General features: G+C 41.4%; 4 protein-coding genes, 1 long non-coding RNA gene and 1 other non-coding gene across 8 annotated transcripts; 3 read left to right on the forward strand and 3 right to left on the reverse strand.

Moving 5' to 3' along the window:
* The first annotated feature begins 3500 nt into the window (after positions 1-3500).
* LOC148919899 (uncharacterized) lies at positions 3501-16703 on the forward strand. The gene is made up of 5 exons (XM_089045958.1): positions 3501-4154; positions 12565-12738; positions 12989-13342; positions 13483-13720; positions 13874-16703. Exons 1-5 carry the CDS (start codon positions 3651-3653, stop codon positions 16336-16338), a joined length of 3735 nt encoding a protein of 1244 aa, XP_088902084.1. The 5' UTR covers positions 3501-3650; the 3' UTR covers positions 16339-16703.
* On the reverse strand, positions 6310-9392 carry LOC148919900 (uncharacterized). Its single transcript, XR_016124135.1, has 3 exons — positions 9125-9392; positions 8909-9040; positions 6310-6562 (listed from the first exon to the last, which is right to left on the reverse strand). It is a non-coding gene; the product is annotated as an uncharacterized LOC148919900 (long non-coding RNA).
* Positions 6358-6464, reverse strand: LOC148919901 (small nucleolar RNA R71). Its single transcript, XR_016124818.1, has one exon. It is a non-coding gene; the product is annotated as a small nucleolar RNA R71 (small nucleolar RNA).
* LOC148919902 (uncharacterized) lies at positions 6814-8192 on the forward strand. Its single transcript, XM_089046150.1, has 2 exons — positions 6814-7171; positions 7285-8192. The coding sequence occupies exons 1-2, from the start codon at positions 6814-6816 to the stop codon at positions 8190-8192; spliced, it is 1266 nt and encodes a 421-aa protein (XP_088902276.1).
* Positions 16704-23762: 7059 nt separating the features above from the next.
* LOC103322140 (protein MEI2-like 4) lies at positions 23763-31220 on the forward strand. Of its 3 annotated transcripts, none has more exons than XM_008224019.3 (15): positions 23763-24394; positions 24896-24986; positions 25202-25247; positions 26278-26592; positions 26916-27328; positions 27426-27584; positions 27768-27884; positions 27969-28120; positions 28383-28480; positions 28561-28983; positions 29111-29780; positions 29882-29966; positions 30085-30153; positions 30236-30415; positions 30567-31220. In XM_008224019.3, the coding sequence occupies exons 1-15, from the start codon at positions 24129-24131 to the stop codon at positions 30723-30725; spliced, it is 3243 nt and encodes a 1080-aa protein (XP_008222241.1). In that variant the 5' UTR covers positions 23763-24128; the 3' UTR covers positions 30726-31220. The 3 variants fall into 3 exon arrangements, with proteins under 3 accessions (XP_008222241.1, XP_008222242.1, XP_016647566.1); XM_008224020.3 differs by having other exon boundaries at positions 23764-24394; positions 28573-28983; XM_016792080.2 differs by having other exon boundaries at positions 24254-24394; positions 24837-24986.
* A 1548-nt stretch (positions 31221-32768) lies between these two features.
* LOC103322141 (ubiquitin thioesterase otubain-like protein) lies at positions 32769-36573 on the reverse strand. The gene is given in 11 exon segments (XM_008224023.2): positions 32769-33155; positions 33452-33732; positions 34134-34234; positions 34310-34359; positions 34478-34530; positions 35341-35424; positions 35426-35464; positions 35604-35687; positions 35775-35840; positions 35929-36099; positions 36430-36573. Coding segments are annotated over 9 exon segments (909 nt in total). The 5' UTR covers positions 36097-36099; positions 36430-36573; the 3' UTR covers positions 32769-33155; positions 33452-33468.
* Between the last annotated feature and the right edge of the window lie 25858 nt (positions 36574-62431).

A 62431-nucleotide genomic window follows, 5' to 3' on the forward strand; every position in this document is an offset into this window, starting at 1 on the left:
CATCAAAGTTATAACTAAACTACAAAAATGCGTTAAGCATTAAAATTACATTAAGGTAGGAGATCAGGATGAAGGGCCCTCGGCACCCGCCTTCGGCACTGAAGCTTCACGAGCGTCTTCCCCCTCATACTCTTCGATCATATCTTCGGTGACACCTTCGGGAAGAGGAGGAGGATCGGCAATGAAGTTCAGGTTGAGCTTCGTCCCAGGATTGTACCGCTTGAATGGGTAGATGAGATCCACCATCTCCGCGCCCACCTCCTTGTCAAGAAGAACGGAGAAGTCGGCAGAGTGGCGATACCTGGATGGCCTCCTGGACGGCGCCTCGATCTCCGATGCCTTGGCCCGCTCCGACTCCTCCAGAGCCACCGAACGGCATCCTTCGCCTCCATGGCCTCTTTTGCCGATAGATGCGCCGACTCGTGGCGGCAGTGTCTGCAAATTTGGACTCAGTATACCTTGACTGCCGTTCGCACCGCAAATCCTTCACCGTGTTCGCATGGTCTCGGATGGTCTTGCCGGCCCGCAACCCGGCCTGCCGTCTTCGTAGGCCTTCTTCGCCTTCTCCGCGGCATTAATGGTCCGCTTCATGCAAAGCCACATGTCCATCGAAGCTCGCAGAATAACGAGCGTGTCGAAAAGACACCAAGAATGATCGGCGGCATGGCCTCGAAAATGTTATGGACTTACCGAGGCTCGAAGGCGGAAGGCCCGACCGCCTCTTCCCAAAGGAGCTTCTTGGCAGGCTCCTCGATCTCGCTCCATTTGCGAACCAATGATCATATGGTTCGCGAATCGGACCGCCGCGAGCGAGCCAGGTGAGCGGATCGGCGTGCTCTCGCCGTTGTCGGGCGAAGATGGCCCGAGTGGGCTCGGCTGCCGTCCGCGCTCGAGGCCGGTTCGGCATCCGTGTCAACGGTGAGGGCCGTTTGCCGCAACTCGGAGGAAGTCCCTCGGTAGTGGCGCCTCGGCGGAGAGAGGGACCGGATGCTGCCACTCCGGCCAGCCGATCGGGTATTGAGTTCACGGAGACGCTGCTAACGCCCGTCCTCGGGTCTACCGATGCCGAGCCCTGCGGCCGGGTCTTCTTTTCTTCCCCGAAGCCCATCATAAGACGGCGCTTGGAGGTCTCGCTCATCCTCTTAGCCTCGGCAGCTCTCCCGCTTCCGTCACTGCGAGAAAATGGTTGGTAAGTCCCGCAACAAAAGAAAAGAAACAATTGTGTTACGGCGTACTTACTCTCGGCAGGTTGACAAGTCGGGCCTTGATGAGGTTGGCGGTAAAGAGAAACTCGGTATACCTCTCAACGGCAGAACCCTCACCCTAACCCTTTCAATCTGCGGATCTCACGTGTAGCGCCAACTTGCTCGCAAAAAAAAAAAAAAAAAAACCAAACGGGATCAAGATTAAACAAAGGAAAGCAAGACTCGAAAAACCTACCGAGCGGTAGAATAGCCTACCGCCATTTGGGCGTGGTCGATATGGAAACGGACGGTGTCCCGAGGCGACTCGATCGCCGGACAAGAGCACCCGCCGCTTCCACGTCTTCGTGAAGTCGGACGCGATCGACGGCGACCGCGCTCGGTAGCCTTCGTGCAATTGGCCCGACCCAGCCCGTGATCGGCGACTCCGACTTCGTGACTGCATGTGGGAGAACCGCTCATACGAGGGTTCTCCTTCCCGCCATGCCAAAGGTCGTGACTACCCCATCGCGCCACCCGTTGGGATTAAACGCCAGAGCGTAGCCTATTTGCGCCAAGATCCTCTGAACGGCGGGCTGCGAGGAGCCTCACCCTTGCGAAGCACGTCCCGTGAAGAAGACAACCTCGCCGTCCTTCGGATCGCTTAAGGATTCGGTAGGGCTCGTAATCCTCATACCTACCGAATCGGGATGAAATACTCCGCCCGAAACTTCGCAATCTCCCTTTCGGTGATTCTGCTCGCCCAGATAATCGACGCCAAGACAAGCTCCTTCGAACCCCATCGCACCGGGATTGCTGTAGACTACGGACACTCTCGGCCGGTTGGGCGGTTCGGCAGCCACCTCACCACGGCCGGAAGTGGAGGCCATCGGCGCTACCACCGCCGCCACCCCAGGGCGCCGAGCCCCACGTGGCGACCGTCCGCTATATATGATAGACAACGGCACCGAGCGGTCATAAACCCTTCCCGATACCATGCGTGGGGACTGGTGGGCCTTTCGCCGAGTATCTCGACATCGGCATCACTCCCCTCCTCGGCATCGGCCCCCACCGCTTCAACGTCGGAGTCAAAGAGACCGTCCGATGACTCCTCGTCGAACGCATTGGGCTCGCGCTCGGAGAATGACTCGCTATCGACATCTACAAAAACAGGCAAAAAGGGAAACTAAGACTCATGCCGTTTGCTATCCTACCGACCCCTACATCACCACCTATGGCGACTAGACTACCGATTGAAACCCTATGGCCAGTCTAGTTCAAACCAAGGAAGGACGTAAACTCTTAGGGAATATAGAGATGGAAAAGTAGGGCTACCGAACGGTACCTTTGTTTAGCTTCGGAGGTGGACGCGACGCTACTACTTGATCGCTGAGCACGGAAGGCCTTTCCTATCGATTGGCAAGCACCGAAATCGCTCGTTACCGTTAGCACTCGCGGAAATCGCCGACCGCCGTTAGCACTCGCCGGAAATCGCCTCGATGGAGCTCTCACTTCGCAGAATGCAAAGTGAATTCACCACCGGTCATCTCTATTTATAGGGGAAGCTCGACAACGGTATTCTCGAAAACCAAGCGGCGCGATTAATGCGCGCGCGCCATCATCACCGCGTGCCACGTGTCGCTCATCCAAAGGGTAACGGACGGCACGCGAGGCGCGAAGTCGGCGCCAGGCGCCCTTCACCCACAACTCGGCGACTTTCTAACTTCGCCTCTGAACTAATGATGCGGATGGGACAATGTCCGGCCCTTCCCTAGATCGAGTTACCGAACGGTAGGGCCGTGGTCCTTCCGAGGACAACGCAAATCCCTTCCAAGACTCTCGCAAGGGACTTGGGGACTCTGTTTATACCAAAATGAACAGCCAATGAATACCAAACACGTGGAACAAACCAGGGCTACGAATGCCTTCGGCACCCACCTTCGGTACCAAGCCTACCGATCGCAACATTAGGCAACCCGCCACGGACGCGTGGCGTCTCACAATTGACGCCCAGAGTCCCACATCGAAACTCTCAACAAATTGCACACCTCCCAAGGCCTATAAAAGAGGACACCCATCCCAGGCTTGAAGGTAATCAATCAGGACTTACGGCATACTGCCTATTAATCTGAAGTTCAAACTTATTAAATCCGCATTTACTTAAGCATCGGAGAGCCTTCGGCCGGTACCACACCGGTGCCCTAGGATTACCGTCGTTTGCTTTCTTACAGATCGCACACGCTACCGAGGACATCTGATCGAAGAGACCTAATCACTAAGTTACGCGAAAGTACCAAACCATTTTTCGCCAATGATAATATCTCATATTAAAGGTGGTTTGGAAGCTATGGAAGCAGGTGATGGTAAACTCAATCGCCAGGATTATGTTCATTGTCAGAGAGCCGGGGTTCCAATTTAAGCAAGCAAAAGAGAGAAGCAATATACGATATATTTCAGGCTTATGAAAAAATGAAGATGAAAAATGGTGAATTTGATCTGGCTGATTTTGTAATTGATCTTCACCATCGTCTTAGGCATGAAAAATATGGGGGTGATCAAATGGACTTTGTTTATATCGATGAGGTTCAAGATCTCACATTGAGTCAAATTGCTCTGTTTAAACATATGTGCATCAATATTGAAGAGGGATTTATTTTTTCTGGTGATACAGCACAAACAATTGCAAGGGGTATTGATTTTAGGTTCCAAGATATACGACATTTGTTCCACAAGAAGTTTGTGTTGGAATCAAGAAGCAATAAGCTTGAAGAAAGAAAAGAAAAGGGACAAATTTCAAAAATGTTTCATTTGACTCAAAATTTCCGTACCCATTCTGGTATAGTAAAGTTATCACAGAGCATTATTGAACTCATTTATCGGTTTTTTCCTCACTCTATTGATGTTTTAGACCCTGAAACCAGTCTTGTTTATGGGGAAGCTCCAATTTTGCTTGAATCTGGAGAAAATGAGAATGCAATTGATGAGTCGATTTTCTATTATATATTTAACCCTATTCTTAGTATATTTTGGTTAATATTTTGGAAGAATTTTGATACTTTGAATTATATTTTCAATATAGGACTTTCGACTCTCTCTGGAGCAAAACATAATCAAATGGACGAATTTTGGAGTAATTCCAGTTGGAGGACGTACGTGAGTCACTTAGCTTGATCGTATCAAAATATCAGACTTTTACACTAAGCGATGATTTCCTGGTGAATAAATGAAGGAGCGATGTGCAGTGCTGGAATAGTGACGTTTTGGGCTTATATTGCGTTTTTGGAGCCCAAGATGACCTCGGATGGGTTCGTGGCCTTCTGGAGAAGTGTTCGGAATTATTTTATCTTTAAAACGAGCTATCTTGGGCCAGATTTAGAGGAGATTTGAGACCAAAACGTGGCTGGGCAGATTTGGGCAGATTCTCCTAATCCAATTTGAACTTTATTTCCTAGTCTGATTTTATTTTAACTTAATTTCCTTGTGGGGATTGGGTAGCTAGGTTTTAGGAGGTATTTAAGCTTCTTTTCACTGCAATTTAGCAGCTCCTTTTAGAACTTCTTTTTGGCTTTTGGAGGAATTGCTAGGGTTTTGGATTTTCGCTACTTTCAGGTGTTTTCATTCTTACTCATTCGAATGATATTTTCTTGGATTTCAATTATGATTATGTGTAACTAATTCCCTTTGCTAGGGCGAGGCCGTAAGCCTAGCATGAATATGTAGTTTTATTAATCTGCTTATGAATGAATGCATGTTTGCTTTGAATTATTAATCACTGTGTTTAAAACTATCTATCTATTTTAATGACTGATCACCATTAGGATATGTAGACAAGTAATTTGATGCAATTTCTGTTGGAACATCACCCTGAAATTGAGGAGGGCTTCTTGTGATTAGTAATTGTAAGTTCACTTAAGGCGAACATCACGCTCTTAAGGGTTGCATGGTTTTCCAAAGGGTTTTCACAAAACTTAATGAGTGTTGCATGTTTAGATTTGATCTGAACATCACAGACGGATTGCATGTTAGATATACGTTTTCGCTTGAACATCACAAGGAAAATATGCATTAGGAAAACCTAACCTTCAAAGCATATATGTGGAAATTCATAAGTAATTGATAGAATTGCATAGGATTGCGATGGTGTTGGCTAAACCCTAGTTTTCTAAATTTTAGTCTTTAAAAAGAAATCGTTTTTCTTCTTTGTTATTATTTCCCAACTTTGATTTCTTTTACTGTTAGTTAATCTTTTCAAATTGTAAACTTCAAATCTTTGATAAAATCTATTTTAGTTATTAATTAAGAGTTAGTTTAATTACAGATTAGTCAAACAATCTTTGGGGACAACGACCTTGCATGAGCATTTATACTACAATTACCTTGTATTCTTGCAAGTATTTTCAGTGATTTTAACCCTGTTTGCGCAGGTACTAAAAATCCTATCAAGAAATTGGCGCCGTTGCCGGGGATTGTTTTAACTAATTTGTTTTTATCATATTCTTAGTTGATTTTGTTTACACTTTTTCTTTTTTTTATTTTATATTATTTTATATATATATATATATATTTATTTATTTATTTTTTAATTTTCGTCAAAATATTAATATTAAAAAAAAAAATTGAAAGCGATTTTGCTTATGTTTCGATTCTGCAAACCGCATGGTCCGCATAAGATCAGAACTGCACATCTTATACATTTGATCGAACAGAGCGCACTCGCATGCATGAAGAGAAGTTAATTGGGCTGGGATCGCTGCAGGACACTTTTCTGCAGAATTTGTTTGTAGACGAGGGTAACATGGCGTTAGAATTACCTGCAGCAGTGTACCACTCGAGAGTCATTGGCAGCCCGTGCCGATGTTCCTAATTGCATAGTCTATCCGACCCAGGAAGAGGGTGATTCATTCGAGATCAAGCACCACATGCTTGAGATTTTACCAACATTCCGTGGGCTGCCTAATGAAGATGCAAACATACATATTGCAAAATTTATTGTGGGTTGCAAGAATATTTTGATTAGGGTTTTTCTGCTGAAGCTATCAAGTTACGTCTTTTTCCTTTCACTTTGAAAGACAAGGCAGAAACTTGGTTATTTACTCTACCAGCTAATAGCATTACTACTTGGCAGCAGTTACACACAAAATTCCTGAACAAATATTATCCAGCATCCAAGACATTGAATTACAAGAGAGAGATTTTGACATTTACACAGAAGCCTAATGAAGAGTTTCATGAAGCATGGGAAAGATATACAGAGATGTACATAAAGTGTCCACATGTTAATATTGATTCAGATACACAGATGAATATTTTCTTTGATGGGCTTAATCCAACATCTAAGAGTCATGTGAATGCATCAGCTGGAGGATCGTTGTCAAATAAATCTGCAAGAGAAGCATTTGAATTATTTGATATGATGGCTACAGAATCTCAACAATGGGCAGCAGAACATTCACGAAAAGGGGAATTTTTGAGTTATCAGCAGGATCTCCTAACATGTCTGCACAAATGGCACAAATGGAGAAGAAAATTGATGCAAAGTTTGACATTATTCTACAACAGATGGCAAGTTCTACACAGCAGCCACCTGCAACAACAGTTTGTACTATCTCGCAGCATGGCTACACACGACATAATGGGCTGCCCACATAGAGACTCCTACCCAGAGCTTGTTGAACAACATGTCAATATGATGAACAGCTATCAAAGGCCTAGAAATGATGCATATGCCAATCATTACAATCCAGGATGGAAGGATCATCCTAATTTCAAATGGGGTGACAATCAGAATAATGCAAAACCATTCCAACATGCCCAAAAACCTTTTGTTCCCTCCAAACCATCTCTGGATGATCAACTAGCTAAATTGGCAGCAACAACTCAATCATTCATCGAGGGTAACAATCAAAGATTTCAAAATGTTGAAGCATCAATTAAAAATTTGGAGCAACAATTTGGCCATTTAGCTGCACAGATTTCAGACAGAGACAAAGGCAAATTTCCTAGTCAAACAATTCCTAATCCAAATGGACGTGAAGTTTGCAACGTTGTTCGGACTTTACGTTGTGGAAAAAGCTATGACAATCGTGAAAATAGCATTGAAAAGGAGCAACAGGCAGTGGAGGACAATATAGAAAATTTTGCAGCAGCAGAACCGCCAAAACTGCAGAAAAACATAAACGGGCAGATCCAGAAACTGTTCCAAAACAAGTTCCTGAGCGTGTTTATGAGGCCCCAATTCCATATCCAGAACGTTTGAAGCCAAAAGCAAAGGACCAGCAACTCAAGGACTTTATGCAGACATTATCCAAGGTTCAAATCAACATTCCATTACTGGATGCAATCAAGAAAATTCCATCATATGCCAAATTTTTTAAGGAAGTTTGCAGCAGCAAAAAGAAGTTTTCAGATTTGGACAAAGTCGTTTTGACAGAACAATGTAGTGCAGTGTTGCTACACAAATTGCCACCTAAGAAAAAAGATCCAGGGAGTTTTAATATTTCTTGCACTATTGGAAATTCTAATTTTAAAAGTGCTTTAATTGATTTGGGTGCAAGTATTAATTTGATGCCTTTTTCTGTTTTCCAGCGATTGGGGCAAGGAGATTTAAAGCCTACATCAATGATACTTCAACTGGCTGACCGTTCAATCACTTATCCAAGAGGTGTTATTGAAGATCTAATTATAAAGGTTGATAATCTTTATCTACCGGCGGATTTCGTGGTTCTAGACATGGATGAAGACCTTCAAACACCTATTATTTTAGGGAGGCCATTTATGGCAACTGCTAGGACTTTAATTGATGTGGAAGCTGGAACATTGACTCTAAGGGTTCAAGACCAATTTGTGGTGTTTAATTTGTTTGAGGCAGTAAAACGTCCTGCTGAACAGCAAGAATGCATGCGCATTGATGTGGTAGACAGTATGGTTCAAGACAATTTTTATGCCAATTCAAAAACGGGTCAATCTGATAAACCGTTTGCTTGGGAAAAAGCGAAAATTGCAGTTCAATAAGCTAGAGGAAATTCGTCAAGGTGCTTATAATAGTTCTCGCATCTACAAGGAAAGAACGAAGGCATTTCATGACAATCAGATTTTACGGAAGGAATTTCAGCCAGGACAAAAGGTTCTAACATTCAATTCAAGGCTCAAGTTATTTCCAAAGAAATTAAAATCTCGCTGGACTGGACCCTACCTGGTGACTCAAATTTTTCCTCATGGAGCAGTTCAAATCACTAATGAAGCTCAAGGCAACACATTCAAGGTCAACGGTCACAGGCTGAAACCCTACGTGGAGACACCCTTTGACACCGCAAACGAGTCTTTGACTCTGAAGGAACCAGTGATTTGACCACCATGCTTCTGCAAAGTCTAGCTACAGACTTAAAATAAAGCGCTTATTGGGAGGCAACCCAATTTTTCTAAACTCTTTACTCCTTTTAATTTAAAAATATATATATATATATTTGTTGTTTTCTTTAACTAGATGTTTTTATTTTCTTTCTATTCCTAACACACCATTGATTCAATGCAGGACACAACAATCAGCAGCAAACATCAAAAGCAGAAAAATCCTAGGTCGGAATCCGCACTCAAAGAGCAAGTCTACACAGTGGACCGACACAACAATCAGCAGACACATCAAACACGAAGAATCTTAGGTGGAATCCTGCACCAAAGAAAGTCTACCAAATTTCCAACAACACAAATTTGCAGGATTCAAATTATACCTATGAGATGCACGGATTGGGGGTCCTCAGGGCTTTTTGCTGTTTTGTCTTTTGAGCTTGTGTGTTTATTGCCCTTTCCTTGAATCTCTCTTGGATCCGCAGACCTTACACAATGAGCACCAATATGAGTACCTGCAGGGGCAAAGACCACACATCTCTACATATCACACATTTTTACAGATCAGGATCCAACATAAATTCTGGAATTACTCTTACCTTCGGATGGATATCGGAAGGCACTGATGCTGCGAGATCGAGGACCATCATGGATGCGGGTGAACGTTAGTGACGGTGCTGGCAGAGGTTTGAGACAGAGGCATGTACCAAGAGGCATCCTCCACCTTCAGATCAGGCTCCTTATTCGCATGGAGCCAATCAACAGAAACAACAGACCCATTTGTAAACACAAATTGTGTTGTAAACTCTGCTCGTGCCCCAGCTAGTAACGGAGCCATTGCACGAGGAACCCAAACCGATGCTTTATATTTCGATAGGCGGGTCACCGTAAGTGTTCTATCCCCCTATTGAACAGAGAAGAGAAAATTTGGGGGCTTTTGACAGAGTGAGTATGAAGCAGCGTGGAAAAGGCGATGATGACCCAAGCGAGTCCTTGCTATGAGATCTACAAAGCATTCGAATTTGGGTTGGGAATCCAACAGAGATGCTGGTTTCGATTTTGACAGAAGAAGAAACGGACTTTGGGTTTGAGAGAAATGACGAAGCCGCAGAGATTTTTCACAAGGCTAAGAAGAAGAAACGGACTTTGGGTTTGAGAGAAATGATGAAGTCGCAGAGATTTTTCACAAGGCTAAGAAGAAGAAACGGACTTTGGGTTTGAGAGAAATGACGAAGCAACAGAGGGTTTGAGAGAAATGACGAAGCAGCTCAGTTTGTGAAAAGGAACCGACTACTACCCCATTATATTATATCTGCCCGAGTTTGACACAAGTGCGGAGTTGGAGGAGTTGGTCAGCGCCTCTATGCAAGATCTCCGCTCCTGTCCTCGCCTTCAACCCCTGTGGTGTCAAATTTCTGGTTATTTTCTTTCCCTTTTCTTTTCTTTTATTGTTTTCTCATTTTCTGCCTTACTTTATTTTCTTTATTTATTTTTGTTATTCTCTTTTGCTTTCCTAGTTTCTTTTCCTAGAGTGTTTTCTTTATTTTTTATTTCCATTTTCTAGGATTTAGTTGTTTGGTCTACTCTTGTTTCTTTTGCTTATTTTCCACACCTTGAGGACAATGTGTGATTTAAGTTTGGGGGTAGGAAAGTAAATTTTAGTTTTTTTATTTTTTATTTTTTTGAGTCTTGTTTAAAATTTTCGTTTTTAAGTTAATATCCATAGATTATTTTAAACTTTAGAACAAATAGACATGGTGAAGATTAGTCCCACAATAGAGTCTTTTCTGTTTATTGTTACTTAGATACTAATTCATGAATTATACTCTGAAATTTGCACATCACACCAACATGGTTTGTGGGGAGTACGATTGAAATACTTATTGTTTGTCCCAGTGTGTTTTAATTTTTGTTCTATATAAATAAGTTAGTTTGTGTTATAAAGTAATAATTGCCTCACCCGAAGCTTTGCCTAGTAACCGGGCCAGTCTTGCCTAATCAGCAGTGATTCTCGAGTTAAATCGTAGAGTTTTTGGCATGAGGCAGGGTGGTTAGTTGGTTTCGTAGCCTTTTCAGCTTGAGTTAATAAGTCCTTAGGGGTGTTCTACACCTAGTGCCCTAAAGCCTTAGTGGTTTGGGAGTCATTGACCTAAAGCTCGCTACATGGGTTGAATTGAAAGCTTAAGGGAACCAACATTGCACAACCACTACTATTACTGAAAAAAAAAAAGAGAAAAAAAAAGAAAGAAAAGAAATATATGTGAAGTATGAATAAAAGGGATGAGAGATAAGGGTTTTAGTCAAGTCTCTTTAACTATGATGGTTCACTTTACACCGAAGGAAGTTTGTGAATTCTTTTCTAATTGATTCTAAATAGCTTAGGCTCTGTGGTGGGATTACTTGGATCTATTGAAAAGATGTTCTAGTTTTTAAAATTTGCTATGCATTGCAACTTGAAGGTGGAAATTTTATCCTGGTTAAGTGTTGGTCAAGTGTCCAGTTTGTTAAGTTCTTATTTTTTGTTTGAGTCTTGTTTTGCTTGAGGACAAGCGAAAAGCTAAGTTTGGGGGTATTTTGATGAGTCGATTTTATATTATATATTTAACCCTATTCTTAGTATATTTTGGTTAATATTTTGGAAGAATTTTGATACTTTGAATTATATTTTCAATATAGGACTTTCGACTCTCTCTGGAGCAAAACATAATCAAATGGACGAATTTTGGAGTAATTCCAGTTGGAGGACGTACGTGAGTCACTTAGCTTGATCGTATCAAAATATCAGACTTTTACACTAAGCGATGATTTCCTGGTGAATAAATGAAGGAGCGATGTGCAGTGCTGGAATAGTGACGTTTTGGGCTTATATTGCGTTTTTGGAGCCCAAGATGACCTCGGATGGGTTCGTGGCCTTCTGGAGAAGTGTTCGGAATTATTTTATCTTTAAAACGAGCTATCTTGGGCCAGATTTGGAGGAGATTTGAGACCAAAACGTGGCTGGGCAGATTTGGGCAGATTCTCCTAATCCAATTTGGACTTTATTTCCTAGTCTGATTTTATTTTAACTTAATTTCCTTGTGGGGATTGGGTAGCTAGGTTTTAGGAGGTATTTAAGCTTCTTTTCACTGCAATTTAGCAGCTCCTTTTAGAACTTCTTTTTGGCTTTTGGAGGAATTGCTAGGGTTTTGGATTTTCGCTACTTTCAGGTGTTTTCATTCTTACTCATTCGAATGATATTTTCTTGGATTTCAATTATGATTATGTGTAACTAATTCCCTTTGCTAGGGCGAGGCCGTAAGCCTAGCATGAATATGTAGTTTTATTAATCTGCTTATGAATGAATGCATGTTTGCTTTGAATTATTAATCACTGTGTTTAAAACTATCTATCTATTTTAATGACTGATCACCATTAGGATATGTAGACAAGTAATTTGATGCAATTTCTGTTGGAACATCACCCTGAAATTGAGGAGGGCTTCTTGTGATTAGTAATTGTAAGTTCACTTAAGGCGAACATCACGCTCTTAAGGGTTGCATGGTTTTCAAAGGGTTTTCACAAAACTTAATGAGTGTTGCATGTTTAGATTTGATCTGAACATCACAGACGGATTGCATGTTAGATATACGTGCTTGAACATCACAAGGAAAATATGCATTAGGAAAACCTAACCTTCAAAGCATATATGTGGAAATTCATAAGTAATTGATAGAATTGCATAGGATTGCGATGGTGTTGGCTAAACCCTAGTTTTCTAAATTCTTAGTCTTTAAAAAGAAATCGTTTTTCTTCTTTGTTAATATTTCCCAACTTTCAGATTTCTTTTACTGTTAGTTAATCTTTTTCAAATTCGTAAACTTCAAATCTTTGATAAAATCTATTTTAGTTATTAATTAAGAGTTAGTTTAATTACAGATTAGTCAAACAATCTTTGGGGACAACGACCTTGCATGAGCATTTATACTACAATTACCTTGTATTCTTGCAAGTATTTTCAGTGATTTTAACCCTGTTTGCGCAGGTACTAAAAATCCTATCAGCAATCATAAAAATATTTGGAAATAGTGGAACTGGTATTGGAAATATAGTTGGCTTCGGTGCGGAGCAGGTTATTTTGGTGCGAGATGATGGTGCAAAGAAAGAAGTTTCCATGTTTGTTGGGAGGCATGCTCTTGTCCTCACCATTGTGGGGTGCAAGGGCCTTGAGTTCCAGGTGATTACAATATTTATTTACTTATTTCTTTGTTTTTTTCTTTTGAAGCCTTAAGAGTTAGAGAAGCTATTATCACACAGTAGCATGATCTGATATTTTCTCCTTTTCCCTTGCAAATTCTTTTTTGTAGCTAGTTTTTTTATTTATTTATTTATTTTTTATATCATAATACATTCAGTCCGTTAAATGTTTACTATATTTTTAAAGTTTTGATTTCTATCCATTCGTAACATTCATGTCCCTTTTATAGGATGTACTCTTGTACAACTTTTTTGGCTCATCACCACTGAAAAACAAATGGAGAGTCATATATGATTACATGAAGGAACGAGGTTTACTTGACTCGACATTACCAAAGTGCTTTCCAAGTTTCAATGAATCTAAGCACAACATCCTATGCTCTGAATTGAAGCAATTATATGTTGCTGTTACTCGCACGAGACAGAGATTGTGGGTTTGTGAGAGTGTAGAAGAGCTCTCCAAACCGATGTTTGACTATTGGAAGAAGAAATGTCTTGTACAAGTTAGGCAACTGGATGATTCACTTGCACAGGAGATGCAAGTTGCAAGCAGGCCAGAGGAGTGGAAATCACGGGGAATTAAGGTTTGCATAATTTTCTCCTTGTAACAATTAAGATGTAGTGATGATGAAAAGAAGCGATAAAAATTGAAGCATTTGTTGTAGTATTGCTTAATTCATATTATTTTTATCTTGCATTACAAGCATTATACTGTTACTTGCAGCTTTATCACAAACATAGCTATGAAATGGCCACAATGTGCTTTGAGAGAGCTGGTGATACATATTGGGAAAAAAGGTCCAAAGCTACCGGCCTTAAAGCTATCGCTGACCGTATGCGAACTTCAAATCCTGAAGAGGCCAACTCCATTCTTAGGGAAGCTGCTGAAATATTTGATGCTATAGGCAAGGCAGATTCCGCTGCCATATGCTTTTCTGATTTAGGCGAATATGAAAGAGCAGGTATGACTACTTATCAACATCTAATATCTTTAGCCCATATTTCTTGTCTCAAGTACAAGATTTTATTTCACCATCATTTACCATCTTGCACCCCTGCATGTAATACTATGTACTTCCACTTAATGTCAAAACCTCTGAACTTTATTGGTACAGCTAGGATTTATTTGGACAAATATGGCGTGCCTGATCTGGAAAGAGCCGGAGAATGTTTTTCTCTAGCAGGATGCTATAAAGATTCTGCGGATGTGTATGCCAGGGGCAATTTTTTCTCTGAGTGTCTCACTGCTTGTGCCAAAGGAAAACTGTTTGAAATGGGTTTGCAATACATCAAGTATTGGAAAAAGCATGCAATAAAGGACTGTGTTGTGGCTAGAAGAGGTGAAGAAATGGATGAAATTGAACAAGAATATCTGGAGAGCTGCGCATCCCACTATTATGAGTTGACAGATCACAGATCCATGATGAACTTTGTTAAAGAGTTTCATTCTATTATTTTGATGCGGAACTTTTTGAAGAAGTTGGGTCTCCTTGATGAGCTTCTTTTGTTGGAAGTAGAATTTGGAAACTATCTTGAAGCTGCGGAAATTGCAAAGATGAAAGGCGATATTCTACTTGAAGCTGATTTCCTTGGAAAGGCAGGCAAGTTCAGAGAAGCGTCATCACACATTCTACTCTATGTGTTTGCAAACTCTCTTTGGTCATATGGCAGAAAGGGCTGGCCCATACAACAGTTTTCACAAAAGGAGGAGCTTTTATCAAAAGCCAAGTCATTTGCTAAGAAGGAAACAGAAAGCTTTTATGAGCTTGTTTGCACTGAGATTGACATTTTGTTAAATGAGCAGAGTAACTTGGCTTTGATAAAAAATTATATGAATGTTTGTCAGAGGCATAAGAGAGTTGAATTATTATATGCTCGAAAAATATTGGATGCTCATATTTCTTCATCCGCAGATAAATACGTGTGGGAAAAGGATTTGGTTGATGGTAATCTGATAATGTGTTCAGAAGGCAGAATATCTGAAAATCAGGTTTCTATAGATTCACTGATATATTTCTGGATTTTTTGGAAGGATAAAATTGCTTTCATAATCAAATATCTTGGATGCCTTGAAAACCGAGATGTTAATGATTACAGAAGGTACAAAGAGCTTTGTGTGGATTACTTGGGAGTGTGGAGGTTGTATCATAATCTTACTCCAGTCTATGTTTTACTCGTCTCTGATGCTGATTGGGTTCGAGGTCTGGACGAAAGACATTTTAGAAATCATGGGAAGTTGGTCTCCATTAATGTTCACCAGCTTGTCTCAGCTGCTTGTAGTTATTGGAGTTCAGAAATGCTTTCTGTTGGCATGGAAGTTTTGGAGAAGCTTGAAAATCTTTACAATTTTCCAATAAAAAATGTTGATGATGCAATGTTCTGCCAAAGCAGGTGTCTTACCCATATTTGTGAGATCTCAGAATATCTTTTGCAATCAAAATGTTTAAAGCTAAGGAATCAAGATGCCGAGAGATTGCAGAGATATGTAAAGTCTTCTACTGATACTGTTGTTGCGAATATATTTCCTTTGGATTGGAGGAATTCGTTGAGGGAGGATATGATTGCTCTTAGAAGAACTGATGCTTTAAAGAATGCGCTGAAACAAGTAATAGTCGAGTATACCAGCTCAGAGAAGGTGTTGTCTTTGGGGCAGATTGGAAGGCTTGCAATGGTTATTCTCGGGTCCGGTAAGCTGAATAATAGTGAACTATACGAGAAGCTTGTGGTAAAACTGGACTGCCACCCGCCATGGAAAGCTTTCATTGAGAATCTCTGTGGGAATATTAGGCCTGGAAACACCAGTCAAGAACCGAGAGAGGTGTCTATAATGTTGAAGTTGTATGGAGCTTTAGTTGATACTTATAATGCGAACTGGAGGGTGGTTCATGATTACATATCACCTGGTTGCTTTTTGTACCTTGTAGAGCGCCTTTTGATTTGGGCAACTTGCTTTCAGGGTTATACTATCACTACAAGTTCTTGCTTTGTTGAGTGGCTCATATACCAAGAGGAAGATACCAACGTAAGTTCCATGGTTGGTGTTGGTGATGCGCGACCATCTTTAATTGACATCTTTCATTTTGTGATTTATGTGGTTCGGGAGTGTGTTTTTAATAAGGCGGATATGGTTGAATGGATTAAAAAGACCAACACAGATTGGAACAACTATCATTCTCAACTCATGTTGCGATTTTTTGTCATGTTATGCTTGGTTTATTTGAATTTTGGCATGGGTCTAAACGAACTTTATGATTTGCTGGGAAGGGACTATATCACTGAGCAGCTGCCGCGGGAATTTTATGACGCCCTTAAGAGACAGAGGAGACTCAAAACTCTTAATATAAATGTGAAGCTGCTAGCTGCAGCTTTTCAGAAGATTGGTAATACTTTGGTAATTGCAAGTTTCGGGTCAGATTGTTCAAGGTTCTTATGTTCAGATGTCATCTTTGTTGACATGAAGGCCAACCATTCCAGGGATTACATACTGAGAAAATTGATTCCTAAACAACCACCTGTCCTACAAGTTTCCCAAGCTACATCTGCTGAAGGAGGAGGTGATAATTCATGTCATCTTAGTTGACATCCAACTCTGGTGCGGTGGAACCTTCAGAGACTGGTGCTGCATCTGATAAGACGAGTGATGATGTCGTCGGTGGCAGAGACAACCACAATACAGGTGAGGAAAGTGGCATATCCAAAGAGTCAATTCCAAAGTCTAAGCAAGCAGTGGATGTGGCTTCTGGATCCCAATGTGGCAGTAATGAAACTGGAAACAAGGGGAAGCAAAAGGGCAAGAACAAGAAACCCAAGAAGAAAGGAGGCAAAAAGTAGCCATCACATGTTAATATATTATAATTATATATGTGCTACGTGAATGAATCTTGGTATGTATGAACATATTATAATTATATATTTGCTACATGAATGAATCTTGTTATGTATGAACTTGATGTTGTGATGCCATGTTATGTTAGTGATGATTCCTAGATTATACATGGGCTTAATGCAGAGCCAGGTGCGAATCACACTTAAGGATCTTCAAGTCTCAATATAGTTGTATATCTGACTTGTCTTATTTTAACATCGGATTCAATGAAATACATAAGATGTCACCAATTAACCAACCAAGAAAGATTATTGTGTCTCTATATGACAGTTCCTAATTAAGTGTAGTAAAATCCAATTAAATCGAGTGAGCTAGACATGATAAGATAATTTCAATTAAATTGAGCTAGTGTCATATCTCATATTTGGTGCTGATATTGGATTCGTACCGATGAGAGAGGAAGAGGAACAGATCAATTGGTGGGGCTGAATCAAAAGCCCTTTGAAGCCTTCAAATCTGACGAAACCTAGCCCAATTTATCAAATTAAACCAATGGACCTTAGACTAAACAAGCTCTTTAGAAGACTTCAAACCAGCTTGTTCTTTCTTTGTTTTTTATTTTATTTTTAGAACAAGTGGTATGATATTATTAAAGAAATGAAAACAAAACAAACAAAGATTCGGGCCAAGAGAATTAGGGGAGTATCTCCACACATGAGAATTTGATAGCAAAATTAACCACGTAACATACCCTATAATCACACTTGGTTATTCTATCTAGCATCCTTAGATACAGTGGTGGATCTAGGATTTGATAGTTGGCTTGGCAAAACTTACTAATGCGTCTTTGTACATAAATAAAAGCTTAAGAAAAATAAAAATCATAAGTAAATGTAATGCAATATCAAACAACACTATTTAAATCTAAAATTTTACCCTACAAAAAGCTTAGAAGTCTTGAAAATTCTTCAATTATCACTGCATTATTGTTATTATTAGCAAATTCTCTTTCATATATGTTAAGTACATATGCACCTTTTTTTTATAATGAAAAATCTCAGCCGGACGGCCGCCTAGCCAAAAATCAGTGAACCAGAGAGATTGATTGGTTTATGATCTACACCTAATTCCAACTATTGTTTCTTTCAATATTTCCACAATTGATTATTATGCTTATGGTCATAACTTGATAATAATTTGTGTTATTTTTTAATTAAAAAAAGAACCAAGGTTTTGCTGCCTCTTGTGATTAAACATATCCTCAAATGTTGAAAACATTAAACAAGTGCATCATAGGGGAGAATCTCATAGGGTGGCTCACCACCATGTAGGAATCCGAACAACAAGAGACTCTCTGAGCAATCTATCATTGCACCCACATGGCCTTCATTAATCATTCTTTCTAGTTAATGTTTCTTTTTTCCTCTTAGGATTAAAATTAGTATTTTTCTTCCGGCGGACAGTTACGTTCCTTAGTTTGTAGTTTAGACTCCAGACAAAGCATCTCGCAGTCTTGCTGTCCGGGTTTAAGGGAAGCTAATTATTAACTAACTTATGCTTTTCTTCTCTCTCTTTCTTTTTTAGTGTGGAGGAGCTAAGTACATAAATCATGCAGTTGAATCTGAACACAAATAAAAATGAGAATTGGAGTAGTTCATGTCTAAAACCTAGCTAGGTTGTGGAGCAGTCGGTGAGCATAAAAAAATATATATCTGATTGCAGATATGAGATGTGGTGGTTGTCTCTCCCCTGTCCTTTGTTGGTTCAAAGTGACTTGATCTGCAGAGCTTTTTACATGGATGGGATGCACGCAGTTAAGCTGTCAATTTGTGCAGTGGACAGCAAAACTAAGATCACGCAACTTATATATATCGTACCACGATGACCTAGTTAGCTTAGCTTTTAGATGCTGGCCACCCAACAGCAACAAAGAAACTGTCCTGCTTAATTAATTGGTACTGACTTGACTTGGCACCTTTTCATTTTGACGAGAGAGAGAGGGAGGACTTGGCATGCGCCCAACCCAAGTTCCAAATTACCTTATGGCCATGGTTGATGATAATGTAAACAATTGGTTAAAAGGAAAAAGAAAAAAAAGCTAAAAAAAAGTAGAAGAATGACAGAAAGATATAGTGAACAAATAAAATCAAATCTGGCGTGTTAAGGAGTCGTCCCGTCTCAATTAGATTGATTAGTAAAAAGTGTCCCACTTCCTTCCTAATTTTGGGAAAAAAAATTAAAGTAACAAAGTGCACTCCTCAGAGTAGAGATGTACCGAGTTACTACTGCATGCGTGCGGTGGGTCTGAGTAGCTAGCTATTGATCAGCTGTAATTGCTCAACAAATTTGCCAAAAAAGGCTAAAGCCACCCCTCTCTCCTTGTACGAGGCTATGATCGGGTCAAAATTTATAAAGGTCCCACATATACGAATCGACAAGTGCTCATGCTACTCTTGTGTAAGAGGACATTGCGGTGGTGAGTCTTCATGTACGTACATGACAGCTATATTCATACCTTACCCAATTCAACTGATTAATACTATATCTTTATCATTGTTAGTACCAAGTTTATGGGTGCACTAGCTAAAATTTTTAACTTAAAATCTAATGATTTATTAAAAACAAAAGGCAAAACTGTAACTTACACGTTTATGATCTACATGTGGATGTCATCCATTGGTTTAAAATAACAGGAAAAAAAATTATTAAAAAAGCCTTCAAGAAGCACATATGGATATGGTAGGCCGTATAGGTTTTTTTTTTTCCTTAAAAAAAACTGGCCAGAAGGAAGCAGTTGTTGTTGTTGGCCAATATAGATATAGGTTTTTCCTTCAAAAGTTACCGGCTACAGCCCACCTTAACCTTAGTCGTGGTTGCGGTTCTACCTATGGTTAGTACTATAGGGCCTTTAACTGTAGTAGTTCTTAAATTTATACTCGAGTTTTTTATATTTAGTCTTTTAACTTTTTCATTCAAACACGGGTTAGGAAACCACAATCGAAGTCGGAGTGTAAATTCAGAAATTGATAATGAAGTTAAAAACTCCAGTACTATATTATTATAGACCGATAAGTAATATTACGTGATAGTGTTGCAGTTACACCTAAGAATTTATTTTGTGATAAGTCCCGAACATGCATTTTTAGTAAGAAAAATAATGAGGAAACAACATTTGTTACTTGGAAGAGTGCATATAGTGCATATAGAAGCGTGAAGACCGGTGGACCTTAAAATTAGGAAAGCCAAACAAGAAGACACCCAGCAAGACCCAACAAGGCAGCGGCAAGGCATCCATAAATAAATGGATTTTCAGCCGTTTTATGAACCATGTCCCGTTGAACTTAACTTCCGAACTAAAAAGTCAGCCAATTTAGCACTTGAAATAATTAAAACAACGGATTTAGCCCTTGCTATTAAATTTTTTGAATTGCATCCATTTTTTCGTACAAACAGTCACTTGTCCTTCACATGATTTTCTATTTGATTTTAATATTATTATTATTAAAAACTAAAAATATTTAAAAATGGAAAAAAGGGGGGAAATGGTTCGCACAGAGCACATTAAGCCATTTCCCTTATCTCCCACCTTGAGGAGGTGGCTGCCAACAAGTTTGAATTTGGGCATGTTTCTCAAAGGTGAACTCTTGCTCTTGTATTTGGGCATGTTTTTCACACCCTGGTATTCCAGTTTTCGTTATAAAAAATAAAAATAAAAATAAAAATAAAAAAAAGCTTATTGCCTTGTTCATGGCTCAAATTCCAAAACCCTAGAAGCTAAACGTGACGTCATCGGCCAAGAACAATTAGACCCAGAAGCACCCACTTCATGATTCAAACTAATTTGGTTTTGAGGAAGGCTCGGTTGGGGGGCTTGGAGGCCCGCGACGAATCCATTCTCTGGTTGAATTCATAGGTTCGGGTGTAGATGATGATGATGAAGCCATGGTGTTGTCTACGAGGTTTGAGTTGTGGTTATTGTGTTTCTTAAACGGAATTTTGGGGAGGAAGAAGGGAAGAGAGGGGGTGGTGGCTGGGTTTGGGTGGCAAGGGAAGGTGAGGATGGTGGGTGGGGGTGGCTGTGTTCCCTTTCGTTTCATTTTTCTATTTTCTAAATATTTTAACTTTGACTTTTTGGACAGGTGAAATTCAAAAAATCAAACGGCGAGGCCTAAATCACCTGTTTAAATATATTCAGGTGCTAAATTGGCTGACTTTTTAGTTTGGAGCATTAAGTTCGATTGGGACCTAGTTCGGGGGTGTACACCAATTTATTGTAAATAAATTTCTGTACTGATTCTCCCCTATGAATTTTCTATACAATAATTTTGTTATATATTTTCTTTGACTTTCTATCATTATCTTTCTCCATTTAGTCCTTTCGTTTTTCATTTTCTTGCACTTCCTTTACTTTTACATTGCCTACAAATATTGTTGATGGTGAGCTAAGAATTCTTAAAGTTAAAAGCTATCACATTATCTTTTATCATTATCCTTTGACGAATTTATACACTAATATATCTGATATGTCCTGTTTTATTTTAAAGGTTAGCTAAAGCTCTCATTCTCATTGATGGACCAATCATAACATCATATTTGATGAAAATGTGACCAATTAACCATGAAGATTATTACATCTCTATATGATAATAGTTCCTAATTAAGTATAGTAAAATCATCACGTGACATGCGTATGTGATTTTAAAATATATCTAACACAAATTATAGGACTTATAATACGTTTATTACCAATTGTTGAAGTATTATTATTTGGATGAGAATTGTAATATTATGTTAGGTTGTCATTTGCTGTTATTGACACACCAAAAATAATCTTCAACAAATAAAGACTGCGTAGGAAATTTAGTTTCTTTAACTGCATTGAAGAAGTTGAGTATAAGAATGTAGTTTTGTATATAGTAACAAAGTCACATGAGAATTTAAGATTATCTTCAACAAATAAAGACCGCATAGGAAATTTAGTTTCTTTAACTGCATTGAAGAAGTTGAGTATAAGAATGTAGTTTCGTATATAGTAACAAAGTCACATGAGAATTTAAGATTATCTTCAACACACCATGCCTATTACCGTAGCATTTATGTCCCGTACAAATATGAGATGATCAATTTATCTACTACCTCAACGAGAAATTATAGAATACTATGATCATGTGTTCCATCATCTCTCTACTTCAATATGATGTGGTGCAACCACATAGAAGAATCATATATAAACCTGAACCAAGCAATGCCTTTTAAAATTAAAAATTAATTAAAGGACAGTGCTACTTGATTAACGTATAAAGACCATCTAAGCGTGTCAACGATTAAATGTTATTTTACTAAGTTATTCATGTGAAGCTTCCCTGATAAACTCTTTTAAGAATTAAGAGGCCAATGTACCCTCTACATCTGGAAATTAATATGAGAAAAAAAAAAGTGTACACCTTGCAGGCATCAAGGGTGAACAGACTCCGTTTTTATGTCTTTGTCTTTGTATATTTTATTGGCTTTTCAAACAGCCATTAAAGACATTTACTATTATCACAACCATTAATTTTATATATATATATTTTTTACAAATTTATAAATAAACCCAATCCTAGACATGTATTTATAAAAAAACCCAAGCACTATTTAAACATAGAAACACACCCAAAGTCAACTTTTTGGGTGTGTTTATAAATGGGTTTTGAGTGTGTGTAATGATGGGTTTTGGGTGTGTTTATATGTTTAAATAGTGCTTGAGTTTTTTTATAATTTCAACCCCTATTTTGGGTGTTTTAGTGAAACCCCCTATTTTTTTTTGGTAAAAATTATTAATTTTATATTCATTAGAGGCCAACTGGGTTATGAGCAACATCGCCTCTCTCTCTCTCTCTCTCTCTCTCTCATCTAATAAATCCTTATTTTTTATGAAGATTTATTTTATTTTTTGACAATGCGATATTCTAAATTATTACTCTAATGTAGAAAACTGAGGATAAAAACTTGTATGTGAGGAGGCAAACTCGGAGCAAACATCATTCATTGATTAACTGACCTAACACACATTTGTCTTGATAAAGATTAATTAAGGGTCAACGAAAATTCATGACTTACCGAAGATTAAATTTGTTGCTCTGTCTCGCTAAGAATGAAAGGTTTTTTTAATTTTTTTTTCTCTTGTGATTTCTAAGTATAATATGCTATATCAGTATCTTTTTCGACATGGTATATAATTCAGTACTCTATTCCACTTTATTGTCGGTATATTATTAAGTAATAATTAAACAAAATATATTCCGGTTTGAAATATATAACACATTATATGAGTTCTTTCTGCAAGTCACATAATTCATCGTGATTTGGCTGACCATACCAAATCTGGACCAACCCAGAACCCACCCAGCCACAGTTTCTATCAGCACTAACTAATCCGATCCGATTTTTTAATACATTTTTGTTTTGAGCATGAGAGATGGGCTCTTTTGTAATTTTATAGCGGTGAATGATAGGCAGAACCGATTAGCGGACACGTGTCCACGTGAACAGAGAGTTCACGTTTTCCATTACATCACTAATAAGTAGGGATATCATTTTTCGGTTTGTCTATTATGGCCACTTAACTGCCATTATGATTGTCGCCACGTAATCAGGTAAACAGAATCCTGATTGCATTCTGTACAAAGGAAACGGTTACAGCGACTCCCACCTGGACGCGTGTCTAATAATATCTAAACCTACGTTTCTCATCCACAAAACGGAAAACAACAGCGTGTTTCCGGTTGCAGCAGATTAGTTTCTCCCCGATTGCAAGTAACAATTTAAACCGCGCACGTATCTCGAGGCGTGAGAGAGAGAGAGAGAGTTTCTAATTTCCGTATGGTACCGAACCCCATTGGTCACCCTCAGGGCTCAGCTAAATTACCTAAAAAGTAACTGCCGTTTCGACAAGTCTATCCCAAAAAGTTAGGGCATATCCGTCAATTTAAGAAGGAGACCAGCTCAACTCAGACTCAAAAGCCTTTATCTCTCTCCTCGCATTGCCAGCGTGGCGTCGAGACAGAGAGATAGTTACCAAACCCAGCAAGGCCCTCTACTCTGAGACCACACAACGGATTGGGATTTAACGGCGTTAAACAGTTTTAACGGCCACCTCCCCGTTTCTCTCTCGTGTTTGTAGTAGCCTGGTCTAGTCTGTCTGGTTTTTATTTTTCTTCCGTTTGTCCGGAGGAGAGAGAGCCCAAACAAAATAAATAAATAAAGAAAAAAGCGGATCCCTCTCTCTCTCTTTCTTTCTCTGGCGAGGGCATGGAATCTCGCCGGAGAATTCCATAGATTCCGACGAGATAAAGCTTCGGTGGAGCTGGAAAGAGGAAGAGGGAGACCAAACGTGTAGCTTGTGAGCAAATTAAACCCAAAAAAAAAGAAGAAAAAGAAAAGAGAAGAGGAAGCAAGAGAATGAAGGCATAAAGAAAAAAAAAAAGAAAAATGGTTAACGTGCAATGCAGGGAAAAAGAGCATCAAAGAAGCTTAAGAGGATCTTACACGGCACAGATGCCTAGATGATCCCTTCTCCAATCCCCTTGCCTTATGCCGTAATTTATTCGATTTTTTATAGTCTCTCCCTCCTCTTCCACCTTGTTTTAAATTCCTCTCTCTCTCTCTCTCCCGTCTCTCCCATCTCTCTCTGTGTTTCTTTGTCTGGTCTGTCTTCGATATCATACTCCAATTGCGATTTCAACGTCTGTGTTTGGCTGTTCGTTCATCCTCTGACCCATTCCTTCTGCAGCTCAGCTCAGACTTTGATTTCGTATCAGCAAGTTCACAGGTAAGCTCCGGCGTTACCTCTTTACTGAATTTTGCCTTCAATTTTCGTCTGAGTAATTTTCCTTTTTAATACGGTTGGTTCAATTGCTGCTCGTGATCTTGCTAATCTTCGTGAGAATTGCTCGCAGATTTGCTACTAAATAAATTCTGTAATTGTTTATGATTTAGTAATTACGATAGAAATGCATTCCTATCATCTCTTGTATTAAATGATATTTTCATTTCTCAGAATTCGTCATAATTGAGCTACTTATGGTCGAGATCTTAAGCTCATTCCAGCTGTAGATTTTTTTTTTCCCTTATAATTCTAGCTTATAGATTTCACGTATCTCCTTTTCTCCCCCTGAGCACCTAATTCTAGGAAGCATAATCAAAGTTGTCAAAGCATGTTATGATTTTTGGCGTGCGGCTCTTTTTAATGCTGGAAGAACAATTTTGAATAGGTTTAGACGTGGCCACGCGAGATGGAGAGCCTTTTCTGAAATAATTTTGGTTTGTGCAGCCTGAGTTTCGTCATGCCATCTGAGATAATGGACCTCAATAGTTTGTCCTCCTCGTCATTGTTCTCCGAGGATGTATCTTTTCCAAACGAGGTACCAATAATTGTGCATCCTTCTGTTCCCAGCTGCAGTTCAATCGATTGTCTATTACTGAATTCACTGTTTTATTATATTAATATAGACTTTTTACTTTTTCGGTTTATGTTGTTCTAGTGCATTCGTTATTGAGAATCTTAAGTTTCATCTTTCATTTTTATCTGTTAGCTAGTTCTCGTTGTACTTATTCTATGTGTTGAAATCTTTGGCAGAGGCAGGTTGGGTTTTGGAAGTCAGATAATACGCCCGATAATCATGGTCAGTACCATCAATCTATAACTGCTGTCTTGTCGTTTTGGTCTGTAAATAGTATTCGTTTGCAGTCTTACCATTTAATTCTTATCCAACTTGTCGTTAAACCCCCGCCTTAGAGGGCATTAATGACCAACTCTGAGAATATTTTCTTTTTGGTAAAAACTCACTCTGACAATTTTGTTGAACTAAGATCATTGCAATTAATTCACGTGTGTGACAAAGTACCCGACAGTTGTAATTTTCTGTTCTTTTTCTGGTATCCAACCTGTCATGAAGTTTCCCTTACCGTTTTTTATTATTTCCATTTTAGTCAAGATGTTTCTCTACTTGCGTTCATGCCGAAAATTAATTTTGTGCCATCAGCCCTAGTAAGCATCTTAGGTACTGATACAGTAACTGTATTTACCTCGAGTTTCCAGAAGTTGTTCTCACCGTCCCCGAAAAGAGATGGTGATATGTGGTATTCATAGGGATTTCAGTGTTGGGGTCTGAATTTTGAGCAGGCAATATGAGCTGTGATGACCATGACTTGATGGTTTTGATCCACATGATGAAATGTATGATTACAGTGATAAAGATAAGGAGTGGAGGAATGAATGAGAGGATGATTGCAATAACAATTTTCCATTGAGCTAATTAATCGTAAATATGCAATATTGAGTGAATTCTATCTAAGTTTCTGAGTGCGGTTAATTTAACCTTTTGCCTTTTCGAACTGTCTGTCTCCATGGGTCTCATTTTATGGAATTTTAGAAGAGTGTGTGTTTTTGTTCTTGTTAAAGCATTTATAAATTTTCATATTCATGCCTATAAATTAAAATAGGCTGCCAGGAGTTTGGCGTGGCCCCTCAGTGCTAAGTTCCACCAAAGCTAATAATGCATTTGTACTTCTAGTATGTAGGTGTCAAGTTCTATTGGTATAATTTATGGGTGATCACGATTAAGTCCTGAATCAATGCCATAACTCTATGAGTTAGAGCTTTCTGGCCCCTCTTTTGTACCTAATAAGGGCCGATTCTAATTTTGTGAACAGCCAGTAAGAAGTCACTTGCGTCATCATCTCTAGAGAAGTGTCAGACAGTGAAGTCTTTGCACCATCCCGAATTTTTCTTAATGCAAGACCAGAAAGTGCATCCCAGCTTCAATAGACAAGCAGTGGGAGCAGAGAGAGCCTTAAGTCATTCCTTGAGTTTATCGAGATCCATGAGCCATGATGTAGCAGCAAGATCGAATTTAAATGTTGAGACAGCATCTTATATTGGAGAAGTTGGTAAAGTCAATATGATGGGAGCTCAGTATGAGAGTAGCCTCTTCTCAAGTTCATTGTCAGAGCTATTTAGTAGGAAGTGTAAGTCTTCTCACTTCAGTCTCCCTTGTGTGCACATCTGTTTCCAGTGTCAACTAATATGCTTGAACTTTAAATGAAGTATCATTCAACTATCTTAATGAATATTGTGTTTGCCGCTGTAGTTTCTTTAATAGATTCAGTTTCATTGCTTATTTACAACGTGATTTTTGTTGAGTTTCTACTGTAGTGATATTATTGTCGAACAATATGGCCAGTCTGTTGATATCCACTATGTTCTAGGCTGTAGTTTCTTCGATTGATTCTGTTTTGTTGCTTATTTGCTATGTGGTTTTATTTTTTTAAATTAAAATTTTCTGATGCAGTAAGATTATCATCGAACAATACACTATATGGCCATTCTGTTGATACTGTTGCCTCCCACTATGATGAAGATGAAGCTTTTGAATCCCTTGAAGAAATTGAGGCCCAAACCATCGGAAACCTCCTCCCTAATGACGATGAATTACTTTCAGGAGTTACTGATGGGCTTGACTATAATGTCCAAATCAGTTCTGGGGATGATATGGAGGAGTTGGACCTTTTTAGCAGTGTTGGAGGGATGGATTTGGGAGATGACGGTTTGTCAGCTGCTCTAAAGGATTCTGAGTCTCCTGGAGGAGTTTCTAATGGTTCAATAGTTGGAGAACACCCTTATGGTGAACACCCTTCTCGGACATTGTTTGTGAGAAATATAAACAGTAACATTGAAGATTCTGAGTTGAGAACCCTGTTTGAGGTATGCTAGATGTTTTAGTTGTGGAATTTATATTCATTTTCAGTATTACATGTTGTTTGGGCATTGACTATTGCAATTTCATAACTGGAATATGCAGCAATATGGAGATATCCGCGCTCTTTACACAGCCTGCAAGCATCGTGGTTTTGTTATGATATCCTATTATGACATTAGAGCAGCCCGCAATGCGATGAAAGCACTGCAGAACAGACCATTGAGGCGCCGGAAGCTCGACATACATTACTCGATTCCAAAGGTTAGTTCCCACAATGTTTTCCCTCTAGATGTTGATATAACTATGTTATTTTACTGTTATGATGGTTGCTTTGAGAATGTCAGTATTTTTTCATGACAATTGATTTTATATTGGTAATTTATACATCATTTTATGTCGTGCATGAACTTTTTATTTGACTTATTGTGTGGGTTCTCTTGTCAGGACAACCCTTCTGAGAAGGATGTTAATCAGGGAACTCTGGTGGTTTTCAACCTGGATTCTTCTGTTTCAAATGATGAACTACGCCAGGTTTTTGGTGTCTACGGAGAAATCAAAGAGGTATACATATTTGCCATTTCTTATAATTGTGCATGGCAAAAGCATTAGCTCTAATGCATTGTCATTCTTGAACCTGGATTGCAGATCCGTGAAACCCCAAACAGAAGTCATCACAAATTTATTGAATTTTATGATGTTAGAGCTGCAGACGCTGCTCTTAATGCATTAAACAGGAGTGATATTGCTGGGAAGCAAATTAAGCTTGAGCCAAGCCGTCCTGGAGGTGCAAGACGAAGGTATGGTCCTAGAACAATAACTTTGCCTTCATTCCTTATATATTTATTTTCTTTTTTCTTTTACTCAAGCCTTGTGTTGAAATGTCATTTAAGTTATGTCAGGAAAGCAACCAAATACTTTTTACACACTTCTGTGAGAGAAATTTTTTCACTAATCTAGCATTGCTCAATATTATGTGCTGAACTGAGCTTTAGGTTTAGTTCCACTTTTGATATATTCATAATTTTCCTTTCGTCTTGTATTTTTTTTTTTTCACTGCAGCTTGGGGGTGCAGTTATCTCCAGAGTTGTTAGAGAAAGATGAATGTGGCCTTTATTTGCAGCAGAGCAGCCCTCCTAACTGTGTCACCGGTTTTTCTGGTAAAGTGTTTGTCTTAAAAACCTCATGCTCATTGAATCTAGTTCAGAAGCACAGAAAATCCTTATTTGGTCTCATAAAGAGTTGTTAACAGGCCCAGTTCCGCATGGACCAGTTACATCCAGTTGCACAGATAATGGAACTATCATGGCTGTACACTCTGCAGTACAAGCTGCATCCCTTGAAAACATGTTCCACCATGGGATCTCTTCTAGTGTTCCTAACGGCTTATCTTCTGTGATGAGAGCTGAATCAGTTGGCAATCTGTCTGGCCCTACTGAGTCCACTCATTCACCAGGCTCGCTGAAATTTGACATCCATGGCACACCAGCCTTTCATCCTCATTCACTTCCGGAGTATCAGGATGGTTTAACTAATGCTGTCAACTGCAGTTCACCGGGCACTGTATCTGCAAGTATCAATGCCAGACCACAAGAAAGAATTGATAACAGGAACTTAACCAGAGTAAGCTCAAATGGGCTTTCAATTGAACTCAATGAAAGCGGTAAGTGAATGAATCACAAAGTACACACTTTAATTTTCTTCAGTTTGATGTCTTTTTTTTTTTGGGGGTTTTGTTTTGTGGATATATCTTTTCTTATTTTGATCATCTGTTTTTGCTATCTTCCCAGTTTTTGGCTCTACTGGTAATGTTAACTACCCTATTCCTGGACATCATTATGCATGGAACAATTCCTATCACCCTCAGGCTCCAGGAATGATATGGCCAAACTCACCATCATTTGTTAATGGCCTTTCTTCAGCTCATCCTATTTCTGCAGCCCATCCCTCAACGCGGGTTCATGGACTTCCTAGAGCCCCATCTCATATGTTAAACCCAGCTTTAGCCATACATAACCATCATGTAGGGTCAGCACCAGTGGTTAATCCGTCTCTCTGGGACAGGCGACGTGCATATGCAGGGGAATCCCCTGAGGCATCTGGATTTCATCCTGGCTCTCTTGGGAATATGAGAATGTCAAATAACTCACCACATTCAATGGAATTTGTTTCTCATAACATGTTTCCCCACCTTGGTGGAAACAGCATGGACCTGCCAATTTCCCACAAAAATGTAGGACTCCAGACCCATCATCAGGGGTGCATGATGTTTCCTGGAAGAAGCCAGATGATTCCCGTTATGAATTCATTTGATCCGCCTACTGAACGTGCACGAAGTCGTAGAAATGAAGGCAGTGTTAATCAGGCTGACAATAAGAAACAGTATGAACTTGATATTGACCGCATAATGCGAGGGGATGACAACCGAACAACACTTATGATAAAGAACATTCCTAACAAGTAAGTGGCCTGAATAGAAAGATAGTTCATATTTTTCAATGGCTCCTTCTATTACTTTTTTGGCACTTATGATTCTCGGATGAATGTGTTTGAATCGACAGGTATACTTCAAAGATGCTATTGTCTGCCATTGATGAACGCCATCGAGGAACTTATGATTTCATTTATCTACCAATTGATTTTAAGGCAAGTGACATCCTGTTTGGATGATTTTCTTTGATATTGTTGAGAACTGAACATGGAAAGTAAATTTAATATCAAATTTGTTGCTGTCTGATGAACATGGTATTCATATCTGTTGCAGAACAAATGCAATGTGGGTTATGCATTCATCAATATGACTGATCCTAGGATGATCGTTCCATTTTACCAGGTTTGTTTTCTTTTCTGTAAAGCTTTAACAATATAAAAGGCATGTGCAAATTAAAGCTAAAAGAATTGTCTGATTTTTGCAGTCATTCAATGGGAAGAAATGGGAGAAGTTCAATAGTGAGAAGGTGGCATCACTTGCATATGCCCGCATTCAAGGAAAAGCTGCTCTGATTGCACATTTCCAGAATTCAAGCTTGATGAATGAGGATAAGCGATGCCGTCCCATTCTCTTCAATACTGATGGCCCAAATGCTGGTGATCAGGTATGTCGATGGTGACAGAACATGCACACTTGATTCAAATGGCAGTAAATGGTGCAACTTCTAAATTTAAAAATATATCCAAATAATAATGAGAATAATAGTTATTACTGTGATATAGAGAGATTACATGCTGACTGTTCTTGATCAACAGGTGCCCTTCCCAATGGGGGTTAATGTTCGCACAAGACCTGGTAAAGCTCGAACAACCACCCATGAGGAGAACCATGTTGGAAGCCCACCAAGTTTCGGAGACGGGGAGCATTCTTGCAATGGAGAGACAACTACAGGTTCTGCTAAGCAGTCAGACTAAGCGCCGCTTATTTTTTCCGGGCACTAACCTTATAGTACAGAAGATTCTAATTTGCTTCCACCCTGAATCTTTGGTGACGCATATTTAGGGTGGCTAAAGAGGGCCAATGAAAGTCTCTTTCGGGGTTTCTTACAGACCTGTTTTAAACCTTAAGAGGATGAATGCGTAGCCAACGCTAAGCGATTTTCCAGTTTTCTTTCACCATTTTTCTTTTAAATTCTGAAACAGTTAGGAGAAAAGACAAAAGACGAAAAGGAGCATCAGCTGGAGCTTCAAAATTTTGGATGGTCGTAAGAGTATTATTTTAAGAGGCAAAGAAAAAGTATTCTAGTGTATAGGAGTTTCTGAGCAATGAAGAGATTCTACAAATGCTCTCTTTTTTTTTCTTCATTTTGCAAATTTTCTTTACCGGTTATGTATTATTTAGTTATTCGGAAGCCCATTTGTAACTATTAAGATACAAGAGTTTTAATTTTTTTTTAAAAAAAAACTAAACTCATTATTCTTGTATTGTCGACCCCTTAATAATCCTCACTTGTGAATCCCATACTCCCCCTTTTTGCACCTGCTTAGTTTGCATGGATTCCATGGGATGAATATCTTCGCTATATTTTGATCAGAAAATGCGAGTCACAGTTGTTCATGTGTATTCGACCCCAAAAAAAAGGTTGTTCATATATGCGTAAAACGCGTCTTGTGTTATGTTCGCTTAATTTTTATATTTTATGAAATTGATAAGAATGGGTATTAAAATCATTCTGATTCATGACTTTCCATGCATTCTTGTCTTCGCTATTTCAATACATACGGAATCAAAAAATACATGAGTTTCACGATATAATCAGTAATTTAATATTTGAAAATTTAGGAATTAGATTAATTAGAGTAAGTAATTGATCTAATTTAATATTTGAAAAACCAGGAATTATATTCCTAAATTCTATTCTAAGTTAACACGCTATTAGTTCTTGCAATGTGGGATCTACCCATAGCCAGCCACTCATATAAGCAACTGTGGCTAACGGCCCGGTGGACGGCAGCCGGTTATATCCTGTGGTTCAGTTGCTTCATGTAAGTAGGTCTGATGTTTTGCAGTTTCTACTTCTTTATTTATAATTAAAATTGTTCTGCCGTTTGAAATAAGCATATCATTATATGTAAAATGAGTCATTTTGGACACATTCACATAGGAGTGGCATTTTTGACCGAAAAACCACAAAAACCAACCGACATTATACCGCATTGGAACCGCAATAGCTAAAAACCGACTGAAAATTGCGGTTTTAGAAATCGAACTGCAATTACAGTTGCGGTTACGATATGTGATTTTGGCAACACGCGGTTACCGCAAACCACAAATATATATTTCTTTAAATTGCATTTTAGTAGTTAGATGTTGTGTTTTAATTCGGTTGAGTTTAATATATTATTAATATGCTTTTATGTTGTTGCTTTTGTGTTGTGTTGTGTTATAGATAGAGTCTAGCCACTCTAACACACCTAATGCCTCTAATCCCCCAAACAAAAACCGATACACTTGAAACACAACCTCTACTCCAACTCATAAAGAATGGCTTCTTTTTATAATAAAATCCACTCACCACCACCTACACTTGAGTTCTCCTTTTGGTTTGTAACTTTAATTAACTTTGAAATGAATTTTTCTTTAGGTTGTGAATGCTTAAGAAGTTGAGGTTGAGTTTGTGAATTTATATATGCTTGAGAAGTTGAGGTTGTGAATTTATATTTTTTGGTTAAAGTATGCTTGAACTCAAAACACTTAAAAAGAAGCATCAAACCTAGGCTTAAAAGTGTGGAAGATTGAATTTTTATGACATAAAAAGACCACACTTAAAGATCTAAAATTGTTTAATTTAGGCCCAAAATATTCAAATCGATTTAAACTGTTAATTCACGATAACCGACCGATTTTTGCGGTTTCAAAAATCACCTTACCGCAAATAATCAGTCGGTTTGCGGTTCGAGAAAAAATTCGCGGTTACTAAACTGCAACCACCCCTACATTCAAATGTATCATCAAAATTCACCAAAAACAAAGACCTTAAATTCCCTTAAAATGGTTAGGACATAAAGTGAACCCCTAAGCATGGGTATCTAAGTAAACATTCATTACAGAAGCAACAGTTACTTCTTTTCAAATTGCAATTTCTTATGGACGATGAAACACCAGATGACGTCCTGCTCATTTACAGTTAGCGCAGTCCTGAATTCATACTTCCAACTATCCTTTTTCCTTTTTTTGTTTTTAAGTTCAATGCCATGTTTATGACCTCACTCAACGGCTTATAAGTACATTTAACATTTCAGAACAAAGTTACATTCTCCAACTAAAAGAGAGCTTTGGCCCTTACAGCTCTTTGCCAACACATTCATCTTGTCTCGATCACTAACCCGGACATTGCCAATTGCCTGTAGGTACATAAACAAAATCCCAAATTAACACCACCTCTTAATGGAAAACTGTACTCACAAAAACAGAAATAAACGTGTACATCTAAACAAAATGATTGCCACATAGCTTGTCACCAATTACAAAAGAGCACGTCATACAATCCAGGATGCCAACATTCTGATGAACATTGTAAAGCAGCTGGCATCTTGGTTTTGTAGGTTTCGAATAGGTCCAGTTTATAATTTCCCCCCCTTTTTTTAAAAGGCATAGCTTAAACTCTTAAAGCACATAAAAATATGTAAGATTCACTTACGGGAACAGGTGAAAGCATCACTTCGGGTAGAGAATATCGTAGTGACCTGGGCGATACAGCAAGGTAATAAAGGGAATAACTTTCTCAGAGCCCCCACTAGCATTTGGAAGATCACTTCCAGCAGGGACGAAATCATGATGATTCACACTAACACCACCAGTATCACACGAACTACGGTCAAGGTACACAACACGGATTGGCACGCCCAATGCATCTGACAAGGCAGTGATGTGCACATGGTCGCTTTCTTCACCCATTGGTTCCACTGATGACTTGCAAAACTATATTAAGACAAATCAATAAGAGAGAGGCAGATCAGATATTGGCATCATTGCTCTATAATCTTAAGCTCATAACAATGGAAATCTCAAATTGCTTCTCAGAATAAAACTATTTCTGTGATATTGACTTGCAACCACACAGGACTTAGTAATTTAATGCAGGGAACAAAATTAGCAGCACGCCCCAACATGGAGAATGTAGATAAGAAGTGAAGAGACCACCATTTTCTTGACAAGGCATATTGAAAATACATCAGTAATCTTATGCTAATATGATTTAATCATCTTCCCATTTTTTCTAAAGAAGCAGTACCTTAATGGAATAATTTGGTCAACTACTGGAAAGAAGAAATAAAATCATGTGTATTGATGTATGGCTGAATAGTTTTTATTGAACAAACCTGCTCTACGGTTGCATTGGTCAATCCTAATATAAAAGGTTCAAAAAACTCTGCACGTTTCCGTATTTCACCAGAGGTAACAAATCTGAAAAACATCACAACTAACAAACCAAATGTGTCAGGTAATGGAAGGATAAAACAGCACACTAAGAACCATGTCATTTAATGTCACTCACCATAGTCGGATACTGACTGATCTCGGCTCCTAAGTATGAGCTCATCATGACTGTACAAAATAATAAATCATGTTTATTGCAGTTAAACACACAACTCAAAACTAGCATCAAACTGAACTTTGATTTTTAATTGCCAACACAAACCCAAAGTAAGGGAACTATCTGTACCTTATGGATGCTTCATTTCCATGAAGAACACTGTCCAGCTGCTCAAGGAATAACTGAAAAATTCTCCACATCAATTAGGGATTAATACTTTTTTATTGGGCAAGTGTGATCAAATTTTATGAACAGAGAAAAAGTCCAAATGGAACTAACTGGAACAATATGGTGACTGAAATACTTCTGTATGTGTCACATTGTGACAATGGCCTTATAAGAACAACTTTAAGCAAATCCTTGTGCCCTGAATTTATGTGAAAACCTCCTCATCCAACAAAAAACTATGCATTAGGAAGCACATATATCACTTCTTTCTAAAAATATGGATCATCTTTCTTCCCTGACCAATTTACACATGATAGGATGACCACCAGATTTTAGATAGGATAATCACCTCTCAATGCATGCATTCCTATGGTAGCTTTTGTAATGCAAGTAAGCATCAAATGATAAAACTGTGACCAACTTAATTATCAAATGATAAAATTGTGACCAACTTAATTATATGTTAATCAGCAATGATAGATTTACGTAATGCTGTGTCCATTGAAATCCTGTACATCAACAATATCTGAGCTGAAACTGCTCGAAAATGGGAAGAAAGAAGATGTGCATCCCTGTTCATATGCACTAAATGTATAAAACACATGGTACAGATTTATCAGCTATGACATCTAATCACCACCGAATTCCAATAGTTGATCATACATAAACCTTACTCATCTGTAAACTGTCAAGCCGTGTTCAAACAAAAAGAGGTTACGAATAAAGCCGGTGGCTCTACTCAATATCAGATATCCACTTGAAAAATTAGAAGAAGAAATGAATGAACCAATTATACAGTGTAAAAGTGCAGATAAAAAATTTACCGCAAAGAAATCCTCAAAAGTAAAGTCCGCATAACCCAAGCTTTGAAGTGTTTTTCTACACTGTTCAACATTGGCCTTGATACGGTTCAACTTCACTTTGATCTTGTGATTCCAAAATATGCTCCTATTCGGACAGCCCAAGAATTTGTTAGCAGCTAAAAGACTAGAATGCATACTTGCATCCAACAAGAAGCTAACATTGCAGGTAAACACCCAATATACAAAAATCAAAGCAGTTCCAAGGAGCATATACAAGGGCATACAAGATATGAAAACATAAAACTGCGGAAGAAGCAGTTCCCATCTCCCCGTGTTCGGCGAATGGCAGCATATTGTTCACCAAGAACCTGCATAAGGGGTAGTTACAATTTGTTCCATATGAATCTAAAATTAGAAAGAATGAAAGAAAAAACAACACACAACAAATAGAGAACCTTTATTTTCTCCAACAAGATAGCGCTGCCTGATTGATATTCAGCTGCTAGGGACGAGAGTGGTTCCTGCAGATTTATCACAACAAAGGGTCAAAACCTGATAGCGTGATATTGAAAGAAACTAAAGGTTGATCTCTTGAGTTTCGAGTATTGCCTTGTCCCCCAGAAAGGGAATTTTCTCAGCCTCCTCAGCTCGAATTGCAGAGTGCTGCTGCATGATATCTTGGTCCCCAAAATTTGCCCACTCATCAAACTCAGGGGTCGGAACTGATGTTGCAGACTCCACTTCCCCATCCACTTGGACCCCATCCTGATTCTGCATTGTCTTCTATTCACACAAACAGCAACAACACGCCAATTCAAACAAGGCTGTGCCCTAATTCCTCTATCACTTTAAATATGTACATTTCAATTTATTCATAATTGAACAGCCATAAATACCCAAACAAGAATGAATCTTTCTAGCATTTTGAAAATTTTGTCAGTCTAAATCTATTGATTCACAAGAAGAAGAAGTAAAAGAAAACAGGGTGTTCATGATTTGTGGCTAAAACCCAATAATCTACTTGCAGACTTCAATTGAAACCAGCAGTAAAGAAGCAAAATTTAGCTAATATAAAGAAGATGACAACGTACATCTGTCGCACATACATACCTGAGGAAGGGAACAACGTCGTGTTGTCACTGGGTCTGGGATCGAATTGGAAGTGGAGTGGCTCACTCTCCACTGATTTTACAAAGATGAAGAACACTTGGGGGATTGATTGATTCCAAGAGGGAAAAAACGCCTCGCGGTGGAGTCCAGCGTGTGAGTGACCTTTTCTGTTTGGATGTCAGTTTTGTATTCGTTTCTGTTTTTTTTTTCTTTAATTACCTTTTTCACGCATTCACTTCATTTTCATGCCCAACTCTTCAATTCATCCGACGTGCTTAAAAATAAATTAAAGGCTTAAGTGTTATAGTACCTTGAAACATTGGTTAAATTTCACCTTATTCTCTTGAAATTAAAGTGACTCATTTTGTGCTATTGACAAAGTTTGATGTTCCACATTACCCCTTATCGTCAACTCCTTCTAAAAGTCCATTAAGTTTGATGACGTGGCGGGGTGTTTTAGTAATTTTGTGCATCTACATTATTTACTCACCAATTTGAATGAGTAATATGTCAAAGTGGAGCCTACCTCTAATAGGGATAAAAAATTAAAATACAAAATAATTTTTACAAAAAATAATTTTTTAAAAACACCTCTACATATCCCTTCTCCTCCAGTCGCACAAAATCCACCCCTTCATTGTCAAACCCCCTCTTCTCCCTCATATTGACCAAACCCCATGTTAGAGCCACTTAGGCCCAGTTTGGGATTGCTGTCATTTTTAAAAAAAGTTGCTTCTGCTGTGCTTTGAAAATAATTAGCTGTAAAGTAAAGCAGCTCGATATTTGGTAAACAATATTTTTAAAGTGATGTTAGTAAAAAAAAGCAGTGTCAAAACCGTTTGGTAAATTTTAATATAAAATTGTTATAACTATGAATAATGACTAAAATAGACATGATGTTGAAAGTGTTATGTACTAATCATGTGGTGGTAGTAGTGATGATGGAATAGAGGTGGTGGTGGTGATGAAGATGGAGTTGGTGGTTGTGGTAGTGGTGGTGGTGGGGATGACGATTGTGGAGGTGGTGGTGGTGGCAGTGGCAGCATGGAGGTGGTGGTTGTGTTGGTTGTGGAGGTGGTGGTGGTGGTGGTTGTGGAGGTTTTGGAAGAGGTGGTGATGGTGGTGGTTGTGGAGGTAGTGAATGTGGTGGTGCAAGTGGTGGAGTTGGATGTGGAAGTGGAGGTGGTGTCATTTTTTAAAATGAATGATGGTATTTTGGGAATTAAAAAATTTATCTAAATGTTCATCTCTGCTTCTTTTGAAAGTAGCTTTGAAAAGCAACCAAGAACCTGCTTTTAAAAGATGCTGTCAAAAGGCCACTGCTTTTAAAATAATCATGATATTTTATTTTTACCAAACACCTAAAACTGCTTAACTTTAAAGTGAAGCAGGTTTTTAGCGATAAAAAGCAATCCCAAACGGAGCCTTAGTGTTGGGCCACTTCTCATTTGGCTCATAAGCTAGCTGGAGATTGTTCCTATCATTTTTAGACTGTTAGCCACAGAATAATCTTGTAATTCCCTTTCTATTATTCCTTACAGTTGTTAAGATTTCATTAGGTGTGCTCACTCCCATGAGTGACCTAATGATTAGGGCAAGGGTGCCGTTTTTCATTGTATTTAAGGATATTGACCTACCCTTTTGGAGACAGCTATGAAATGAACATTTAAATTCCTTCATCTTTTCCTCTGTTTGCTATGTTTTCTATATATCACCCAGGTCTGGTCCTGGCAATTGGTACCAGAGCCAATCCTATGGGCTCACGCAAAGTTCCTTCCTCCGAACTGTCGGCTGCCGTAATCTCTCTTGACGTCCACCATGACCAGCTCGAGACTGAAATCACAAATACCCAAGACACAGTCTCTTCCCTTTTGAGACATTAAGAAGTTACGCAGTCTTGTCTGATGACTATGTAGAAAACCATTGACTCCTTGGCTTCTTCCCAAACCTCTCTCCAAACTTCCTTCAATGCACAAATCACCCAACTACAACAGAATTTCTTGGAAGAGCTTCGTCATCTTCATCCTCTCCCACCCCACTCCACTATAACCAATTCCACCACCCAATGTAACATCCCGAACTGAAATTTAATTTAATTTTCAAAATTCTAAAGTGACAGGATGACTTTAACCTTAGGGTTCCTTGGTGGTTTAGAGTTGACTCTTTGTTCGGAGCTAGTTTCGGAAATTTTCTTGGTTCCATTGCATAGTGCTCGAACTCACAAGTTCGTAGACACGTGGTGGGCCTAAATTGGAGTTGAAACGAAGACGTTTTGGTCAATTAGAATGTAGTGGCACAACCTTAAATATTTCAAAATCGGATTTTAAGTAGGACACAAACTAGCCCATGCGGAAGGCACTTTTCTCTCTCATCTCTCTCTCTCTCTCTCTCTCTCTCTCACCCAGAATCGGCGCACATCGCGTCTTTGACTTCCCAGCGGCACAACACTGATGTCCAGCCACCTCCTCCGATGATAAATGTTGGAAAATGACTGCCACTGACCAATGACCACGTCTGGGCCAAGATCACGCCACCCTAGGCCATTATGTTGTTACTGCAAGCTAAAAAAGAACTAAAGATTTCCATGGTTTCCCTCACCATTTTTTACGGTTGTTGATGTTGATCAGGTATGGATTTCGATCCTCTCCTCGTGCTCTTGCTGATTATGTAGGTGGTTAAGGTTGATTTTGTTGTATGAGAGATCAATTTGTAACCCCAAATTTGGCTGACGGTTTTGGCCCTGATTTACCCAGTTCCTGCCACATTTTGACTAGGGTCCAAGAACAAAAAATGCTCCCCTAGTTGTGCATGATCCATTGGTATAGCTATTGGCTGATGTTTTGGGGATTTTCATCATTGAAAAATTACTCAAGACACCCACGTGCCACCGCCCATGCATGGGCCAGGTGTTAGAGGCCAATTTTGGCTCTAAAATAATCCCCACGTAGTCCCGAGCACAACGGTATGCTCAGATGTGTGAGATTTCACTGTTTGATTGGCGAATCAGAATTTCGCCTATTATGTGAATTTCGGGTTTATTGTGATCGAACTGTTAGATTGGTTCCATTTCAAGTCATGTCATTCGTCCTATCATTAGGATCATGTAGGAACTCACGGATCAAAAATCGGACATTTGGATATTCTGAATTCTCTGGTTTTAACCATTGATCATCACTTGATCATGCAGTCGTTGATGATTTTACCATCAGATCGTAACCAAACATTTAGGATGTAACTTGTGGATTGTTGTGGACCTATAGGAACTTTTAGATTGGAGATTAGAGGTCGTGGGCCCCATGGGCTTAATTGACCTAGATGGTGGGTTTTTCCAGCCTGATCGAGACCAATTGGTCAGGAGGTGTTTGTGATTTAGTGTCATGACCCGATTCGAGAATAAGGAATATTCCCGAACTAGGGTGTGAGTCATACCATAGTCATAAGAATAAAATCATACAACCATGATATGATGAGAAATAGAGCCACAAATAATACAAATTTACTTAACAACACAGAATCAGAGTCGCAGTAGCTCGTAGTTAAATACACACTAAGATCCTTATCAAACAGTTGACTACTTACAAATACTAATTATACAATTTAACAACAAAATCCTAGTAGCTTGGTTGAAACCCGCTTCCTCAAATTTCGCCTTGAATCCTACATAATCTATTAGGATATGAGCATTCTAATGCCCAGTAGAGTACCGTTAAACTCCTCAAGGCCAGCTATCCCAGTTAATCAAAAAGTCATGCATCAAACACAAGATATATAAATTATGCAACCAGACCAGATAAATTTGTATATACTTCCTAAAATCTCACTAATTCATACCTTAGGGCAACAAGCCTACATGTCCTATACCATGTGTTTTACCATTGTGGTCTGAATACCCTTGTTTGTACCGTAGCTGACCCTACCACTCATGCCATGACACGTGCAAAGAGCACTAGTTAGGAAGCATTTTGACTCACCGACAGACCGGTCAAAGGTATGAATCGGTATATGTGGTCGATCCATCACAAGGCACTCTTGTAACCCTAAGACGTAACAATCGGCACTCCATGCCGATTGTACGAGAGGATCTCGGAAAGCCCCCACTGATATTTTGCGAACTCGTGTCGACCTCAGAGGACACTCCCATGAGTCCCACATCGAAACTAAGTACTAAGAGCACCCCAAAGGCCTTGTATAAATAGGACCCCATGCCCTAGACAAAGGGTAAGATTTCTCAGCTTGATTTATGATATAAATACTTGCTAAAAGATAGAGAATTCTCTCAAACTTACTTTGCCATCGGAGGGTCTTGGGCTGGTACCACACCGGTGCTCTCGACCTCATCCATTGTTTCTTTTCTTAGCACAGAACAAAGCATCATACCTAAAGGTACTGAATGCTTACATCAAGGGTCCACTCGGCCGAATCATCACGCCACTTGTACGTTGCCTCTATTTCTATATGTTTAGTTTTAGGGCTAACAAATTGGCGCCGTCTGTGGGAAACAACTAGCAATCGACCCATATCTCCCTTTCTCGAACCTATGAATCCACCTTCATCCCTCACAACTGATGGTCATATCCTCGGCCTCACTAGCGGAGCAAGCCATGCTCCCCACCCAAAGACGCCTAACGAAAACGCTGCTTGATAGAACACCTGTGGTGAGGATGAAGGCCCTACAACAGGAAATGGCGAGAATGCAGGAACACAACAATATCCTTTCCTCCAAGCTTGACGAGACTCAGAGATAGCTGTTCGAATAGCAATCACACTCGCCTAATTACGGATGGTTTGGAGCAGACCATGCACTTTGGCTAGAGCAGTCTATTAGAAGCGTACAAAAGTACGGCAGAGGCGTCTATTAGTACGACAAGAGCGATCGTGAGAAAGGAAGGAGACCGCAACAGCGTGCCATCCACTTCCCAAGGCTGTTCGTACCTATTCGGAGGAACGCCACCAAGAATACGGTTTACTCCGATCGAGATAGACTTAATGATCGCCGCAAGGAGTGTCGACATTCCCAATCCCGATCGAAACGAAACTCGACGATCGGCGCCTGGATGCACTCATGCCGAAATCTCCCTACGCCAAGGTAAGATGTTATCGGCCTAGAAGAAACAGACGAGTCGACTATGTTCCGACTTCACCCGGAACTACCATCTCCTACCATTTGGTAGGACTGGGACCCTCCAGACAAGAGCATCATAGCTACCGATCAGGAGGAGAGGACGATCGGTGGAAGAGAGGCCTCAGCAAAACTCTCGAGCAGCGACAGGTTGAGAAGCGCAGAGGCATAACACCCGCCAACTAATCGATCCCTAGACATTAGAACTCTTCTGCAACGACCTCCCTCTTGCCGATCCTATGATTCGCCTCCTCTTCCGAAGGTCAACTGGATTGAGGAAGAACAGAACCAGACTCGACACCAACTTGGGGAAATGTACAACTAGGATCGTTCACTAGTCGAATCCGAGTCTTCCGAGCATGACAAAGAAGTCCAGGCACTCCGCATATCATTTTACACAGGAGTGGAAAATCCAGTGACCCACATCCATACTTTCCAATCAGCCTTGGGTTGCAAGGAGCTCACCTATGAAGGCCAGTACTTATTATTCCCGTCCACCTTAGCGGAGCCGCCTCAATTGGTTCTAGCGATCAAACTGATAGATTCTTTCGATTAGTTAAAACAAACTTTCCTCAATCATTTTATGATCTGACCGATCGCCTTGACTCTGCGATGACTGTACACCATCCGGCAACAAGGCGATGAACCCTTAAGGAGTATGCAGCCGAGTTCACCACGAATACTAGCGATGCCCGATGATCAGCAGCCTTGGCACTTTCAAAAGTGGTCTTTGAGCGTCTCAATTTCGCTATTTGGTTCACATTAGCAACTAGACAAACTACAAACTAATGAAACAGGCAGCTATTCATGCCAAGGCAGAGCACTTTAATTCTAAAGGAGTACCTTCGGTTTCCCTTTGCCCGACAACAAGCGCAGATCAAGTCCGCCACCACCTACGAGTTTTCCCCCTCACCAAGCCGCAAATCAAGCCCTCTACCGAACGACACCTCGTGCATCGCCCTTAGGAAGGTCGTTGAGCGCCTCATCAATGAAGGTAAACCGGATCAATACCTCGGTACAAAACCGACCGAGCAACCAGCAAATCTGCAAATCAATATGATCGGTGGAGGAGCACCCATAGCCGACACTAGCAACACTCTACATGCGTGCGTTCGGCATTCTCGATCCTCAAGATAGCCGAGGGCTCAACGACAAAATTCGATGAATCAGCTGGGAACCCATCACCTTTTCAAGAAGAAGAGAAGGGAATTATCTTCCCCACTCTGATCCTATGATCATCTGTGCCGATGTGGCAAATTTTGACGTAGGCCGAATCATCATCGACATAGGCAGATCGGTCAACGTGCTCTTCGCTGATGCATTCAATGCCTTCAGAATAGAACAACGACATCTCAACACAGATATCACCTCTCTTTTGAGTTTCTCAGATATCACCCCGCAGCTCGGCCTATTGAGGACATGAAACGGTGTCCTTATCCGAGACACAGATTGGATCAAGAATCAGGATCGACACCACCCTCGATTCGCCACTATGAATCGAATTTATCGCTTTTCTTCGCAAGGTAGAAGTCTTCGCATGGTCCTACAACGATATGCCCGACATCTCTCCTGATGTCATTAGCCATCAGCTCAACATTAGCCCCAATTTCAAACCAATTTGGCGAACGGCGAGCCTATAATCTTTGAGCAGTGCGAAGCAATGAGGCTTGAGGTGGAAAAATTACGAGCGATCGGCTTCATCCGGGATGTCATCTACCTCATTTGGCTTGCGAATTCGGTCTTGATAAAGAAATCAAGCGGCACGTTGCGAATATGCCAAGACTATACTGATCAGAACAAGGCATGCCCAAAGGACAACTTCCCCCTGCCAAGGATCGACCAGTTAGTAGACTCCACGGTAGGTCATGAACTCCTGAGCTTTATGGATGCCTATTCCAGCTACAACCAGATCTTCATGAACCCCACCGACTGTGAACACACAAGTCATGCCGTTCAGCCTGAAAAATGCTAGAGCAATGTATCAGCGTTTAGTCAACAAAATCTTTGCCAAGCTCATAGACACTCATATAGAAGTCTATGTGGACGACATGCTGGTCAAATCAAGGCATTACTCGACATGCGAGTTTCGACAATGCAAAATGACATCTAGTCTCTCACCGAACGAGTTGCAGCCTTGGCACGATTCACATATAAGGCCACCAACCGATATGCTCATTTCTTCAAAGCCCTTAAGGGGAGTAAGCGACAGATCGTTTGGACTGTCCGAATGTGATCTGGCTTTCCAAGACCTTAAGGCTTACATGAGCAGAGCACCCTTACTATCTATCCCTCTCCCAAGAGAGAGCCTCATCCTCTACTTATCAATCTCAGCAACGACACTTAGCTCTGTGCTCATCCGTAAGCCGAAAGGTACATAGCTCCTTATCTACTATACCAGTCATGCCTTACAGGACGCCAAGCTTCGGTACCACAATTGGAAAAGCTTGCTTATGCTCTTGTCCTTTCCGCCCGAAAGCTCCGACCCTATTTTCAAGCTCATATGATTACGGTGCTTACCAATCAGCCCCTTTCGCCAAGTTTTGCAGAAACCGAGACGTCGGGAAGGCTAGGCTAATCAAGTGGGTCATCGAGCTCGGGGAGTTCGACTTCCACTATTACCCCCGTCTTGCCGAAAAAGGACAAGCCGTTGCTGATTTCATCTCTTAGTTAACACCCCTCTCAGAAGAACAAAATCGTCCCGAACAGCCCTCGGTACTGCCGACCCCTCCACCCAACTCGACGGGTCCCCTTTGGACATTTTATGTCGATGGCTCATCTAACCAACAATGTAATGGAGCAAGCCTCATCCTAATTGCCCCCGATCAGACGACACTATTGTCTGGCCTTCGACTAGCAAAAGACATGGGTGTTGAACAACTCCGGATTTGCAGTGACTTCTAGTTAGTTGTCAATCAAATGAACAGCCTCGGCAATCCTCGGAAAGACGATCGGCATCCTGAATGGCTTTGACAGCCTCGGCAATCCTCGGAAAGACGATCGGCATCCTGAATGGCTTTGACAACCTCGGCAATCCTCTCTCGACTGTCCTCAAACCTCTCCCTATACCGATCGGCAGCGTTTAAGGCTCGCTTCATGCAGAGCCACATCTCCATGTCAGCCGCCAAAACAATGATATGTCAATACTGATCTTGTGTACACTTGGAAACTACAACACACAAACACTTACCGCAGCTTGAAGGTAGAAGGCTGGGCCGGCCTGCTTGCACAACGTCTTCACCGTTAGCTGCACCAACTCCGAGAGCACCCAAGTACTATGCGGCTCTTAGGGTCTATCGGGAAGCTTGACCTCCACATTTTTGTGTATTGTGGCACCACACGTAACTTTCTACACCCTAGGTTCACTTCTCAACTGCACTTATCTATAGACTCCAAGGATATTCGCCAAATCCGCTCTGCCTCAGGCCTGGAACTCACGAAGGGCACTATCCAGGAGGTGCCAATGAGTCTACAAGGCTATTCCTTTATGACTTGTTTTCATCTATTGTCGGTGCAGAGGTGTGATGCCATGTTGGGAGTACAATGGCTTGAATCCTTCGATGTCATTGGTTGGAACTTTAAAGAAAGGTTCATGGAGTTCCACGTTGGCTACAAGCAGAATTGCCTTAAGGGCTTTAACCACTCAAAGGCTCAGATTATTTACTATGCCATAGTGGCAAAACTTATTGGTGAAGGAGGTGCTTGTTTCATGGCTCAGTTGCTATTCCTACACACCCTTACCTTTGTCACAACACCTCTTCTTCCCAAAGTTCAGGAATTGTTAGCTCAGTTCTCACTTTGTATGATCCACCGTACCAGTTACCACTTTATAATAAAAAAAACTCTCCTAATTCCTTCTGTGGAACTGATCAATGTGCGCTTATACTGGTATCCCCACTTTCACAAAGCGGAGAAAGAGAAATTGGTATCTAAAATGTTTACTACTAGGGTGATCCGACCAAGCTCAAGTCCATTCTCCTCCCCCATGTTACTAGTTAAAAAGGTTGATGGTGTTTGGCATTATTGTATTGATTATTGCACCCTCAATGCCGTTACAATCAAGGACCATTTCCCTATATCGATAATTTATGAGCTCTTAAATGAAATTCATGGGTCTATCATATTTACAAAGTTGGATCTACGTTCTGGTTACTACCAAATTTGAATGCAAGATGATGATATCCCAAAGACTGCGTTTCGCACTCGTGATGGTCACTTCGAGTTTTTGGTAATGCCCCTTGGTCTTACAAATGCTTCATCCACTTTCACCCATTTTTTTAGAAATTTTTGTTAGTCTTCCTTGATGATATACTCATTTATAGCAAAAGTTTGCAAGATCATTTAACCCATTTGACAAAGTTCTTCATGGTGCTCCAAGCAAATGCCCTGAAATTGAAGCATTCCAAATGTATTTTTGGCTCACACTTTGTTGATTACTTGGGACATACAATCTCTTCCCAATGGGTAGTTGTTGACACCAAAAAAATATAGTGCATCCATGATTGGGTAAAACCTACCTCCATCAAGGGTCATCGTGGCTTCCTTAGCCTTGCTGGACACTATCAGAAATTTGTCCTTCATTTTGGCCTCATATCCCTTCCTCTTACGGATATGTTGAAGAAGGATTCTTTCATCTGGAAACCACAAGTTGAATTTGCCTTTGAGGTTTTTGAAGCATGCCTTCTCCACTACCCTTGTGCTTACTCTCCCAGACTTTATAAAACAATTTGTTGTAGAGATAGATGCGTCAGATGCAGGCATATGGGTTGTTCTCTCCCAAAATGGCCACCTCATTACCTATATTAGCAAGCCCTTATCCCCCAAGAATCGGGCTCTTTCTGTCTATGACAAAGAAATGCTTCTTGGAGCAACACATCACTACTCCGGCTCAACACAAGTGGCTTATGAAGTTATTGGGTTACAATTACTCGATCGAGTATTCCGCAGGTGCACAAAATAAGGTCCCTGATGCTTTTTCCTGGCAATTTGAGGAATTTACTCTATTAAGCTTATTCCTTCTGTGTTAAACAACATCGCCACCATTAAACTCTTATATCCTTCTGACTCTGAAGCCTCCATAATTATCCAGCAACTGTTGCATGCCTCTAACCCCAAGAAACATTTTTCTTAGGCGAATGATATCTTATATTACAGAGGCTTAGTTTTTGTCCCTCAAGCATCTAGATGGCGCTCCAAACTTCACCATGAATTCCACTCAATTATGACTGTAGGACACTTTGGATGCCTCCACACCTTTAAGCGCCTTAACTCTAATTTTCTGTGGCTTGGAGCTAGATCAGACGTCAAGAATTTTGTGTCATCCTGCGATATCTGCCAGAAACAAACATACGAAACCATACACCCACCTGGGCTCATACAACCACTTCTCATACCAAATGACGCTTGGCAAGATATTGACATGGACTTCATTGAAGGGTTGTCACTGTCCAAGAGAAATACTACACTTCTAGTTGCCATCGATCGCTTCACCAAATAAGCCCATTTCATTCCGTTAGCTCATCCTTACACGGCTTCCACGATGGTTGAGTCATTTATTCAACAAGTCTTTCGGCTCCATGGCATGCCCAAGACCATCACCAGTGACCAAGATCCTGTTTTCACAAGTCAATTTTGGGAGGCCTTCTTTAGGCAGCAAGGCACACAACTTTGTAGGAGTTCCGATTACCACCCGTAATCCGATGACCAGTCGGAATCTCTTAATAAGTAACTAGAGCATTATTTACGGTGCTATGCATGGGATAAACCCTCTTCATGGGTTTCTTTCTTGCCTTGGGTCGAGTGGTCGTACAATATCATATTCCAAGCATCAATCGAAATGACTCCCTTCCAGGCACTTTATGGTATTCCCTACCCTCCGTTCACACCTATCTACTTGGCTCCACTGCCTTGAACATTGTTGATTCAACTATCAAAGATTGTAATACCTTGCTTCACACCCTTAAACACAACTTGAATATTGCCCATAACAGGATGAAGCAACATGAAGATTAGAAGCAGACTGAGCGTCACTTTGTTTTAACGGACAATGCCTACCTAAAATTGCAACCCTATAGCCAGTTTTTCCACCCAACATCATGCGTGTCACAAGTTCAACGCATGTTTTTATGGTCCATACCATATTCTCGCACTGATATTGGGGCCAACTTGAAATATCGGCCGATACACCGATATATTGGTATTTTCAACCGTCGACACTGATATTGGGGGAGGGGTTAAGGCCATATACTCCCCTGTATCAGACGATTTATATATCCCTGATATTTTGCCGATATCCCCAACATTTCCCGATACCCATAACAGAACCCAAATTTTTTTTAAAAGTTTTGAAGTCAATTGAAGCAAATTGAAACCGAAAAATGGCTAACCCTTGCCCATAACTCTACAATTTATTAATATAAAGAATCTATGCACAGTTCACTGCCCACATACCTCCAATCTATCTGAAAAGGACATGGCGATCAGTTTTGGATCTGAGCATAGGAACTAGACCTAGTACTAACTCAAATGAACCTTATGATGGCTATGGTTATGTCATGTTTGATTATGGTGGAACTAGTTATTGAGCTCTAGATTATGAAATAGATTATGGACCTACTAGTTGGGCTAATCCTACATATCCCATATATGAGAGGACAGTAGGGAGCTCAAGAGAGACCTATATGCGCACCATGTTCAAACATGGCTTACAAACTGCTCAGGTTACATGACTTGGTATGACTATTATATGAATCTAGATGATTGTTCTTCATTGTTTGAACCTCATAGGAGCTCTTCGTTTATGTAGATGGACACTTATCTAAATTGTAATATAATGTATAAACAAACTAAGGATTTATGCATGGTTTATTCATTCTAATCAATATTGTATTTTCAAACTTTTTATTAACGCGGATTACTACCACTTATATTTCATCATATGTATATCTTATTATTAGTAAATTTTGAGTTTTATTTGTTCAATACATTCATTGATAATGTACATAACATCTATGAAAGTTTTACACCAAAATTATGTGTTTCAATGCCTATATATGTCATTTTTGTTGATTTTTTTCCCTATATCTAAAACGATAACGATACATCCCCCGAAATATCCGTAAACTGGAGGCTCGATATTATATGCACAGTCGATATTTTAATCCTTGTTCGTATGAGTGGGTTCGGTTGCCTACAAGCTCCCGCTACCTCGTGGCTCTAAGATCCACCTAGTTTTTCACGTGTCTTTGTTGAAGAGTGATAGGCTTTTTAGTACCTGCGCAAACAGGGTTAAAACTCCTACAAAACTTGCAAGAATGACAAGGTTGTTGTAGTATAAATGATTCTCGCAAGGTCGTTCTCCGCAGGGATTATTAAATAACTCGTAGCAACCAAATTCTAATTAATTATTGCAAAAGAGAAAGTTGAGATGTTTGAATTGAAGACCTTAAATTAAAAGGAATTTAACTAATAAAAATAAGGCAATATGCAAAATTAAAGCTAAGGGCAAGAGAAACAGTTGTGTTTTTAGAAATCAAATTAAGAAAGCACTAGGGATCCGCCGTCACCTTAACAATTCTATATAGTTCCCCCAATTACTTATGACCTATACATGCATATTTCGAAGGTTAGGTATTCCTAATATATGCCTACTTGGACCCCCAACATAGAGTGTATATCACACATGCAATCCGTCTGTGGTATTCAAATCAAATCTAAACATACATGACTCATTAAGTTCTATGAAACCTTTTGAAAAACCATGCAACCCTTAAGACGTGGTATTCATCCTAAGTGAACTTGCACATATTAATCACAAGAAGCCTTCACAATTTCAGGGACCGACCTCCGACCAAAACTGCATCAAATTACTTTTCTAAATATCCTAATGGTGATCAAGCATCAAGACACTTAGATAGTTTAACCCAGTTATGAATAATTCGAAAACCTGCATGCATATAATCATAAGCAAATTGGACAGAAACTACATATTCTTGCTAAGGCTCGTGGGCTCACCCTAGCAAAAGAGAGTTAGTTACGCATGTTGACAATAAAAATAATCAAGTTCTTCATTAAAATAATAAAGATCGAAAACACCTTGAAGTATAAGTTCTTCCAAAATCCTAGCAAAAGTCGCGTTCAAAAGCCAAAAGAGAAGTCAAAAGGGCGTCCACTAAATTGCTGTGAAAAGGAGCTTAAATACCTCATAAAACCTAGCTGCCCAATCCCCACAAGGAAACTAGGTTAAAATAAGATAATACTAGGATATAAAATCCAAATTGGATTAGGAGAATCTGCCCAAATCTGCCCAGCCACGTTTTGGTCTCAAATCTCCTCCAAATTTGGCCCAAGATAGCTCGTTTTAAAGATAAAAACGTTCTGAACACTTCTCCAGAAGGCCACGAACCCATCTGAGGTCATCTTGGGCTCCAAAACACAATAAAAGCCCAAATCGTCACTATTCCAGCACCGCGCACTGCTCTTTTATTTTATCGCCAGAAAATAACCGCTTGGTAGAAAAGTCTTAAATTTTGATACGATCAAGCCAAGTGACTCACGAACGTCCTCCAACTGGAATTACTCCAAAATTCATCCATTTGATTATGTTTTGCTCCAGAGGGAGTCGAGAGTCCTATATTGGAAATATAATTCAAAGTATCAAAATTCTTCCAAAATATTAACCACAATATATTAAGAATGGGGTTAAATATATAATATAAAATATGCGCATCAAAGAGGAAGCTTGGTGATCCCCTCTTAATCTCGGCCACTCCCTCTCTTTAACATCATGATGGCTCGTTCACTTGGGAACCAGAGACTATTTCTGTCAAGGGCCTTTTCAAGAAGGGGAACGCACCAATCACCAAATAGTTAATTAAGTAGGTTGGTCTCCCTGCCGAGGATTCTACTTGGGAACTAGCTGACGACATTTTGTCTCGCTTTCCAACATTTAAGCCCTAAGGTTAAGCCTCATTTCAAAGGGGGCGCTTGTAAGACCTACTCAAGTTTGGGCCACTTCTTGTCTGGCCCATAAGTTAGCTGGAGGTTGTTTCTATATTTTTTAGACCGTTAGCCACAGAATAATCTTGTAATTCCCTTTCTAGTATTCCTTACAATTGTCAGGATTTCATTGGATGTGCTCACTCTCATGAGTGACCTAATGATTAGGGCAAGGCTACTCATTTTCACTGTATTTAAGGATACTAACCTACCCTTTTGGAAGTAGCTATGAAATGAACATTTAAATTCCTTTATTTATTTTTTCCTCTGTTTGCTCTGTTGTCTATATATCATCTAGGTCTAGTCCTAGCACCCCACCACTAAGCCATACACCCGAATCTCACCTCCTCTTTCCCTATCTCTCTCTCTTCCCTCCTCCCTCTCTATTCAACAACAATGAAAGCCCCCCCACCCTTTGTCTCATTCCCCCATCACATCTGCCTTCCCCCTTCTCCTTCTATCTCCCTATTTCTGTCATCCCTCCTTTCTTTCTTCGATAGCCACCCCTTGAGAAAAACCAAATAACCAAACACCCATCTTGCCAAGCGTTATTGTTGGGTTATCATTTTTTCTTTTTTGCTTCATTTTTGGGTTTTTTGGGTTTTTTTTTTTCTAAGTTGATTGTTGGATTTGATTCATTTGCTTCTTTTATTTGTGTAATTGGATATGAGGATTTGGTTGGGATGAGGGAGAAGATGGGGTGTGGTTTGACAGGGATGAGGGAGAAAAAAAAATTATGTTTTTGTTTGTGCCTAATAAAACACGGTCATGAACTGATTGAAGGGACTTCCCTTCGGCCCTGGCGCCTAGCGTGCGTCAAAGCATTTCGCCTCCTAAGAGCAAAAGAAAAGCTGCAAAGGGAGAATCCTCGGCCTCGCCACCGCAGTTTTGAAGATCGAGGCCGAAGGCCGCAAAAGACACGGTCCGAAAAAGCTGTGATTGAATCGCCACGTGGCCTCAGGGCCCCACGCTTCATTTAATGAAGTAATGCCTCTGACTTCGCAGCAAAACCCACTAGTCACAAGAAGCATTCAATGCACGGGAGTGGTCTGAAGTCGATTTGGTGATGGGAATCAGGGTGGTTAGGTGCAGACGTTCTCACAAGTAATCTTACGACTTAGGGTCAGATCATCAACCACCAGTCTAGGGCATTAAATGCGTTCCCATGGCCAAGGGGGCAGAACCCACGATCAAGGCGGTGGCCGAGATTTGCCGAGATCTATGGGGGTCACACCACCATGCTTCTCAACCCCAGACCACCATACTTCATGATCCCAAATGCCGATTTGACTACCCACCGCGCAGGTTTTATCAGCCTCGAATGTCCCTCTGGGACTCCTATAAATACTAAGCTCAGGACTACGTTCAAGAGGTTCAAACACCAAAACCAAAAGCCTCTCACGGAGCAAATTATATTTTCCTGTAATGCACTTTCAATACCTTTATTTGCTTTCTTAGGAGTAGTGGTAGACTGTAAGGAAAATCCATCCATCAATATATCATACGACCCTTGATTTTCAAGGCGCCGGAGCACCATCTCTGTTATCGCCTCACTCACCCCATATATCATACGACCGTCGCTCTCTTAAGCAATGCGCCGGAGCACCACCTAAAACTCGCCACCAACACCACCACTAAACGGCCTTGTAGCTCAAAGCCGTGAACCTGACGGCCGAGATTCGTTCCTCACTCACCACAATCGCTTGATTAGAGTCGAACGTAAACAAAGCGCAACACTTAAACCATCTTCTACCCGAACCTCATCATCATCTCTACGCACGGTAGACCGTCCGCACGCCCGCGCACAACCGCACCGCATCTAAAAGAAGGACGTCCACGTGTTGATGCGCATCTCCTCGACCCGAAGCAGAGGTTGCAGATTTGCGACGGACCAACACTTTGCACGCCGGTGGGACTCGTTAAAACTTATGGTGGAAACTAGGCATTGCAAAGCTCAAAAACAAAGCTCAAAATGACTTCGAGGCTCCCGAGTCCACCTCACCAATCATCACCACCGAGACCAACACACGGTCGTAACCTCGACCAGCGGTCCAATAACAATGGATCGCACGAACGAGTCCATGGGAAAGCAAGCCGTTGTCGAAGATCTGATGGCGGCAGCCTACAGGATCAAAACATCCTTCATGGCCGCAATGGACAAATTCTTCTCGAGCTACAGACGCTTTTTCAGAGAGGATGCCGATGACATTGTCTGCGACACCTCCCGTAGCGGGCGAGAAGCCAAGAGCGCGAGAGGTTCGAGCCCCACGACGAGCAGCAGCCTCGGCGTCTCGCCGCACCTAAGCACCAAATTACGGCCAGCATTCATAGCCGCCGACAAACAATCGGGGCGGTCCCATCAATATGGGTAAATCCCGACCGACCTACCTCGCAGAGACGACGACGGCCCACTCCATGCTTTGGCCGTGTCATCAAGCGAGCAGCCCCGACACCGCGGTCCAACAACTTGGCCCACCACATGGCCGCCCGCACCCATCCTCGCCCAAGCAACTCGACCGCTACTTGTCGCAAAGAATACGGCCGAGTAATCCGACCGCTCACCATTACATATGTCGCATTGCCACAGCTCCCATCTTCAAGACGGTTCGCCGCTCAAACAACAACGCGTATGAACCGGTCAAACTTACGGCGCCACCCAATGCCGCCGGTTCGGTCATAACGGCCGAGTCCTCGCTCAAGTGGCCCAAAAATCAAGCCTCATGACGATGCGCAACAGACTAGCGGCCACTTCCAACCCACCTAGAGTTGCCCTCAAGATCCTCGGACCGAAGACGCCCGACGCACGACCAAGGACGGCTCAACCTGCAGAGGCTGGGGCACCAAGTTATACTGAGTGTACACACCCGGAAAGACCAGGACTTGGCGCGATTTGCTCTCTGGGGCTTATTGGGCACGCCACACATCAAAGCACTCTATGAGCACATTCCCCTATATCTTAACCTACGACCATGGCATTCATGAACTAGTGGAGCTAGAGGTTCGATTTCTTCGAATTTTCACGCGCTTAAGCGAAAGACAGAGAGCTACGCGCAAACCGTGCCAAGTTTAGAAAAATTAGAATCAAGGCTCGCCAGCTATTCGGCGCAAGTTCAAGAAAAAATGGCACCGAGGGCCTACGATGTAAAAGTCAAAAGAAAAAGAGGGGGAAGTAGGCGAGCGAGCTAAACAAAATGGCGCGCCAATATAAAGCAAAAGAAAAAAACATACATTCAGTCAATGTCAGAAGAAGGCCCACGCTTTGTATTTAGATGGAGAGATCGTTTCTTTTTTACAAAAGGAAAAAAAAAACAGCTAGTCATGGCCGATCACAACACAGAAGAAATATATATATATATATATGTATAGATGCATATATCTGTATGTCTATGGGAAAAGAAAAGTGTTTAATTATTACATGCCAAAACCTTTGAGCGGCCGCCCACCTAAACCCCCTCGCTAAACATTCCCCAGATTAGGCATGTTATCCTTCTCCAGGCAATGTCCCCACCATCTATATCGGCCTGCCACCTCTCCCGAATCAGCTTCCTTTCGATCAATGCCCTCTTTTTCTCGGTCGCCGCCTTAAGGATGTGCTTGGCCAAAGACTTCAGCTCGGTTCCGACCGCGACCGCACCATCTCGGCTGAAGGATAGGATTTCGACGAGCCTTGAGCTCGGCAATCAACCTCGACCGCGCAAGTTCCTCATTCTCTCTATGGATGACGAGGTCATTTTCCTTTAAGCGGGCCATGGCAGGTTGGACTTGGTCTTTTATCACCCTCGGCTCTTGCTCAAGCGAGCATCCTCGATCATTCTTTTGTTCGCCTCAAGATACCGACCGATCATTTCCTCGCCCTCGGCCAAGAGGCTCGTCCGGTGGTGAGTCAAGCGACCCAATGCCATGACCGTATCCAGATAGGACCTAAACTCCATGAATGCCTCAGCCGTGGTCATTTGGTGAACCCCAAGGAATAGGTACTCCCGGAGCCTTTGAATGACAGAGTCCTCATCCAAAGGGGCGGGGCCGAGCTGCCTTCTTCTTCATGAAGATTGGCATATAACTCCTCGAGATCATAGGAGGAAGTGGTTCCCTGAAAATGGAAGAATGGAGTCAAAATGGAAAACAACCAACTAGGACATGGCAAGTGACAAAGTGAAAATATAAATACTCACTTCAGCGGCCGACGGAGCGCTAGTAGCTTCGCAACAACAAGCTCGGTCGGAATCGTCGAGAGACGAGCGGCGGGCTCGGCGCCTCGGTAGCTATAGCCTCGACCACGCAAGCTCGGCCACCGCTGCCGAGCGGACCGCGCCACGGGCATACTCGCGGTGATTGCGGGTAGTGTGACGACCGGGAGGCTGGAAATAAAAATTTTGGTCAAAGCGGTGGCGAAATTCGAAAATAAAACGAAGGTACAGAAGAACAAATTGCTTACCAAGCGGATCATAATGCCGCCGACGACGGGGGCGGACGGTTCAGGCGCGTAACGGCCAAGGTAGGTACGGCAGAAGGGATTCCCACTAGGATGGCTGCGTTGGGTCCACGACAGGACCTCGTCATCCGATCGTCCGGCGGCCTCCTCGATGGTTGGCACCTCGACCGCTGCCTCGGCATCCATCGCTTGCCGCCACCTCGGCGGTGGCCGTCCCCTCGATTGCTACCTCGGCAATGCCACCTCATCGGCCAACTCCTCGGGACACCGCCTTGCCCCGAGGAAAAGACAGATTATCAAAAAGAAAGAGGAGGGTGTGGCTTGAAAAAGAAGAAAAGAGGTGATCGAGGAGGAGTACTTACGGTCACGAGAGGCGCCACTCACAATCCTGGGGACTTCTTCCTCGTTCTCGGCCTCCGAAAGGACGATGAGGACCCTTTTCCTCGGCCGCTCTAGCACCACCGCCTCAACGGCAACACCTTCGGCCGTGGCGGCCTCAACCGCCGCCGCTCCAGTGTTTGGGCCTCTCGATCCCTTTGCGACCTGTGGTTGTGTGTACAGGGAAAAGTAAGAGGTAAGAAGCAAGTAAACAAAGACAAAGGTGGCTCGGAGAAGCTAACGGCAAAGCGAAAAGAAAGAGGGCTTACCAATGGCAGCGATCGATCGAGCCGGCGGGAGGATGGTACGGTCCTATGCGCCGAAGCCTTTTGCACCCCACTACACCGGCGCCTGGGTCGGGCCGCGGTTGAGGTCGCGATCGCTGCTCTAACCAAAGGAGGGGCCACCACTGGTACGGCCGCGGCCGGCATGCTCTGGTCGAGGAAGCACGACCGGGCCTTCTTCCCTTTGGTAGCCTTGGGGACGAGGGTCCCATCCGCATTCTTCGAGCCCCCTCACGGCCTCTTCAACGGGCCGAATGAATCTGGCCGAGATGCACTCGCTCGTGCTCGTCCATCCTCGTCGTGACGCATTACGACGCAGCCAAGGCATTAGAGTGAGGAAGGTCATTCCCTTTGAAGCTAAAAGCAAATGCCAGCCACGCCGTCGGCGGCGTCGCCCTCCAAGACAAGAGCCGATTGATTGACAACGGGAAGCGGTGTCGTGCAGATCAAGCCAAGCCGCGCCACGAAGTTCGGCAGATAAACCTTAGCCTCACCTTGGACATGCCGCATTGAAGGTCGCGTGACGTGAAGGAGCCCCATATTTCCTTCAAATTGTTCTCCTTTTCACCATCGGGGATCACGGAGAGGTCGTGCTCCAAGAACAATGGGTACGCGGAGCAAGGCACACCTGAATCGCGACCACCCTCTCGACCAAACCATAGAAAAATTTATAACAAGTCGAGGCATTATGCTTCACGGGGCCCGAGCAAACGCCAACGGCTCGGTGTAGGTGATATTGGCGCTCCCCTGGGAAATAAGCTGCGCAGCCGAATCGAAAGCCCATAGTGAACCATCGTGCTTCGGCTTCATCCCGTCCGAGACAACGCGTGAAGCGTGCGATAGATATGACCGAGGAGGAACGGGCCGAGCGCCAGCCTTCGCCTGCGCAAGATAGTCGGCCAGGTGGGCAAACCTGTGGTGACTTTGTTCGCATGGGTGCGAACACGAACTTGCATAACCAATACAACAAGAATGTGGCATGCTCGACCTGCCCAAGGGAGCGATGGAATCGTCATCGCGCCGTCTTCCACGCCGGTTCTTTGTAGAAGCTAGAATAGTTGAGCATGTTCTTCGCCTTGCTCCTAGCAAGCTTAGCATTGAGGCCATGCGCCTGAAAACTCCCTTCGGCCTCGGGGCCACCAGAGCGGTATTTACTTCCACACCGAGAGGAGAGAGGCGAATAAGGCGGCCATGTCTAGAACGGTCGGCGTCATCATACTAAACCGAAGGTTCATGATATTTGTGGCCGACGACCAAAAGCATAGGGCTGCGGCCAAGAGCGACCGGTCCATGACGAGCGGCCGGTCGAACAGGCTTGATCAAGTGGTAGATGCCCCGATCCCTTCATTGCTGGCGAAGAAGTGTTCCATCCTCGCAGCCATTTCTCCCATCCGGGTCGAGGTTGGCCATTGGGGCTACGGTCCGTGACGCTTCCAATCTTGGAAATCCCCATCAAAGGCGAAAGGTCCACCAAATTGTTCTTCAAGTGAGCCACCAGCCTCTCGGCATCCCGCCATCTATAGAGGGCCGAGGACGCAGGAGTCGGTGGCGATGCCATCGTCATCACCAAGGCGTGACGATGTTGGGTAAGACCGAGCCCTAGATTTCTCGGCAAATGTCTTCGAATTCACGAAAGGCTTGGGACCGATCTTCAACAGATGTACGGGTGTTAGAGGCCATTGCAACGGATTAAAGTGAGGGTATGTTTGGAAAAAGTCGAAGGAAGGGTGATGAACACGAAGAACACCAGGAATGCTCAAAAGGGGCAGAGAGTTCGAGAGTTTTAGAAAAACACGGGAAGGTAATTGAAGTCGGTGGTCACTAACAAAGGGGATAACTGTGCAGAAAGGGGTTGAGGTGCTAAAATATGGAGTTCGAAAGGGTTGAAGAGTTGAGAGAAAGGTTTGGCAGAATTTGGGGGTTTGAAGGTTCCGAAAGCGTAAGGAAGGGATGAAGAAGGACATGCTTTTATATTGGCGCTAGAATTCAAACGAAAGGGCGTGGCTCTCTCGAGAGACGAACGGCCCGACAAGCGTGCTCAAAGGGCGCGATGACGCGTGTCAAAGCCCGAGGCCGACGCCGCTTGACGGACAAAACAACGGCTCGCACAAGCCCGGGCAATGATGGCCTACGAGGCGTGCTTGTGCATTTAATGCGCTGATTGACCTACGATTTAAAGCACCAATCACAATCACTTCGAGGAATGCAAGGGGTCCATCCCTTGGAATCCTTTCGCCTCGCCAGCCGCGATCAAGAATCCAGGATGTGGGGCAATGTTTGTGCCTAATAAAACACGGTCATGAATCGATTGAAGGGACTTCTTCGCCCTGTGCCTAGCGTTTCGTCAAGCATTTCACCATCCTAAGAGCAAAAGAAAAGCTGCAAAGGGAGAATCCTCATGGCCTCGAGAGCGCAGTTTTGAAAACCGAGGCCGAAGGCCGCAAAAGACACGGTCCGAAAAAGCTATGGTTGAATCGCCACGTGGCCTCAGGGCCCCACGCTTCATTTAATGAAGTAATGCCTCTGACTTCGCAGCAAAACCCACTAGGTACAAGAAACATTCAATGCACGAGGGGAGTGGCTGAAGTCAGGATTTTGTGATAGGAATTAGGGTGGTTAGGCGCAGACATTCTCACAAGTAATCTTACGACTTAGGGTCAGATCATCAACCACCAGTCTAGAGCATTAAATGAGTTCCCACGGCCAAAGGGGCAGAACCCACGATCAAGGCGGTGGCCGAGATTTGCCGAGATCTATGGGGGTCACACCACCATGCTTCTACCTAGACCACCATACTTCACGATCCCAAATGCCGATTTGACTACCCACTTGCCCCGGTCAGGCTCCACCGCGCAGGTCTTATCAGCCTCGAATGTCCCTCCAGGACTCCTATAAATACTAAGCTTAGGACTACGTTCAAGAGGTTCAAACACCAAAACCAAAAGCCTCCCACGGAGCAAATTATATTTTCCTGTAATGCACTTTCAATACCTTTATTTGCTTTCTTAGGAGTAGTGGTAGAGTGTAAGGAAAATCCATCCATCAATATATCATACGACCCTTGATTTTCAAGGCGCCGGAGCACCATCTCTGTTATCGCCTCACTCACCCCATATATCATACGACCGTCGCTCTCTGAGCAACGCTACCGGAGCACCACATAAAACTCGCCACCAACACCACCACTAAACGGCCTTGTAGCTCAGGTCGTGAACCTGACGGCCGAGATTCGTTCTTCACTCGGCCACAATCGTTTGATTAGAGTCGAACGTAAAACAGCGCAACACTTAAACCATCTTCTACCCGAACCTCATCATCATCTCGACGCAAGACCGTGGCCGCACGCCACGACAACCGCACCGCATCCAAAAGAAGGATGTCACGTGTTGACGCGCATCTCCTCGGCCCGAGCACCGTGCCGCGAGATTTGCGACGGATCAACAGTTTTATTTTTTGAAATAAATCTTAAATCTTTTTTTTTTCAATTTTAATTATATTATTTACTTCTTTTTAAAAAAATTATTTCTTAGTCCACGTGGCGCAATATGTGTGGTCTATGTGGATCCACTAATTGGCACATAGTGAAATTTATTCAATGTTTTAATTATTTGGAAAGATGAATATTTTATTATATTTTTATGCGGTGGGCTCCACTTTGCCACATCACCCACTTAAATTGGTGAGTAAATGACCTAGGTGCACAAAATTATAAAAACACCCGTACCAGGTCATCAAACTTAACGGACTTTTGGATGAAGTTGACGGTATAAGATAATGTGGAACATCAAACTGTGGTTAAGGGGGCAAAGTGGGTCACTTTGACTTCGAGGGAGTAAAGTGAGATTTGACCAATGTTTCAGGGTTGTAGCACTTAAACCTAAATATAAATAAAAATAAAAGGTCAATGTAAAATTACATTTTGTGGTTGGAGTTTGAGACATATAATAGTTGGATCTTTGCCCATTTTGTAATTCGATATAAATAACCGTTAAGCTACATATTGTTAAACAATTAGTTCACTTGTTCATGACTACTTTTGGAGTGCACGTAAGAAAAAATAGGTTTATTTACTGTAGCATCCCCTGAAACTTCGGTCAAATGTCCCTTAACCCCCAAGAAGTTAAAATGGCCCACTTTACCCCCTTGACCGTGATTTTGTATTCCACTTCCCCCCCACCCCACCATTAATGCCATCCAAAAAACCGTCAAAAAGTGACTGGTAAGGGTATTATGGTAAAAGCACCCATGTGGGCCAATTGCTGACCTTAGTCAGCTGTCTATGTGGCATATTGGCACCATTTGAAGCATTTAAGGTTCTCCAGAGAAAAATCTCTCCATCTTTGTTCGATTAAAGGGTGTGAAGATGAGGAAAGAACCTCCGCGAGGAGAAGAGGTGGCCGTTGTTGCACTTGATTGCTATTGTGAGCGGCTTGCTCAACTGCAGACTTCTGGGACAGAGTCCAACCCACTTCGGAGGTTCTTTGTGTGTCCAAAGTCAGAGGTAGGTTTTGTATTTGCCATTTTATCAAAAATTAGAAGAAAAAAAATTGTGAGAATGTGATGAAATCGTTGTTTGAATGCAAATGGGGGAAAAAAGGTTGTGGGTTTTTTGTATGGGTTGATATTGAAATGCCTCCCTATGAGAGAGCTATGATGGCTTGGCTGCTGAGTACAAAGAGAGAATTTGAAGATTAGATTGGGCGTGCAAGAGCAAGAAAGAAGAAGTTGTGGATTGCTCTGTTTATTTCTTGGGCCTTTGTGTTTATGATTTGGTTTGGCAATGTTGTGTAATGTAACTTAGGCAATGTGGTATGTTTGAAAGTTAGGTAATGTTATGTAATGTACATATTTAAATGGCAATTTAGGGAGATGAGGGTCTTTATGCAATGGCTCTAGCATTTTGCAAATGTAATGGTTTGAAAGCCCTTTTGTAATGGTTTCAAAGCCCTTTTGTAATGGTTAAGACTAAAGACTTATGTAAGCAACAGTAATTGTTGAAACCTTTAAGAGCTTTACAACTGCCATTGATTCATAACTTTACATAAACTGTATATAGTATCGTACATAAATTGTACAGTTTAAACCATAACTCAAAAGACTTTCTAAGCATATGTTTAAACCATGGTAATGCCAAAACAAAATACAAAAGATCTCATATGCACCATCCATGGCAATGTTGTACAATCTTGTACCCAAAAACAAAGTAGACAATCAAATATCAAATAGATAGTTTCTACCCAAAAACACATGTGTTCCTCAAGACACAGCAAAAACAGAGGAGAGATTTTCAATATCTCCATGGCTTAAACTTTGCCAAGAAGGCTTTCTTCTTAGCTAGAGACTTAAACCTAACTTTCCTTTATGGGGAAGCTTGTAAAGGTAGAGACGAATTTGGTGCTTTGAGATTAGGAGACTTGTTCAAACAGAGCAGCTTCAGAGGCTTGTTCAAACTGAGAAGCTTGAGAGGCTTGTTCAAACTGAGCAGCTTGAGATGCTTGTTCAAATTGAGAAGCTTCAGAGGATTGTTCAAACTAAGATGCTTTAGCTGGTTGGTGAGATGGTTGAGCTGCTTGGTGAGATGATTGAGATGGTTGAGTTGGTTGGTGAGATGGTTGAGGAGATTGGCTAGACTGAGAAGAAGCTTGGTGATGATTGCTCCTTTTTTTAGCCTTTGATATGATCTTAAAATTTTGGAAGAGTTATATTAAATGCCTACTGTTGGATTAATATCTACAAATGAAGAGTCTGAAACTGTTACTAAATAAAAGAAACCCAACTTACTGGTTGTTTTTGCCTTGATTGTCTTGTAATTCTCTGAGTGGATTTGTTGGCTTGATGTGTTGTCTTCTTTTGCCTTTGTGATGGTACCTGACCAACAAACATCACTAGGAAATCCATATCAGAATGCCAAACATACATAATTTTTTAAATCACATGCTTTGAATATACCTAGCTGCTACTCCCTGCTTCATTTACCCTTGGACATTTTCTCTTATTATGGCCTGGTTGCTTACACATGGAACACTTGATTTCCAAATTATACCTTGGCAAGTGTTTAGCTTTAGGATTAGAGCTTGGAGATGGTTCACCAGCTGAGCCTATCTTGGTTTTCTTTGGCCTCCCTGGCTGCTTATGAAACTTAGGTGGCAACAAAGGTGGCAAATTTGTTTTAGCCCACAAGTATTGACTTGCCATTGGATGAACCATGGGTTTGTAAGCTTTGATGAAAGCCTTTTTTTTGTAATAATCATGGACATAGCTAATGCAATTGCCATTTGACTACCCAATGGCAGCACAAGCATGCTTACATGGGATTCTAGTTAGATCCCATTGCCTACATGAATAACTTCTGTTTCTCAAATCAACTACCACCTGAGTGCCTCCAAAACACTTAACCTCATATTTGCTCTCCCTTGCAAGCCTTGGAATGCACCAGGCTGATTGCTTCCTAAGCTTCTCAAGAGTTGCAAAAACTTTTGGCCTCATATCATGAGCCCATTTCTCCATAGCTTCTCTTCTAGTTGCCATCAACAATATGATGTAATACCTGATCCTTTCAAGCAATGTTATGATAGGCTTGTCTCTAGCATCAAGGATAGACTTGTTGAATGCCTCATACATGTTATTCAAGAGAATGTCACATTTTGAGTGTGTTCTAAAGTGAGATCTACACCACTGCATTGGATCAAGCCTTGACAACCAATCAAAAGCTGGTCCTGACAAATCTTGGAGCTTTTTCATCTCTACTTGAAACCAAGGTATAGTTGTACTTCTTGCAGCAGCCTCCATATGTTG

Source organism: Prunus mume, linkage group LG2, assembly GCF_029339155.1.
Source record: "Prunus mume cultivar Tortuosa linkage group LG2, ASM2933915v1, whole genome shotgun sequence".
In the NCBI taxonomy this organism is placed as follows: Eukaryota; Viridiplantae; Streptophyta; class Magnoliopsida; order Rosales; family Rosaceae; genus Prunus; species Prunus mume.

Bases quoted from the DNA above. Each gene is read 5' to 3' on its own strand.
- LOC148919902 (XM_089046150.1), top strand. From the start codon at position 6,814: ATGGGCTGCCCACATAGAGACTCCTACCCAGAGCTTGTTGAACAACAT. The intron at 7,172-7,284 runs GCAAATTTCCTA...AGCATTGAAAAG, and splicing joins GATTTCAGACAGAGACAAAG to GAGCAACAGGCAGTGGAGGA.
- LOC103322140 (XM_008224019.3), top strand. From the start codon at position 24,129: ATGATCCCTTCTCCAATCCCCTTGCCTTATGCCGTAATTTATTCGATT. The intron at 28,481-28,560 runs GTAAAGTGTTTG...GGTCTCATAAAG, and splicing joins CTGTGTCACCGGTTTTTCTG to AGTTGTTAACAGGCCCAGTT. The intron at 29,967-30,084 runs GCAAGTGACATC...TATCTGTTGCAG, and splicing joins ATCTACCAATTGATTTTAAG to AACAAATGCAATGTGGGTTA.
- LOC148919899 (XM_089045958.1), top strand. From the start codon at position 3,651: ATGAAGATGAAAAATGGTGAATTTGATCTGGCTGATTTTGTAATTGAT. The intron at 13,343-13,482 runs GTTTGCATAATT...TGTTACTTGCAG, and splicing joins GGAAATCACGGGGAATTAAG to CTTTATCACAAACATAGCTA. The intron at 13,721-13,873 runs GTATGACTACTT...TTATTGGTACAG, and splicing joins AGGCGAATATGAAAGAGCAG to CTAGGATTTATTTGGACAAA.